A 72,089-nucleotide genomic window follows, 5' to 3' on the forward strand; every position below is an offset into this window, starting at 1 on the left:
GGATCCCACTCTCCATAGCCGAGAGTGAGATTGGGAAAAAATGTATTGTTCATCATCTTCTTCCTTAATCTAAATTTCTGGTTTTTTCCAATTTCGACTACCCATTTTCAATCGGCCATAACATACTCATTTAAGTTTGAATTAAGTGTATAATATGTCAAACTAAAGTTTATGAACCCTACTTTCTAACCATACAAGACTTATTTCTTGAAATTAACTTTCCTGAAATTAAGTGTCAGTGGTGCGAAGTTTACTAATCCTTAGTGGTGGGGAGTTAACTACCTACTTGTAACTTCTCCACCCATGTGGATAGAACATGGGTTTTGTGGTATTTCCTACTAACAGTTGCCTAAAAAATAAAGTTGTAAAAGTTAACATAGCTAAAATCATTGGTTTTTTTTTTTTTTTTTTGATAGTAGAACGACTTTATTATTTCATATATCCTAATTGATATAAACTAACATAAAGAAAAAATGTCCAAAACGTACATGGGTTATGGGCATCTAAAAAAAATGTAAGCAACGCTTAATTTGGGCTTGAGAATATATAAGGTTTAATTAGTATCTTTTCTTTTCTTTTTTATTGTCAAAAAATAAACTTTGCATTTGACCCCATAAAATTTGAAGCACAATAAATCTAGAAAAGACTGGCCCGTTTTGATTGGGCTTATAGAAGTTTAAAAAAAATATCTATTCACGGACCTATCCCATACCCAACTGTTGAACTACCTACCCAACTGCTCGTTTGGAACTTGTTTGATTAGGAAAGAGAAATGATATTTTGTAGTCACAGAGTTTGTAAGTATTGACACTTTTTTTGATAAAAATGAGTACATATAAGATTTATATAAAAATTTTAATTTCTTAATAATAGATCTCACCATCTTTTAAAAAAAATGCGCAACACTTGCATAATCAATACTGTATCTAACATAAGTAATTTTATATACAACCGTGAAATGCGTAAACGTCGCGTAATCGCTTTGAAAAAGAGTGGAGTTCAATGTTAAAAATTTATTAACTTTTTCATATAATTTTATTATTTTTTTTAAAATGATTACGCAATAGTTACACAATTCATGACAGTTACAAATATCTTTCCTCTTTTGACATTACCCATAAATGCTACTCGTTGTACGACTTTCTCAGTTTGGAAGTTGAAACCAATAAATTGTAATGTGATTTGTTGGATACAATAAAATTACAAAAGATAAATCATAATTAATCATTAATGGATGGAGATTTTTTTTTATGTCTTTCCCGAATCAGACAGATCAGACAAATATATATATATATATATATATATATAGTGTGTGTGTATATATATATATATATATATATATATATTTGTTTTTTTATTTGTCAAGAGTAAAGGAGATCCAACTCATATTTAATTCGAATCGACCATAAGTGTATGATATAAAAATAAGATGAGGTAGAACTGTAATTTTGTTGAGTAATGGAGTGAGCAGTAGCCACAACATTTTCCCTGGAAACAATCGAAGAGACGTGTGCGGTGGCCACCTCACAAAATCTGTCTGTACAATAGGTAGGTTTCTGCATGCAATAGAACGTCATGAATCAGTTACTCTTTTTGACACCTCCACACCCTTCCAATGGTCCACAATTAACATCGCTTGCAATCTTTCTTTGTCCTCTACCTTACCCTTTCCTTAAATCCCGTTTGTTCCTCTCTCTCTCTCTCTCGTATTGTAATTTTACGATCTCCTAATTAAAGGTATTCCCTCTCCACGCTTTCTGTCGTTCTCTCTTCTTGAATCCCATGCCGATTATAGAATTTTCATAGCACGTTCAAAGAAATGAGCTGCCGACTGTATTCTTCCGGGAATATCCGGTTGTTCTTCCAGCTGGAGTTCCCCCTCTTGTTTCTGGCCATGTCCTTCCTCAATTAATCCCAAGTAAATCGGACATCTTTACCGAGACTAACATTGTTTTCCATTTTTGTTTTTATATATGTCTGGGTGTTGACTCGCTCGCCTGAGGTCGACTCACAATGAATCGAGAGGTTTTGTGGCGATCTTATGCGGGCCGGAATCGGCAACATCCACTGCTTGGGGATCATAAGGAAAATGAGGGGAAAGAGAGACGACGAGTAGGGGAGGTGGCAGGAGGGACGACAGCTGAATGCGCGGCGATATGTTGTTGTTTTCCATGTACCGTGATGAACCTACTGATATTGGCGGTGTACAAGGTGCCGGCAGGACTGTGCAGGAAAGCTTGGAGAAAGAAAAAACTGCAGCGTTTGAAGAAGAAGAAAACAACGGGGCTATTGACAAATAGTGGAAACAAGCGCGAGGAAGGAAATTTAGAGCTGGAGCTGGAGCTGGAGCTGGAGATGGAGGCTGTGAAGGGGGGGAGTCGGATAGGGATGAATAATAACGATGCGATCAACTTGGAGAAGGAAATGTGGGAAAGGTTTTCTCGAGGCGGCTTCTGGAGGAGCCCTTCTGAGAGAGAAGGACTTCCTCCTCTTGCATGAAATTAACTTTGTTTTCTTACTAAGGATCCATTCGAATTGGATTAAGAGTTCAAAATCAGGGCTGATCCGATCCTGTCTTACATTACAATTATTACAAACTACATACGTACGTACGTACATTATTTCTCTGATCACCAAACATTAACCTTAATTTTGTTGTTCTTCTTTTGTGTCGATTGAGAAATTTTTAAAACAGCTTCTTGTTTTTTTTTTTTTTTTTTTTTTTTTCTTGCTCTTCTTGGCAATTTCTTTTCATGATATCGAAAGTAGAAAAATTCCCTTCTTGGTTATCGATCCTGATTATCATTCATAGTTAGAAATATTATTTTCTACATCATATTTTCATGTCAAAATGTATCATATCAATTAATTTGGTTCTAACGAGCAATTTAAAATGAAGAGTAATATTGATCTTCAAATTACAATGATTCACCAGGATGAACTCATGATGATGATATATTCTCAATTCTGTGATTTTATTTTTTGTGAATGCCTTTTGATCTTACTAGCATTAATTGGTAGTAATAGAATTCTTGAAAGACATTAATGGGGTACCAACTAAGGGAACACTAACAATCATCATCTAAATTAGGGTAGTACTAGGGTTTATTTGAAGTTCTTGATCATGACTATGTTCTAAGTTGTAGAGTGAGAAAAAGATAGAAACATTACAACAATATATGACAGTTTTTGTGATGCATAAAACCGCCACATAAAAGGAGATAATGAGACAAATTATTTTTTTAATGAAAAAACCTAGCTAATTGTCACAATGACCCCATCACGTTCAAACAACATTGAAAAAAATGTCCAAACGTAAACATTCAGATGTTTTGGAGTTGACATTAGAATGCTAGTACTGTTATTTATGTGTGAACATAACTTAAGACAATATTCGAGCGTATGTGCAATGAAGTTCGAAAGCAGATGTTTACACTCGAATGTTGTGTTACAAACGTGAACGTCGATTCTATTCGTTCGAATGTTTAGCTGTGTGTACATATTCAATGGCACGTTTAAACGCAAAACACTATTTGGATGTAACATTAGCATATTTGAATGAAATGTTTACGATTCAAATATAATTGCAAATTTACATTTAAACGTAAAATTAGATATATTTCATTTTAATGAAAAAGGTTATAGAAAAGATAGGTTATATATTCCAAATTGTGCCATAACTTTACAAATACAATAATAATAATTGTTTTTAAACCTAATCAGAGAATCAAATAAAAAAATCGACATCATTTCTTTTTCTTTCGAGAGGTATGGTCATGTTGCAATAACATTACATGTTTTATCTGCACCATTATTTCTCTTTGAATTTGTTATTACACTTCCAGATGCATCATTTTTTCTTGCTCATTTTGCTGCTATTGCAAACCCATCTCCATCTCGAGCTGACGAAATTATAGATCATTCAACTTTTGTTCATAGTACAAATCTCATCAAGTATATATATCCCAAATCCATAGTATTCACAAACAAATGATGTTCTACATTAACTAAAGGAAGAGTTTTAAGATTCTCACACACTCGACATAGACATCTTATGTGTACTCACGACAATCAGCAAATATTTGGGCCAAATCATGAAATTCATTTCACGTGCATATTCCTTATAATCTTCGATCGTCAAGTCTATCTGCAAGATTCATACAATTTTTGTCCATTTCGACAATAACCTATGTCAACCATTTTAACAAATTCTACATGGCATCATGTCACTAAGAACGTTCTCCATCTTCTTTGTAAAATGTAGTAGCCTTATCTCATTCGAGATTATATCATTCATATCTTCCATCTTCAATGCTTTTGTTTCTCTCCATTTGTTTCTCTAAGTATACCTGCTAGTGACTTGAACATGATCTTTTATTGTATACTTGGAGAACAAAGAGGAGACACACTAGAATTTTCATAAATTGATGAGAAAAGCAAGAGCTTCAACAATGTACAACATAGATAATACAATATCAAACCATCCACACTAGATAATTGAAAAGTTATTGAACACATATAATGCATTGGATAACCCTCTAACCAATGTACGTTTATTCATGCAAGGTCACAAAAACAATTAAAAAAAATTGAACTAAAGAAGTAATACTCACCAAGCTACCCCTCCAATAATTTACAAAATGTCATATCACCTTCATTTAGTTAAGCCATTTTTCTAATCTTATGTCCTATCAGATGTGATGCCCTTAATTCACATCTGAAATTTCATGTGACTTCCTCCATCCACAACTCTATTTTTTATAATATACTATAAGATCACACAACATTTCAGGGTCTTCACTTTAGTATTTGCATGAGCTTTTCTCCAATGAAATAATCATTTCAGTGTTAAATGGATGATGAAAATTATTATGTGGAATGCACAAAAATGTTATTATATGTTGACTAATTGAGTTCAGATAGTAAAGATGAAAATGTAAGGAAAATATGAATATCTTATAAAAATTAAGCATGGTAATGGACACGGTAAGCCACAAGAAATTCAAGTAAGCCAAAGTGAGGTTTTGGCTATTTTGGACTAAGTGAGGTTATGGTAATTTGTCTCCTAATTTGAAAATTTTGTCTCTAAATGTTGTTAGTGATGTGGTTTTTTTCCTTCTATTTGAATTTCTTCAAGTTTTAATAAGTGATAGTGTAGTCTTTCTTTTTGTGGTTCTTTTCCTCATAATTAAATTCTATATTTTTTTCTTATAAATTTTCCTAAGTGGGTTTGTATGCTTTTTCCTTCCTCAGTAATAGTCTTTCTTTAGGTTATAGTTTTTTTTTTTTTTAAATCATAATTAAATTATATATAAGTCTTCCTAAGTGGGGTTGTCTGTTTCTTCGATACTAATTGAAGGTATTTCTTTATTCTGTAGTTTGTTTTCTCATAACTGAAAGTTTTTCTTTAGGTTATTCACAGTTATGTTTCTTTTCCTACTTCTTTTTTATATAGAAATTAATGTTCCCAAGTGAGGTTTTAGTTCCCCCCCCAAAAATATATATATATATATATATTTATATTAACGTATTATTTTATTACATGTACTTGGGTTTTAGTCACAAAACAATCCATGAAATTAACATGAAGTACCAAAATTGACATTGAAATTAAAATAAGGCATGGAACACACAATAAATACGTATTAACATGAATGTTCCAAGTACTCCCTCTATTCAATCTCAAATAATTACCTTAAATATATTGGTAACCCTTCTAATGAAAATCTTTAACCAAAGTTTCAATCTTATTTATTTACTATACCGGCCCACTCTATATTGGGCCAAACTTTTAGTCTAATATTTATTTACTTAATTAATGTTCAAACTATATTTTAAATATAGTGATTTCATTTTATTTATATATAAGTTGTAATTTTGATTGCTTTATAAGTTGTAACTTGCTTCGGCAAACTAAGAAAATCCAAGTTTTAATCATGAATTAATATATTTATTTACTTCATTAATGTTGAAAGTGACTTTTTTACATGTGACTCGTGTTGCATGTTTATTGGTGTTAGAATATTATGGTACTTATTATAGAATATATTCATAATATTTTAGTATCTATAGTAATATAACTTACTTTTTTTTCTTTATCATATTTAGTTTATTGCAAATCAATCGGTATAAATTAGTATCATTGATTTATTGTATTTCCATTCTTTCTTTGGCCCCATTCACCTATAAATAGAGACATATGTTATTTATTTATGAACAACTTGAAAATAGGAAAGATGTAGCCCTCAAAGTCTCCCTCCCTCATTCTCTCTTCTCTTCTCCTTTTCTTTTCTAGTTTATTTTTATTTTCTACATGGTATCATAGAGGACACCATCCTGGTGCCCCTAGTCGCTATTGCATGTGTCACCTTTTTGTAGTAGCCATTGGTATTCCCTTGTTATTTACTTGACAGTCCATCACGGTTGCTATGTTGGTTCAATTACACTTGACAATTGCCGCTTCCTCTACTTTCGCTCCATGTATGCTTATATTTTTGACATAATCAAAGCAACCAATCTCCTAGTGACTCTTGCATCATTTTTTTCGTCTATGATAAGTATCGTATTCAAAGTGTTATTTGGTGTTCTTTTCCATTCACTACATGTCCTCTAGAGACTTTCTACGCACTTAACAGATCGTTGTTCGTGATAAGTCTTATATTCAACGTGTTATTTGTTATTTTCTTCTATTATCCATAAGTTCTCCAAAGGCTTCCTACACACTTAATGAATCGCCGTTTGTGATAAGTCTTATATTCATCGTGTTATTTGGTGATCTTTTCCGTTCACCACACATCTTTTAGAGGCTTCATATGTACTTAACAGATCACTGCCATCCTTTTTATCATCAATCTCGTATGTCAATTTGTTTATGCCCACCGTCCACTTGTGCCATGCGCCACAAAGACACTTTTGTCTGGTCGTCAGTCAGATCCTCAAGTCTCATCTACCTGACCAGCAACATGATCTTATTTACAAACTCAAGACAACGTCTTCATTATCATCATCTTAAGATGGGGGATGTTAGGATATTATGATACTTGTTATAGAATATATTCATAATATACTAGTATGTATGGTAATGTGACTTATTCTCCACCATATTTAGTTTATTGTGTAAATCAATCCATATCATTAATTTATTATATTTTCATTCTTTCTCTAGCCTTATTCACCTATAAATATAGACATATATTATGTATTCATGAACAACTTGAGAATAACAAAGACGTAGCCCTCAAAGTCTCTCTCCCTCACTCTCTATTCTCTTATCCTTTTCTCAATTTTATTGTTATTTTCTACAACCAAGTCTTGAAAATGGTGTTTAGATCCATAAAAAGAGAGATTTGAGATGAATACCTAGAGAAAATGAATTGAGGTTGAATTTGAAAAGAGGAATGTGGCCGAGTTTCTATTCGGTTGTTGCCTCGATCCTTATTTTAGTATCCAAGAACAAATGCACTTTTCCACCATGAAATCACCATGTGGGATGTAATAATGACTAGAATTGACGTAGAAGAGGGTAAGGGCTTACTTGGTTATGGATTGAGGTCCTCACAAGTCTACAATAGCAATGACCAAAGGGGGTAAAGAGGTGCAACCTAGGTTTGGGTGGTTCGAATGTGAAGTTGCCGTGGTGGCGTAGTTGTGGCCTCTCACAATTGCTGTGTAGAGAGAGAGAGAGAGAGAGAGAGAGAGAGAGAGATGGTGTGAGAGGAAGAACCCAAGTGAAATAACATGCTAGACTGATGGGGCTTAAGGTGGTTGATAACCTTGTGCGGCGGTGCACAAGAGCGTAACAGAGGACTTACCCCGTGCTTCTTGGCTAACCTGGGAGGAGCAATGATGATTCTACTAGGTAACTAGAGGCGCACAACTTGATTGAAGCGTGAAAGGGCGGCTGTGGTGGTAACCCTAGATGAGGAATAAGGAGACGTGTGTGTGTGTGTAATAATGCGTGCATGGTTTAGGTTTCAGGTGATGAACCGAGTCTAGTGTTTTGCACACATTGGTTAGGTCATTTTTGTGGGTTTGCCATTGGGTTCTAAAGTTCTCTTAGGTCTTTGGTTAGTCCATGAGCCTAAACTACTAACTTAACCCAAAGGCTAATTCTAAACTTCAGTTAATTAAGGATCTACTACTCTTTACGGTCTAATTCTAACCTCCCCTGATTAACCTTAATAACAATAAATTTAAGCCTAATTAACATTTCCAACCAAGCTTGACCTCCTGAACTGAAACCCTAAATAAAATAATCATTATTAGCTCAATAAATAGATATATAAATAAATTAATTAATTAAAAAAATAATAGATCTCTCTAAAATATTTTAGGGTGTTACAAAACCAAATGTGGGTGATGTGTATTAGATACTAATAAGCTCATGTTGACTCAATTTGGACACTCTGTAAATTTAATATATGAGGACGTACACTTAAATGATTGGATGGTATTAGTTTCTTTTCCTCTAGAACATCTACAACAATGAAATGGCTGGAAGGCGCAAAATGAAATATTATTTAATTGTGAAAATGCCACGTCAGGTGCACCTATTAGAATCGTCCTATACGAGTAGTGAAGAAGACAGCTGTGGTTGCAAGTTGTTGACCAACGGAAAGCATGAGATACTGAAATTTCTAGTAACTTGGAGACCCATGAGGAGATTATTGAGCCGAGGGATGAGGGAATGTCAACTCCGATCAGTCAATTTGTCTAATTCCAGTGGTATAGAGCCCGCAACAGCCTCTCTTGTACTGAAATTATTCAAAAAGATTTAGTAGCCCAAGATGACCATAACTAAGGGTTATGAATCTGATGTCTCAACAACCTGGGTAGATACGAAAGGGGAAGCAAGGGGTGTCACAAAACCCCAGCCGCTGCTCACTCACCATAACTCAACACCGAGTCCCTACTAATCACGTCCCCTCTCAATGTGGAAACATCATTTGACATCAATATGCACAATCCCATATTTCACAAAACTCACAAACATCTCACCCAATTAGGGTTGCGCGCACATCACCATTAACCATTCATATATTATTCGATTTTACCATCATCTCAAGCACTCTCTACTCCACTCAGTTCAGTCATCATTGACCCATTCTTTAGACATGATCCTAGGTATTTTAATGAAGAGGAACAACGCAAAGGATATAGGGGTGTTTTGCACCAAGGGTGTAAACCGAGCAATATATAGGACTTCTTGCTTGGCAATGATGCACTTGGGGCGTGGCGGTTCACCAGTGGTGCTAAGTGGTTCCAAGGGTAGAGTACTTTATGAGTGATGATGGGTGGCGGGGTCGTGTGCATGCATGTGTGTGTGTACATACCGTGGGTTAAGGGTTTACCTAAGGTTGGCAACGGCACAAGAAGGGGCTTGAGGGGTCGGCAACGTGGCAGTGGTGCATGGCAAGGATGAGCGGTAGCTAGCACTCCTTAGGGCACAAATCTTAAACTTCTTATTTGACCAAAATTAAATGGGTTGAAACCTAATAATTTCTAATCCCGGTTAGTTTTCTAGAATTAAAACCCTCTCATCATGACATGGTTGCCAATGGGTAGTTGACTACATAAGATAAAAATAGAAAGTAGTAATGGTTCCCTAAAGCACGTTGGGGTTTACACTCTACTCCTAAGATCTTACAAATAATGTAAAGATAGCGATCGAGTTCTTTCAAATAGTTATCAAGGAGTGTTTACACGCATATTAAAATGAAATATATAATAAATGCGAAAGAGAATCAAATCATTGGTTAAAACTATATCACTTTGTTTCCCTTGATCCGACACTTCCAATACTCACCCAGTAGCAAGATTTTGCTGGGTTTTCTTTATCCTCTTGATCCGACATAGGAGTTGTAGATTATCCCCATCCAACTGTAGGTTGAAAAGTAATCTTTCCACTCTTCATTTGTCCAAAGACCCTACACTATGAATTTCCACTTCCAACTGTTGAGTAAGTTTCATTATTTTGTTCTTTTCATGTAGAGTATTGGAAGTGTCATTCCGAGTGAAATGGAATATAAGTAGAAAACATCTATACAAGAATATTTCTACATGCAATTGATTTATTTCTTTCAAAATATATTGAAATCTTTATTAAAAAAAAAAAAAAACCTTAATCATGATCAAGAAATGGTTTTAGAGTTTTCCCACTAGTGCTTGATAAGTTCTCACTCGATCGGCGGGGTGTGTGTAGTAGTTCTCGTACAGGGAGTTAGTGAATCTGAACACGTTATATGTTTTGATAATTAAATTATTTATATACCCTAAACGTTTAGATTTTTACATTCTGCCCAAAAATTTTTTATATTTACTTTACACTTTGACAATTAACTTTCAATATTGCCCATAAATTTTCAGAGTCCACATTTTTGAGTGAATCTCTCTTAAGATTCATCTGTGTTTTTTGGTTTGTTGTATGCACGATTGCTCAGTTTCTCCTAATCAGGTATTACAGTTTGTACAACTCCACCTATAGTTGATCGATCCTCCGTTATTTTTGGACGTTATTCAACTTATTTTAATCGCCACCACTTTGGCTTCACTGTCATTTGTACTTGTTACCACTACTATTGAGATGTGCATTAACATCCTCTTCTTTTTTTCTCCAAATGCTCTGTTCGTTGCACTTCTATTATTTATCGATTCACAATGTCGACCGTTTCCTTCGTTGGGTGATGGAGGTTGGGATCAATATCGTTTGGGATGGTTTCCAATGTTCTATTTTGTTTATGTAGGATTAAGGGTGTTTAGAAATTCATATCTAAGAGAAATTTATGTACCCACAAAAAAACACCAAGGAATGGCCTATGGTTTGGAGTTTCGGGGTGGTGAGATGGCAAATGGGGCTGCAAACAAAATGACGAAATTTAAGTAGATGGTTTATATAACGGGGTGTGGTAGCCAAGATCCTTCAAATCAATTGGCAATACCTTGGTTTCTTACTAAGAAAACCAAGAATTGAATTCCCCCTCCTCCACCCCAGACAACTAAGGTAAGAAAATCCACAGCTTGTAGCCTGCACTAAGACAGTTCAATCCAAATATCAAATACCAAATCGAAGTAGAATTTCTTTCTTCCCCCCAATACAAGTGCATACGATGGAGAATATATTATATCAAATATGTTCCAAGTGCTCATTTAGGCATAAAGCATTGATAACATCCCTAGAATCAGTGCAGCTTTGTAGAATATATCCATGATTAAGTCCTTCTTAATATATATATATATATATATATATATATATATCGATTTACAAACACATTGACTGCAGGAGCTGTCGATCTAGTGTCTTTATTCCAAACAGGGTATCAATCGCCCTAGGCTCTTTTTCACATATACAGGATAATCAAATGGCCTGAAGAGGAAGGCCAGGCATCATACGCATAGCATCTCATATCTCGGAAAGGGAAGTTCCACCTGAAATTAAAGAAGTATGTTCCATCAGAGTTACAATTCTATGCAGAAATTGCAAATGTGAGGTCACAACAAGTAGTGACTATAGAATCAGTGAAAACTAGGATTCTCACAATGGATAGGACCTATATAATAGTGGTTGGCTTCAAGTTTCTGGAAACATGTATCGGCATTGTGTATTTGGCAATCCTTGCCACATATTGAATTTTTCATTGGCAACTAATCCTATCCATGCTCAGTCCACACATACAGAATCTTCATGGGTACTGCTTGAAAAAATTATTTCCTTTTCATTTACAATGTTGAACCTCACCAAGGCAGGTCCTTTCGATCCACCCTAGAGGGTAAACCTCATAAACACAAGGAAAATGATATATATAATCCTAGGATGGGCAAGCCTCACACAGACACTTTGAAAAAAAGTAGGGCACACTTGGCACTCACATGAAAATTTTCATTTTTCTCAAATGGATTGTGTGGGACTTGCACACTCTAGAATTGTATCTAGTATTACTAAACTTGTATCAGGTAATCCAGAAAACCCTATTATGGAATCAAACTCGAGATGTCCGAGTCTATAGTTCATCCCAAGCCTATCCTTGGACCGCTAAGCTGCACCCTAACAAGTAACTTGAAATTTTTGTTTAAGAAGTGTATGAGCCGATGGTGGTCGAGTCGGTGACTACGTTGGCGGTGGCACTAGATCCCACCGGTGATGAGAGATCCAGCAGCAGCGATGCCCTTGGGGCACCTGAAGTGGTCGCCGGCGCACCTACACCTTCGGAACCAGCACAGAACCACGCGATGGTGGTTGTGGATGCGATCAAAGCCCTTTGTGAGCTTGAAGTGGTCGCCGGCACATCCCCACCTTCGAAACCTGCACAGAACCATGCGATGGTGGTCGTGGATGCATCTGAAGCCCTTTGTGATACTGTAGTGGTCGCTGGCGCCTCCCCACTTTCAGAACCTACACAGAACCATGCGATGGTGGTCGTGGGTGCATCCACGATGTTTTCTCAGATGCTTAGTCCATCGGAATGTGAAGTTCTAGTCGAAGGGGCTAGGTAGAGATGGGATGTAGTCTCGGATCCCCCAACCGACGTACTAGACCTGGAAACATCACTGAAAAATGGAGGGGGCAATATGAGAAATGAGTTGTTCCCTGTTGGGGGCGGGGGGAGGGGAGGGGGGTGTTCAAATGAAGTGGATCTACAGTTGGCTGTTTGTGAAGGGGCTTGTTTTGATGGGGGATGCTGACCCAATACGCATGCTCCCTCCTAGCCCTAACCCAGAAAGGTTCATCTCGGAGTGGGTGTTTAAGAAGGTTGAGGAGATGCAAGCTTGCATTGGGGTATCTTGCATAGGATTTGAAAAACAATTCAAAGCTCTCCTTGTGGCCATTGAAGCTAGTAGATCGAAGTCCGCCACAAAGAGAGATAGGGAACTCAAAAGGCTCAAATGTTCTATTAACTACGAAGCAAAGGAGGGAAGTGGTGGATGGGATAGATTGAAAGGGAGGGGGCCACTACTGTTAATGAAACTTAAGATCCTCTCCTGGAATGTGCGGGGGCTTAATGATCGCAACAAGTGTGTCCGCATTAAATCTTTATTGCGAATGTGGAAGGTTGATGTGTGTTTTCAAGAAACAAAATTGCGGGTCATTGATAGAAGGATAATTCAATGTTTGTGGGGGTGCTATGTGGGTTGTTCATAGTTGGCTTCGTCCGAAGCATCAGGTGGTGTTCTCCTAATGTAGGATAAAAGAGTAGTGGAAGCGGAAGAGGAGTGTGTTGGTACTTTTTTGGTTGCTAGCCGCTTTAAAAATGTGGTAGATGGGTGGGAGTGGGCTTTTGTAGGCATTTATGGGCCAAACATGGACAGAGATAGAAGAAGGCTTTGGGATGAATTGGCGGGTTTATATTGGTTATGGGAGGTGCCGTGGTGTATGGGTGGGGACTTCAACATCACTCGCTTTTCTAACAAACGATCGGGGAATCATCGAACCTCCTTAGCCATGGAGGAGTTCTCAGAATTCATTTTTGATCTAGATATTATGGATCTCCCCATGGTTGGTGGCGAGTTCACTTGGTCTAATAGTTGGGGTTGGTTGCAATTGGATAGATTTCTTGTGTCTCCTTCATGGGAGGCCCACTTTCCGGAATTGTGTTAGAAGAGGCTGCTCCATATTTGCTCGGATCACTTTCCCATCTTGTTAGATTGCAGGAGAATCCAGGGGGGATGCCCGTATTTTAAGTTTGAAAATATGTGGTTAGCAGATGCCGGTTTTGTAGAGAGGGTGCGCCATTGGTGAGCTTCCTATCAATTTATAGGCACCCCTAGCTTCATTCTTGCAGGCAAGCTTAAGGCCCTGAAGCTAGATATTAAGAAGTGGAATTTGGAAGTCTTTGGTAATATTGTTAACCAAAAAACTACTCTTATGGAGGAACTGCAGGAGTTAGAGGAGAGAGAGTTGATGGGAGACACCTCGGAGGAGGTATCATTGAGAAAGAGCTCAATAGTGACAGATCTGGAGAGGATACTATTGATGGAGGAGACTTCTTGACGACAAAAATCCAGTGCCCTTTGGTTGAAAGAAGACGATGAATATACGAAATTCTTTCATAAGGTGGTTAATTCACATAGGCGCAACAATGCCATTGAGACACTTCTTTCAAGTACTCAAGTGCTTACTTCCACCTCAGAATTAGAAAACTATGTTGTGCATTACTATGAGAATCTCCTCACAGAACCGGCTTGTTGGAGGCCAAAGCTTGATAATCTATTGTTTGAGTCTATTGATTCGAAGAGTGCGAGTTGGATGGAAAGACCTTTTGATGAAGATGAGATTTATAAGGTCATTCTTAGCATGGACAAGGACAGAGCACCGGGTCCAGATGGCTTTTCGATGGGATTCTTTCAAGCCTATTGAGATATTATAAAATGTGATGTATTGCAGGTTTTTGGAGAGTTCCACTCCTATCAAAAATTCGAAAAGTGCCTCAATGCGACATTCATTGCTCTTATTCCAAAGAAACATGGGCTACGACAATTGAGGAGTTCCATCCTATAAGCCTTGTGGGTAGAGTATACATGATAATTTCTAAGGTTCTTGCTAACCAAGCCAGGTTTTGGAACAAATTATCTCTAAGCCTCAAAATGCGTTTGCTCGGGGAGACAAATCCTAGAATGTCTTATGATCACATGAACTAAGATTTTCTTATATACTTGCTAGGGAGGTGTGGCTTTGGAGATAGGTGAATTTCTTGGTTCCCACCGCCTGGTTCTCGATGTTGGTGAATGGCACCCTGCTGGTTTTTTTAATAGTTCCTGTGGTTTGAGGCAAAGGGACCCACTATCCCCTTTTCTCTTTGTAATAGTTATCGAGGTACTTGGTTAGATGGTAAAGGCAGCTGTTGGAGGTGGCTTTCTTTCAGGATTTTCAGTGGGTGAGGGTATTAAAGGTTCTATCTTAATCTCATATCTCTTGTGTGCAGATGATACTCTTCTTTTTTGTGAAGCGGATCACGGCCAAATTCAATCTCTATGAGCACTCTTATTATGCTTTGAAGCTGTGTCGAGGCTTAAGGTGAATTTGAGTAAGTCCAAGATGGTTGAGGTGGGTGCAGTGCCCTATATCAACAGCTTGGCAAGTCTCTTGGATTGTAAAGTGTCCTCGTTGCCAATGAAATATTTGGGCTTGCCGTTGGGGGCGAATTTTAAGGCTAGAGCCTTTTGGGATGGGGTCGTGGAGAAAATAGAGAAAATGCTGGCTGGTTGGAAACGGATCCATTTATCGAAAGGGGGTCAACTCACATTACTAAACAGTACCTTAACGAATCTTCCCACCTATTTTTTATCCATCCTTGTTCCCTTTGCCTCAGGGGTGGCGAACAGGATTGAGAAATTATATCAGGCCTTCTTGTGGGGGGGAGTGGGGGAGGAGAAGAAATTCCATCTTGTGCATTGGAATAAAATTTGTTCCCTAATTTCGAATGGGGGATTGGGAGTGTGCAACTTGAGGACCTTTAATAAAACTTTGTTGGGGAAATGGTTATGGAGGTATCAGGGGGAGTCGTTGTGTAGGGAGATTATTGATTGTAGACATGAAAGTGCTTATGGAAATTTATTAGGAAGGGTTGGACAAGCTTTGTAAGTCATATCCATTTCGTGGTTGGAGAGAGTACTAGAGTAAGGTTTTGGCATGATGTTTGGTGTGGGGATTGCGCTCTTAATACAATTTTTCCAGCTCTCTATCGTATTGCAGCTAACAAGGATGCTACTGTGGCGGAGTTCCGAACATCGTCTCATGGCCCTCCTCAGTGGAATATCCTTTTCAATCGGGATATTCATGATTGGAAATTACCCTCTGTTTCAGATTTTTTCAGATTGATATACTCTATGGGGAACACCACGACACAGGGGGATAAGATGCAATGGAGGTCTAATGGTAGCAAGAAGTGTACAGTCAGGGAGAGTTACAAATTAATGAGATCACAAGCTAATGTTGATTTCCATTGGAAGAATATATGGAGGTCTCGTGTGCCTTCTATAGTGATTTTCTTTGTATGGATTGCAACCCTTGGGAAGATTTTGACCACAGACAATTTGAGGAAGAGGGGCTGATCATGATGGATTAGTGCTATTTGTGTAAAAAGAATGGAGAATCTATGGACCACTTACTGTTGCATTGTGAGGGAACAAGTGTGCTGTGGGATGAGATCTTTAGAAGAGTCGACATCGCTTGGGTAATGTGCTTTCCATATTCCGACACCATAAACCCCAAGTACGTCCCTAGAGCACCATCCCCCTCACAAGCCTCCATACTTGAAATCAATCACCAACTTCCATAAAGCTTCCTATTCCATATTATAACGCCAGAACCATTTCCCATGTAAAGCCCGATTGAACACCCTAGGATTTCTAATTCCCAAACCACCCAAAGAGATTGGGGAGCATATCTTGTCCCACTTGACCAGATGAAATTTGAATTCATCTCAAAGTCCACTCCACAGAAAATCACAATGTAATTTCTCAATTCATGTCGCCACACTCGTTGGAATTGGGAACAAGGATAAAAAATAAGTTGGTAGATTTGATAGAGGGCTTTTGATTATGGTCATCCTACCACCTTTCGAAAAACACAACTTCTTCCAACCTATCAATCTATGTTCAATCTTCTCAATGACTTCATCCTGAATGGGTTAGCCCTGGAGGAGGCCCCAAAGGAAGACCAAGGTAATTAATTCATAGGGAAAGAGGAGACTTTACATCCGAGAGTGTTAGCCAACAGTCGGATGTTACAAACGTTGCCAACTAGGACCAACTCTGACTTAAATAAATTCACTTTCAACCCTAATACAGCCTCAAAGCAGATTAGAAGTACCCTTAGTGCCTGAATCTGGTTTTGATTTACCTCACAAAAAGGTGTTATCTATGAACAAGTGAGAAATGTTAAGAGTACCGCGGTTTATATCACCAACTGAAAATCCAGCCAAGAAACCATTGTTTGCCATAGCTGTAATCATTCTGCTCAACGCCTCCATGACTACCGTTCACCAAAACTGAGAACCTCACTGTCGATATACACCACCTAATCCATGAGCACCACCTCTCCCCAAAACCACACCTCCCAAGCAAGTACAACAAGAAATCTCAACTAATATGATCGTAAGCCTTCTCCATATCCAACTTGCATAAAGATCCAGATTGCCAGATTTTAATCTACTATCTATGCATTCATTAGCGATGAGTACAGAGTCCAATATTTGTCTTCTCCGTACGAATGTGTTGTGGGGTTTTGTAATAATCCACCCCAAAACTTCTCCTAGACAATTTGCAAGCACTTTGGAAATGATTTTATACACCCCATTCACAAGGTTAAGTGCAATAAAAGTGGCATTAGGCTTTTCTCAAATTTTCCAATTGAAAAAAATTCATGAAATACCTTCATCAAATCCTCCTTCACCACTTCCTAGCAAGATTGGAAGAAACCCATAGAAAATTCGTCTGGACCAAGTGCTTTGTCTTTGACCATCTTCCTCACCACTTCATGAACCTCAGTCTCCTCAAATGGCCTCTCCAACCAAGAGGCATTCTACTGCTCAATGGACTCATGCTAGCCCATCAATCTTCGGCCTCCACCCCTCTGGCTCGGTAAGCAACTGTTCAAAATAACCGGCAACATGTTTGTGAATCACAAGTATCTTCGTGCAAACAGCTCTGCCAATATTCATCATCTCAATGGCATTGATTCTCCTACGGGAATTGGCCATTCTATACAAAAATTTCGTGCTTCGATCACCTTCTTTCAACTACAAAGCTCAAGATTTTTGCCGCCAAGATATCTCCTCCAATAAAGTAGCCTTCTCTAGTTCTGAAAATAGTTCTGTACTCCGAGAGAGTTCCTCCAAAGCAAGGGCCCGTCCCACTTGCACTCTCGACCTCTTGAAGCTCCTCCAATGGTGACTTCTTGCAATTGCCTATATCTCCAAAAAGCTTCACATTCCAAAGCTTTGGATCTTTCTTTAAAGCTTTCAATTTAACTGCAAGAAAAAACTAGGGGTGCCTTGGATCTAATAGAAGGACCACCATTGCCTGACCCGTTCCACAAAGCCTTCAGTTGTTAGCCACATATTCTCAAACTTAAAGTATCTCCATCCTCCTTGAATCACAGTCCAATAGGCGAGGTAGTCTTTTCTGACATAATTCTAGGTAATGAGTTTCCCACTCAGGGAAAACTAAGCATCTGTCCAATCTAGACGACATTTGGTTATTGGACCACCACCCATGAGAGGAATGTCCACGAACCTCAAGTCAAAAATACAGTCCCAGAGACTCAACATTGCTGGCCACAACCTGCTATCTCCCAATCTTTCACTTGGGAATCTTATAACATTAAAGTCCCCTCCTATATAAGAAGGTAGGTCCCACTAGCTGTCTAACCCGACTAACTCCTCCCATAGAATGTTTCTACTACTGTCCACAATCAGCCCATAAATTCCAGCAAAAGCCCACCTAAAATTATCCTCCACATTTTGAAAAGAACAAGCCAGAAACATAGAGATACCCATTTTATCCTCCACATTCCAGTACTACTCTATGTATCCGTTCCAAGCTATCCATCTTCATAAAATCTTGAGGAGCGATCTTAAAGATGGATAACTTGGAACAAAGACATAAAGTAGGAATGGAATGGTGTTGTTCGAACAAGTTAAATGGGATAAGCATGATCTTCTACTACATTGTGAGTAGGCTAGGAACTTATGGGTTGCTATATTGAGCACTTTTGGAATTGAGTGGGTTATGTCCAAGCTGGTGGATTTGTTGGCATGTTTGTAGAATCCTTCCAAAAGTCATATAAATGTAAGAGTTCGGAGGATGGTTCCTATATACTTAATGTGGTGTATTTTACAAGAATGCAATGCACAAACTTTTGAAGATTTTGAGTGGAAATTACAGAGTTAAAAACCACAACACTCAACTCCTATGTTTCCATGGTTGCTCCCAATAGCTCTCAATTCACTGGCTTTCTAGATTTCAATGATTTTCCTCTATTTCTTCTTCTTGCTAGTTGGGTGTCCCAATATATATATTCTAGGTGTACTTGGATTGCTGCCCATGTGCTTTTAATAAAAAATTTCGTTACTCACTAAAAAACAAAAGCATCTTTTGCTTTCACTTCACCAGTAGCATCCTGAAAAGTGTTTTGTGCGATTGTTGAATTTTCTGTAACTATTGTATCGCTTGGAAGTAGTTTATGCTATTTTTTTTTATCAGTAAATTAGAATTTTATTGGAAATAAGCGAAGCCAAGTACACAGGACATATACAAGAGCCATGCCTAGGCATGGCTGTCTAAAGCTACAAGAAAATCATGTACGTTCATGCCATTAAAGTCTATTACAATTGACCAATGGAATAAAGTGTGAAGAAAAAAAATTCTAAGCTCGTCCATTGTCCATTCATGATCCTCAAAACTCCAACTGTTCCTCTCCATCAATATGCACCAACATAGGCAGGTCAGTATCATCTTTCACGTAGCTGCAATTTGAGAGTTACCCAGGATGCCTTGTCAGCTAGTATCATCTTCTACATAGCGCTATTTGAGAGTTACCCCAGATGCCTTGCCAGCTGGCTAAAAAGTCAACAACCCTTCTTGACATTACCCAAAAGAGTCCCACTCTTGCAAAAATCTTGTTCCATAAGCTCCTGGCTACATCACAATGCAATAATAGGTGATCCATAGACTCACCACTTTTCTTACACATGCAACACAAATCCAATACAATAAGTCGGCGTTTCCGTAGATTATCTAATGTTTAAATTCTAGAGTCATCCCCAACTACAAACTGTGCCGTTCGATGGAGATTGGTCCAGCCTCTTCTTATGTGTTTCCAAAGCCCCACCCCATGTCGTCCGCTCACCTCATTCAAGCACCATCCTTCCCACAATCCACCATATTTTAAATCTATGATCACCCTCCACAAAGCTCCTCTCTCTTTGTGATATCTCCATAACCATTTACCCAATAAAACCTTGTTGAAAACCAACAAATTCCGAATTCCCAACCCAATTTCACTTATTGGGGTACAGACTATAGTTTATGCTATATATTATTAAGCAAGGAAATCCTAGAAGGATTTTTTTATTGGCACCGGGTGTCCAAAAACAAAGTCCGAACTAATCCCGAGGGTGCACAAGCCCTCGGCACGGAGTTTCACGCAATTGCACCACGGGAAATTCAAGGGGAAGTTCCCCCAGTCCGATGGCCCCTAAAAATTGTTTACACTCAAGAGGATTTGAACCTTAGACTTATAGGGAGCATACTATCAAGACTAAGGCCTTTACCACTTGAGCCAACCCTTAGGGGTTTCCTAGAAAGAAATTAAAAACTGAAAATTAAAAAAAAGGTGATGGATCCCTACAACCATTGTGGTGGAGGGTACCTTCACCCACCGCTCGCAAGGTGAAGGGCTTCCATCCATGACAGTGAGTCCCTCAATGGCAGAAAGGGTAAGATAGCCCATCCACCACTACTCAGCGACCAGAGGTGCAGCATATCTCCCTGCCACTGCACAATGTTGGAGAAAATCTCCCTTGCATTGTGTGCAAAGTGGGAGATCTTCCCCCATTGTGAGGCAGTGGTGGCAGGGTGAGTGGAGGCAAATACATGCCCCCTTGGCTCAATATCAATGGATCTGACACTCGCTACATCAGGAGCAGGTCTGCCAGCTTATGGCATCACATGTCTCCCTTCCGGTGAATTTTTTATATTCAGTATACAGGGTGTGGAAGTTGTTCCTTTTTCAAAATAATTTTAAATTTTGTGTGTTTGGAATTTTTGTTTTGGTCAAATGCACCCTAAGATGCTACTGATTTCGTATAAATCAGTCCAAGTGTCCTTTTGGCACAAAGTCTCTCATAGTCCTAATGACTTGATGAGCTTTCAGCTTTGAGTACATTGACCAATAGATATCTGAAAAATGGTGATCTAGAAAGCAATCCCGGCATCACGCTCATACTCCAAGGTTCTAAAAAATGTTTTCTAGTATATTTTCTCAATCAACTCCCATTATTATCTAGCAATATATTGAAAGAGAAATAGCTGAAAAAATAGTACCACAAATTATTCGTACTCCAAGCAGTATCACACAATGCCACTAAAAAATGATCAAGCATAAAGAAAAAGGCAATGAGCAAGGAAAACCGATGATAAAGTATCAACCATGGGGCAGGATGAGAAATATGCAATGAACACATGCATATAAAATAACTAAGTGGTTTAATAAAATTTGGATAAAAACTATAAGCATTTGCATATGCAGTTCAGTGCAGAAAAGTTGAACTTCACAACTTACCTTTATAAAAGGAAATTCTTTACGTTGATACAGTTGCAGAACTAATGCTTATGTTGAACTGGAACCAGCAGCATCTGAAACTTGCTTATTTGTGTCCCTCAAGGAATTGTCACCACGAGTCTCTAATGTATACGCATTGTCTAATTCTGCAACTGAATTATTATCTGAACCATTTGACACAGAAGCAGCACTTGTTCTACTATTGTCTCTAGTTTCCAGACGCTCCATCATGCGTGATACAGTTGCAATCCCTGCATTTACCTCTCTTTTAACTTCAGAACCAAGATCTGCCATAGTAGTATTACGTGAGAATAATTTCTCCCTCCACCCTTTCGTGCTTTTCGAAATGGATTCTTTGTATCTGAAATGAATAATGAAATGCAGATATACACCAGCCCTTAGAAAAACTCAGCAAGTTTATTGACCTAGCACAAATGGAATGTTTACTTAAGTCAGTACCTGATTGACACTGCATTTAGTCGAGACTTTATTGATTCTGAAAATGATTGGAGGTCTGAAGGTCCAGCTCTGTCTTGACTACTTGGAATTGGTTGAATAGCGGTCCTAGTGGATGGAAATTGATGAAATGCACAAGAAAAAATTCACAGTCAAAGAAGTATGCATTTACTAGATATTTTAACTAAGGAATGCAGTCGGATAAGGAAGTTAAAGAATGGCAGTGATGTAGCATTAAAAAAGTACCTATCTGACCCATGTTGGTTAGCAGCAAGACTACTTGAACCCGATGCTGAGGCAGAAATCAGGTCAGCTTGGGGAGAAGGTACAGGTGAAGTCAGTTGTGAAGGTTGTTCTCCCACAGTCATATTAGGTGAAGAAACAGCAGCCACAGTGGATTCAGGAACATTTTCACCTTCCTCCCTCTGAGCTGGAGCAGGAGCAGCAGGGGTGCATTATTATGAGTTGAGAATACCAAGAACTGAGGACGACCCTGAGCTGATGACCTATTCCTTTGGCCTTCCCTTCTTGCAATGTGGCGTGCTCGTCCCATCGCAGCAGCAGCAGCTAAATGCTGAATTATACGCTCTTCAAGTTCAGCATCACTTGTGCCCACTGGTAACTGCTATAAACCACAAAAGCAATGATTTTTATATGAACCATTTAGCATTGACAAGACAAGGAAAGCAGCATAAGTAGAGTACAAACATGTTGTAACTCAAAATCCCCCAGAGTTGGATGATGAAATATAGTTGCATTTCTAGATGGATTGAACCTTAAACTCCTCTCTCGTTCTACTGCTTCGAGCAATTCCTGGCTGAAAAAAAATAAACAAACAAACAAATAAATAAAAACTTTCCACCATAAAAAATTAAATTAATAAATAAATGAGCAGGGAAAACCTGGTGGGATCCTTCAGGCTGATAGATTGCCAACACATGGGACACTGTGAGCTTCTCTGGCACCTACAAGATTGCAATAAAATTTGAAACTCAAGTGCATTTTGGCTTAAAATTTCTAATAGGCTTCAGTATACCATGAGAGCCTTAACATGATAATTTTGATCAAAGACTCTCTCAACTAGCAAGATCTTCTAAAGGGAAGTTAGGGTTCCAGGGACTTTGAAACTAAAAGAGCTTGTACAAAAATCAAGATATCTTTAGACATGGAAGAATCCTGACCATGTCAACAATGCAAAAATAGATAAACCTGACCAAATATGCTTCACTAAACAACTAGGCCTGCAATGAGAAGTTTATGTCTCTTACAAATGGTAGCAGTCAACATGACCAAAAGAGAAACTTAGATATCCCTATAATTACTGGAGTCAAATCAGTTTGTAATGCAACAAATTTCAAGAGATGATGAAAATCTCGAGCATGTAACTGATTTAAACCAGACCATGTTTGAAAACAATGCAAGTTCGTCAGCTTGAGATGGACATCAAATAGTGGCATTCCAAAACTAGATGGTCACAATTTTCCCTCCCTTCTACACATGAAACCAATTTGCTAGGAACAACCTCAGACATCTTTCCAAGGCAGCCATCCAAACAAAGTAAAGAGACTTTGGGGACAGACCAAATATGTTTCTGATGAAAAGCATCACTATGAGTTGCAGAAAAAAATAAATACTTGATCTCCAATATCTCAATCCATTGCAAACTCAAAACAAGCACATGCTCTCAAGTTGTCAGGTATCAGCCCCAGAAACTCTAAAAATACACAATTAACCTAACTCTCAAAGATTTAGCACCCTAAAAAGGAGGAGTCCCATTAATATTTTTCTTGCATTCTTCCAAGTAAGAAGCTACTAAAACAGCTATACCATCTGAGATCATAAATGCATTAACATCCTATCCCCACCACCAAAAAACATGCTACGAGAGGGCAAATTGGCCCCTTTCAGCTTTAGATCTGTGGAACTTTAAAGATCCCACCATTTACTTATACCCTTTGTAATGCCCCTAAGAATTGAGAACAACATCCATGTATGATCAATTGATAGGTTTAGCATGTAGAACAAAATGGAATTATTTGTAGGTCCAGATAAGGAAACTGTGCGGAGTAGGAGAGTAGTCCAAGTTAGGTAAGTGTTCAGACAAGTGAAGTACTCGGATTAGGAAATAGGCTATAATAAGTCAAACACGTACAATTAAAGTACTCAGATTAGGAAAATTACAATAAAACTTTATCTTATTCATTTTTCAAATTGAAGTACGAAAAAGGAGGGTTCCCAAAAATCAAATTTTGGCAGAAATAGGAGAAGAACAAAGGGACTTAAAAAGCCCAAGCTGCCCACCTTGAAGGGACCTAATTCAAGAAGCATACGATATCTATAAGGAGAATTCCCCACCATAAAATTCAGTCTTTTCCCCAAGTTCCAGCCTCAGGAAAACACATTTATGGCCGTCATAATCTGGACTAGCCGCCCTCAAGCAGGAGCTGCTGGAATTGTTACAAGTCTTTAGAGGATTCAACTACCTAGGTTTTTAAGAGGTAATACCCTAGGCTTTCTTTTATTTTCTTTTGGATTTATTTAATAAGTTTTCATCAGTTGTTTCTCACAGTAATCACATACATATATTAGATTTACAAAGGTGGGGTGAAGAGTCAAAAGTTTGAAGGTTCTTTTTGCAAGCATTCAGACAAGGGAAAGTCTCTATTACTGATTATGATCTGTATTGGGTCCGTTTTCTTGTTGGTTAGGGTAACATAAATGACATTAGGTATGATAACATGGGCGACAAGTGGATGCATAGCCAACAAACACTGAGGTAGATAGTGTTGTGGAGTGGTTTGCACCTAAAGGTGAATTTGGTTTTGATTGAATCCTAGTGACTGATCTTGAAGAGTTCAAGCACAAAATACTATAGTTAACCAAAACTGACATTTTAAAGATGGGAAAAAACTAAAAGGGTATCTGCACAGCCATTTCTAAAGAAATTTTTAGGTCACCAATTGTAGAAGGCATTGCTGAAAATAAGGATGTCCTTTGATAATAGAGACACTGATTTGGGAATGAAAGAACAAGGTTTACCTCTCTTAATGAGGTTTCTAAATCTGGATGGAAGGTAACATCAAGTCTGTCTTGATGATAGAAGAAAATAGAAGTGAAATAATAAGCAAAGCGCGTGTGCACCAGAATAATTTAGTCCCACATTGAGTGAGTGCATGATGATGGGGTTATGACTTTCAAGTCCCCCGTTGGTTCTTTACCAGGTGTCATAGAGCTATATAATGATTCGTGGGAGATCGAATTGTAATCTTGGAAAACATCAGTTTCTAAGTCCCAGTACACTTTCTCTCCGTACACTTTAGCCATTCTCTCCATACACTTTTTTTATGGGTAGTCAGTTCCGGTGACTCCTTGCCGGAATCAGTCCCCTTTAGTCTATTTTTGTGTTTAGCATGGGGTTCCTTAAGCATCTCTTAATAGAGACAAAAGTTTTTGTTTTGTCATTGGAGGGAGGAAACTTTTGCAGAATCACGGAGAGGGGGAGGAAGGTTACTAAGGAGCTATTGCTCAATCTTGTTAGTGCTCGGTGGCTGGCAAACTCTGTAGAAGATTGTTGATTTTCAGGGGGAAGGAAAGTTTTTTATAAGACGTATAGGGATGGAGCCAAAGCTCTCTTTGCCCATAGGATCTCTAACACGTACGGGCGATTCTTGGAAGTTACAGATTATGGTGGTGGCACCGGTGGTCGTGGGCTGTTAGCAATCCCGGAAGGGATGGAAGGCAAGGGCTGGAAGTTGCTGGCCATGGAGTTGAAGTCTGCTTTGTCAATGGGGGCTGCCTCTAAGCAGGCTCCTCTTTTGACCCCAAGGCTGGATAGAAAGGACGGCAAGGGTAAGGAGAAGGAGAGGCTGTCATATGTAGAGGTGGCGTTGGGTGGTGCGGGTAGCAGAATGGAAGATCATGGAAAAAACAAAAAGGGGTGCTTGGTAGGGGAACACTAGACGAAAATGCAAAGGATGGCAGAAACCTGGTACCTGAAATGGATAGTGGGTCACTATCAAATGTTTGTGCAGTGGAAAGTAATATGCAGGAGGCTCTCTTTTATTTGAAAGAGGAAGTTAGTGGGGTAAAGGAGGAACTGAAAACTCTTAGGAAGGAATTGGGAGTTCTGACTCTCAGTTTAGAGAAAGGCTGGAGTATGGGCTTGGGCCAAGGCTTTGGGTCTCAAAAAGGGAAGAAGCCCTTTAGGCCTGTTATAGGAAAGACCAAAGTGGGGATGGGCTAGAAAGGCCAAAGTCGGGTGAGCTGGAAGGTGAAACAGGTTGGGCCCTATTTTGAAATGGGCTCAACTTCTAGGCTCATTACGTCTGAAGTGAGGCTTGAGGCCCCTCTGGGAGTGAGGCTAGAGAGCCCACTCGTTGTGTCGAGGGGGCCAGTGATCGTGCCTGGACCCATGACTGTGACTGGGCCCATGGACCCACCCCCGATACTCCGGCCGGAGGACATACTCACCTCGGCGACGGCAACCCCTCACGCCGACAACGCCTTCGATGCCAACTGGACTTCGCATACATAGATCTACCCTTTGGAGCACGGGAGCAAATGGTTGGGCCGTCGGCCCTTGGGGTGGCACAGACTTCGTCGCCGCTTTTTTTGGCTTGCCTCCCACCTCCCTGAAGGCGACAAGGCTCCCGACGTCGACACAGCCTTTCACGCTGTCGACGACTGCAAATTTGGGTGGGCTTTTAGGGCTCGTGGTGGCACAGATTTTGTCGTTAGCATTTGCTGGGCTGTCACCCGCCACCACGGCGGCAAAGGAGGCGGTTCTAGCGTTGGAGCAAGTTGTGGGTCTGGTTTCTGAGGACGTTAATGTTTTCGAACATGCTGGGAATGTGCAACAAACAGTGACGAGCCCAGAAGGTGATATGGCTGGATCTTTGGTATTGTTTTCAGATAACAGGGATGGGGAGGTTGATCCTACTCCCCTCAACTCTTTTCATCCCAAAGAGTCAGATTAGGTTATCAAGAAAGCAACGGATATTAGGCACTTGGTAGGGATTTCTTATGGGGGTTTCGAAGCTGAATTTATGGCTTTACTTACAGCTGTAGAGGCTATGTAGGATCAATCCAAATCCGATAATCCTTGAGTCTGGCAAAAAAAAGGAAAGAGAACTCAGCAAGCTAGCTTGGGCAATGAAGGAGGACAGGGGCGAGAAGAGCTATAATCGAGAGAGTTGCAAGGGGAGGGGTAAAATGGTTGTCCCATGAAGCCAAAAATATCATCTTGGAACGTGAGGGGGCTGCATGATCTTAATAAATGGCTCCAAGTCGGAAACTTACTTCGCCAATGGAAGGGGATATCATATGTTTACAAGAGACTAAGTTTGAATCTATTACTAGACAAATCATTCACAGCCTATGGAGAGGGCAACATGTCGGGTGGTCTTACCTTCCATCAAAAGAAGCATCTGGGGGAGTTCTAATTATGTTTGACAAAAGGGTGGTGAAAATGGTGGAGGAGTATGTGGGTGATCTTACTGTTGCATGCTCTTTTGTAAATCTAGAAGATGGCTTCAAATGGGCATTTGTTGGTGTTTATGGCCCAAATATTGATTTGGAGAGAAGGTTTTTGTGGGAAGAATTGACAGGAGTTCTTAGGGCAGGTTTGGGGGGTGGGATGAGATACAAAATTCTCATCTCATCTTATCATTACACCTTTTTGAAATCCTCATACAAAATATAATAAACAATTCAACATTTTCAAATCTCAATTCACCTTTTCAAATCTCAAAACAATAATAATATCAAAATACAATATTTTAAACTTTCAAACAAAACACAAAATTCTCATCTCACCCTCCAAACCTGCCCTAGTTAGTGGGAGCTGCCAAGTTGCATTGGGGGAGATTTTAACACATCATGCTTTCCAAGCGAAAGGTTGGGTGTATCTCGTATCACTCCACTCATGAGAGATTTTTCTGACTTTATTTCAGAGCAGGAGCTTGTGGACATTCCACTATCAGGAGGCACATTCACCTGGTCCAATAACCGAGAATCTCCATCTTGGTCGAGGATTGATAGATTTTTGATAACTCCTGATTGGGAGTCTCACTTCCCGGATGTAGTTCAAAGAAGCTTACCCCGGCTATGCTCGAGTCATTTTCCCATCATTTTAGACTGTGGAGGCATCCAAGGGGGCAAAAGGTATTTTAAATTTGATCATATGTGGCTTAAAACTGACGATTTTGTAGACAGGGTCAGACTATGGTGGACTTCTTACAGTTTCTACGGCTCCCCAAGTTTCATTATGGCAAAGAAGTTGAAAGCGCTGAAACAAGATCTGAAGCAATAGAATGAACAAGTCTTTGGCAATGTGTTTCAGCAGAGGTGTGCTCTTGTAGAGGAGCTACAGGGACTGGAAGGAGAGGAGGCCAGATTTCTTTCTAAACCTGAAAAAATTCATGAGAGTCAGGTAGTAGCAAAACTTGAAAGAGTAACCTTGATGGAGGAGATTTCATGGCAGAAATCAAGAGTGCTTTGGCTTAAGGATGGGATGGGGATAAGATCACGAAATTTTTTCATAGGATGGCTAATTCCCACAGGAGGAACAATGCTATTGATACACTGATGGAAAAATGGGGTAGTTTCCTCGGATCAAATGGTAATCAACAACCACATTGAACGATATTATCAACAACTCTTATCGAAAGAGCACAATTGGCGACTAAAAGTGGATGGTTTGTCTTTCTCTTCATTAGACCAGCAAAGTGCAGGGTGGCTAGAGAGGTCATTTGAAGAAGAGAAAGTGTGTAGCGTAATCAAAGGTATGGCAAGTGATAGGCTCCCGGTCCAGACAGGTTTACCTTGGGTTTCTTTCAAGCTTGTTGGGAGGTGGTCAAGGAGGATCTTATGCAAGTTTTTCACGAATTTCATACTGACGCTAGATTTGAAAAGAGTATCAAAGCCACCTTTCTAGCCCTCATTCCCAAAAAGGTGGGGTCTAGGGACGTGAAAGACTATCACCCCATTAGTCTTGTGAATGACATCTATAAGATTCTGTCCAAAGTGCTAGCAAATAGATTGAACTCTGTAGTGGAAAAACTAATATCAAAGCCGCAAAATGCATCTGTCAAAGGTAGACAAATCCTAAATTCGGTACTTATTGCAAATGAGGTTTTGAATGGTCGATTGAAGTCTAGAGAACCCGCGTTACTTTGTAAGCTAGACATGGAGAAAGCTTATGACCATATCAACTGGAAGTTCTTACTTTACTTACTTGACAGATGTGGTTTTGGGGGGAGATGACAGAAATGGATCGAATTTTGCATCTCTTTAGTTCGTTTCTCTTTCTTGATAAATGGTTTCACCGATAGGTTTCTTCAACTCCTCTCGCGGCTTGAGGCAGGGAGACCAGCTTTCTCCTCTCCTCTTTTTATTTGTCATGGAAGCTCTCAGTAAGATGATTGAGGGCCTAGTGGAAGGAGGGTTACTCTATGGATTTCTGGTGGGGAATGGCGAGCTCAACATTTCGCACCTGCTTTTTGCTGATGACACACTCATCTTTTGTGGTGCACACCTTGGTCAGGTTCAAGCCTTGAGGGTGCTACTCCTTTGTTTTGTTGTTGTGTCAGAGTTGAGCATCAATCTTGCAAAGTCGAAAATAGTACCAGTGGGGGTTGTCCCCAATGTGGAGACTTTAGCTACTACCTTGGGAAGCTAGGGGAGGTTGGTGCTCCAATGAGATACGACACACTCATGGAGTGGGGTTGTGGAAATACATTAGGAGCCTTTGAGGGACCTTTCGAGGACATGAACATTTTGTTGTGGGCCATGGTTCACGTGTCCCTTTTTGGTTTGATGAATGGTGTGGTAACCATTGTCTACGAGATACTTTCCCCGCTATCTTTGCGCTCGCTAAAGAAAAGGAGGCATCGATTGCCGAACTTCTGATTTTTTCAAACGGCACCCCTCAATGGAATATTGACTTTATTAGAGCAGCCCAAGATTGGGAGTTGGAGTCTATCACAGAGTTCTTTGCTACTTTATATTCCGCAAGTATTTCAGGGGGCACCGATGGCAAGATGCATTGGAATCATTATAAGAAAGGTATTTTCTTTGTCAGTTCTTTCTACCAAAAGCTTAGGAACTCCAAAATGCCCATGTTCTCGTGGAAGAGCATTTGGCAGACGAAAGCTCCTTCAAAAGCAGCTTTTTTTGTTTGGACAGCATCTTTGGACAAGATCCTCACTACAGATAACTTGAAGAAACGACGGGTTATTGTCCTAGATTGGTGTTGTATGTGTAAGAAGCATGGGGAGTCAGTTGATCATCTACTTTTACACTGTGAGGTGGACAAGGTTATGTGGGATGATTTTTTCTCAAGAGTTTGTTTGTCTTGGGTTATGACTTGTAGATTGATAGATTTCCTTGCAAGCTGGAGAGGACTACATGGCGATTCTCAGGTAGCGGCAGTTTGGAGATTGGTACCAATATGCATGTGTTGGTATATTTGGAGGGAGAGAAATGCGAGAAGTTTCGAAGATCAAGCGAGAACAATGGATGAGCTAAAACTTTTCTTTTTTAAGTCATTGTTCTTATGGGCGGGGGCTATAGTTTGTAACGGACTTAGTGTCCATGATCTTCTTCTTTCAATTGTAACCTCTAGCTAGGCATCCTTCATGTATACTTCCTGTGTACCTGGGCTTTGCCTATTTCTATGAATATATTATCTTTGTTTACCTATCAAAAAAAGAATTGTAATCTTGACTAGGCTTGCTTGAGGACACGAAAAAATATGGCAAGCACTCCCCTTTGGTCATTACAGTTGGTATTAGAGCCACTTTAGTTACTTCCTATGGCATTGGGACCCTACTAGAGCGACAAAAGCCTTGACAAGAACACCTGGGTATTGAGTATGCGCAATTGTCACGCCTAAAATGATTTAGTCTCACATTGGGTGAGCAAATGATGATAGAGGAATATAAGTCTCAAGTCCCAAGTAAGCTCTTCAAAGTGCAATCAGACCTTATGACTAGTGCTTTATGACTAGTGCATATATGACTAGTGCTTCCCTTGGATCATTACAGATCAGGGAGCTGTGAGATACTACGCTTGTAATATAATTGTTATTTTGTTGAATTAATTTAGCAATACTTGAGGAGCACAAAAAATTAGTAGAACTTAGCAAACAAGAAAGGTAAGTGGGCTGATTAATTCTTCAAACATCATAAATAAACTAATAATTCATTTCAAAGCTCTATCTAAGGAACAAGAGGCAATGATGGCACCTAGAACCTTAAAAACGCATAATATAGACTTCATTGCAATCACTTGATTTATATTAGAGTGGCACAGTACAACTATCATTATGGAGTCATGAGTCAACATTCCTTATCTCAACTCAAGACTATCCAAACCCTTGGTCATTACAAGCAATCACAATAGTGGAAAAAGAAAATAAATTGATGCTCTAGTAACTAAGCTCATATGCAGCATAATTCTTCAAAACAATAGAGAGAAATGCTTAGTCTACAAAATGAATCACAAAAAACCTTTTGCAAACTAATGTATCATGATGTAGTACGTGACATTGTAAAACTCTTTATTGTAAAGTAAATCTGATGTACCACATCAAACCAGATCATTTTATAAGTTTTCTTCTCATAATTGTCTTTGTAGACCTATCACTTCTGAAAAATAAATGTCAAAGCCATGACTAAGGAGCTAGAGGCAAGGCCAGCACCAAACACCTTACAAAGGCGTAACAAGGGATCCCAAATCTTACCTTCATGTCCATCACTTCACACTTATTTATGTAGTTTTGAAGCCCAATTATTATCTTATATATAAACACTCCCATCTTAGCACCAGACCATCTAACCCTTGATTATTACTAATGATTACAATAGTACAAAAGCAGATAATTTGATGCTTTTGAATTGCAGTCATAGGCAATACCATTCAAGAATACATTGCAAATGAAACTCGTGCTTGCAACTGGTCACCTGTGTAAAGAATAAAGATAAGGTGTATTAAATCAGCATATGAATACTAGCTCAAGAGAAGATAGGTACAGAAATGCAATATGTATATAATACCGTCGAAGGATCACTATCACAGAAGGATTCAAGGCAAATGCTGCAAGCATCATCGCAGGCTTCCTGGATTCCACCCTCCACAAAAGCTGCAGCAGATGTCAAATGGGCCTCAGACTTGTTGGTCTCCTCCTGAACCTAAAAAATCACGTCCCTAAAATTACTTATATGATCATTCATACATTGTCATAACTAGAACCAAACAATTAAACTATTATATCTTTTCTGGGTTGAGGCCCATCATTGGAAAAGACAATAAGACCTATTGCAATGTGTTGATTTGTGTAAATACAGATGATAAACACACTAAAGGCATGCAAACCTATAAACCATCCACAAAATCGGATCATCTTCACAACAGCCAAATCAAAAATAAGCAGCAAAATAACCAGAAAATGAAAGGGCATAACTAAAAGAGGAAAAAATGTTGGAAACAAAACCCCACTGAGAACCGAAGGTTTGACCAGAAACTCTGTTGCTGAGAAACTTGTATGCAGGAATATGAGAACTCGGAACCTCAAAAATAAAATTTTAAAATTTCTAGAATTTCCTTCACGTCCGACGATTCTCTGAGCAATCCAACGATAAAATTTTGAATTAAAAACAAACACAACCATCAAACCCCGGCGAAATTACCTCCATAAAACAGTTGCGACAGATTACGCGTAACAGATCGTCGTGAAAAAGGACACAGGATCGAGCTCAAATTTGAAGAACCAAAGATTACATAGAGAAAGGGAGCGAGGCTGCGAAGACTAGACTTTGGGGAGGCAGCCAGTAAAGGTCAGGGAAGCGAACCATAGCTTGGTCTTCCACTCACTACAGTTCGACCACGTGGCGTTCTTAGGGAATATCTTCCACCTTTGACCATCCAGTCGGTCTCCCCGCCCCGTTACATTATATTATTAAATATTTTCTTGACGGAAAATATATATACTAATTCAAAGAGTGAATATGAGATTTATATTAAAAAAATATTATTTTTTAATAATAAAATTTATTTTTTTACAAAATAACTACCAGATGTTTATATACTCTATAATTATATATAATATTATTCTATTATATTTTTTGACTAAACTAATATACATGTTGTAAAATTAATGAGAAATAGTAAGAGAATTAAAAATTATTAATATATGAAACTTATTTTTTTAAAATTTAATATTATTTATCTCAAATTCCTTGTTTGTTATAAATTATGATTTTCATGACCCTTTTATAAGTATGAGAGGATAAGAAATATAATACGGTAATACAATACATTATTCAATTAAATTTAGGAATATCAAAGGTTGTTACCTGAATGGGCAAAATTTAATGTTGTAACTCCGCCCAATATTAATAAAGTCAAAATATGAATAATTTTATTGTGTTTAAATTAGGTTAAATAAACCATTTTGAATAAGCTGATAAGCTATTATTTATTGATTTTGGTTATGAATTTTAATTAGACTCATGGATCCAAAACTTTTAAGGCTTCTTGAGATTTAGTGGATGGTATTAATGGGTCAACATTGTTGTGAAGCTAGTTGAGATTTACTAAGAGATTTTGAATAGGTCATAGGCTCAAAATTTATTAAGAAGAATTAAGGATTTTCATTAGACTCAATAATTGAGGTAAAGCCTATTTATTATTTATAGAGCAAATAAGCCTAAATTTATTGAGTAATAACCCTGAGAATTTATTAAGAAGTTCAAAAGGTTTTTATTGGATGAGTTAGACTCTTTTTGAAATTTAAGAATAGTCCATTAAAGTTGTTAATTAAATTCGCCCATAAAATTATTGGCTAGCCCTATAATATAGTTGAACCTATTAAATGGAGCAACCCATTTGTTAAAGCCCAAAGAAGGACCTAAGAGAAAACTCCATGGGTGTAGCATATAAAATGGCCCTAGAAACTCAGCCCACACATGAAACCCATCTTCATTGTATATACTTTCACACACAGCAGCCATATGCGCACGACCACCATCACTACAACAACTCCTTGGTATCTCTCCAGCAAGTCAGTCACAACCATAATGCTGCCCAACCTCTCCCTTTCATCAACCACCACATCCTCTGCCCACCTTTTGTAGTCCAAGTCGTAGCAAACTTCTCACTCATTACTGAGAGCCAATTATGCACTAAAAGAACCAACAAAGGCCACTATTGATGTCGTGTTTCACGGGTTTGGGCAACTTCATGCAGGCAGTGCTCGAACGATCACCTGCATAGTAATTAAGGGGGGACTTCGGGGTCGGTTGATCCTCCGATACTCAAGTAAGTGATGATGATGAAGATGATAAACAGTAGTCAATACGAGAGCGTAAGATGATAGTGATGGATTACCTAGTTTGCTGCTGGTAGTGTCTTATTTGTAGTTACAATCCTGGTTTCCACGATAGTGGGGTGTTGCATAACAGGAGATAATATGCTTGTGTTGTTGATTCGCCAAGCTACCTCTGTGGCGTCACCTCGTCGAGCTATGAAGTGCTCAGGATGGTTGTGTATTACTCGGGCCTTGGGCCGCATTAAATGCGGCACGCCTTCTGCTCTGGGCCGCATTGAATGCGACATGCCTTCTCATTAATGCTGGGTGTAAACCGTCGCAGGTCTTTTTGTCTAGTACTATGTGTTAGGTTCCTTCCATCTTAAGCCTCCCCTGCATTTCCTATCTTGCTTCCCATTGTGAACGGGATCTGACCCAGGCATTATACTCGGTCCCTGTCCCAAGCGCTACTGTCTGTCCCAGCCCATATTGTGCACTTGAGCCCTAATCCAGCCCGATTCAACATAGACCTTATATCTAGTTTGTAACCTGGGCCCTGCTCTTGGCCCAATGTATGGGATTTTCCTCCTTCACAGTACCCTGCGAATTTTTAGCACACTCATGAGCTGGAAATTCTAAGAATTCTTCTCTTTTTTTTTTTTTTAATGAAGATCTCTGACCTGGTCATGTAGAAGGTGAACAGGTACTTGTCCATATTTACTGGGATGTGAGCCGATCTCTAGCATCATCGAGCTCGAATAATCATTAACGCCACCCTCATTAATTAAAGTTGCTTTCTGGCATGCCAACGCTGCCCGAGATTGGTTTGTTCCATGTATGCATGTGTTAGGTAAACGTCACCTCGTGTTCCCATAGCCGAGGCGTCCCTTCAACTTTTGTGCCACCATTTTGGATGTCTAGCCATTCCATCACGCTATTCCTATTTATTTCTTCTTCCTTATTCTTTCCTCTCTTTCCTCCCTTTGCTCTTCATTTCATCTTCCTCCTTCGTTTCTCTGAAGCCCTAAAAGACATTCTAAGCCTTCCATCTACTTTCACTATGACTAAACGAGGCGCGAACGATCCCCAATTCAGTTATTTCACTGGGAAATAGTGGACGTCAGTCATGACGAATAACGAACTTCGCACGTTCTGCAGAGAGTTTCTTGTTCCTTCTGGAACTGTTCTTGAAATCCCTCAACCTCGCGTTATGATGGTGGATGAGGATGGTCTGTCAACAAAGGTGGCTCTTTATCCTCACATATTTTCCATTGGATTGCATAAATCTAGTGCGTGACATTCTGGATTTTTTGAAACTTGCTCCGGTGCAACTCAATCCAAATGCGTGGCATTTAATCATGGCTAGTTGTGTGGCCTTTCGAATCTTTCTGAATGGCTCAGAAGATTACCTCGATCTAACCGCTCAGGAGTTTCTGTCTGTGTACCGAATAATCGGCTTACGGGAAACATCTGTAGTTTCCAATCCTACTCCGCCGATAAATGTTTCACTATTCTGGAGAGGCGTTATTCTTCAATAAAAGAATGGTACCGCGATTCTTCTTTGTTAAGGGCTCAGAATGGGAATGCCCGGAAGGAGAGCGCGAATACAATGAGTTCCCTGTTCGATCCATTTGGGGTAAGGTTCCGACTACCAAACCTCTATATATTAAGTTATCAAAGAAGGAGGAATTTAGGATTCTTCTGTAATGTCATGGTGGCGACTCACCCAACCCTAGCCGAGTCTGACTCATTGTTGAGTGATGAGAACATTCGTTGCTATATTGTTCTCCCACACTGTGCTCATGTGTTAGGTTGGGACTTTTTATCAGTTCCACCCTCTCCTCCGAGAGAGAAGCGGCACGCAGCTTCTCCACCCTGAGGCAACCGCCCAAAGCGGTCCCAAACGGAGGAAGGTGCTTCTGTTCCTACTTGGTTTGTGCTTGCCAAAGAGATCCCTACCACTCCTTCACGTCCCACTAAGCTAGGTGTTCCTCGTAAAGAGAAGAAGGGTTCCCAGCAAGTTGCCCCAGAGGGAAGTTCTCTTTGAGCCACTCTGAAGAGTGGTTCTCACTGAGCTGCTCCTGTTCGCAGTTCCCACCAAGCTGCTTCTGAAAACAACCCTCCTAGAGGTTATTTTTTGAGATTTCTAAATCCCTTCTTCTTGTTACATTCGTTTAAGCAGAAGATAATAGTGTTTTGCCTTCTTCTCTAGGTCCCGCTAGGGGAAATGAGGCAAATGTTGTCGTTGCTTTTCTTTGTACTTCAGCTTTTGACCACCCGGTGCCTCGGGGTCCTGGTCCGGCGGTGGGACTTTTTCTCTCTTTCGAGGAGGCTTTTAGTCTGGAGGAGGTTCCTCTGCGTGAGTCATTAACTCCCTTCGAGGAAAGGCTCACCGAGGTTGAGGCATCCTTCGGGGAGTGTTTAACTAACTCCCTCATTTCTCCCTTGGAGCTCCCAGGTCTGGCTTCCCCCGTTGGCCCATTCCAACAGTCTCCACCTCCCTTCTTGTTCCACCCTTGGATATGGAGATCACTTCTGTTAGAGATAAGGGGCTAAGGAATGCTTCATTTCTCAAGTTGAGTCCCCTTCTGCCGAGCTACTTATTTGGGTTAGGAATGCTTCATTTCTCAAGTCGAGTCCCTTTCTCTGTTACATGAAGATGTTGTCATAGTGGAAGTGTAGGATGATTCTTCACCTGCAGCAGTCCACCCAGCTCAGGGGCTTCCCAGGGTGAGAGTTTTGCACAAGCTGAGGAACAACCAAGTTCTCAGTTCGTCCTTCTGCAGGATCCTCAAGTCGAAGCTCCTTATCAACGCGAGGATGAGTCTGGCTTGCCTTACGTTCCTACTGAAGTCGTGCTGCTGTTAGTGTGTGCAGGACCTTCTTCCTCTTCGGGCAACGAAATTTGTAGGAGCCTGGGCCAGGTTATAAGAAGGCTTGGGCAGAATCCTTTGAAGCACGGGCCCAGAAGTTCAGGCCCCTTTTCACCAATGTAAGCACTTCTCCTCTATTGTCGTTTCAATCTTTTATTTTTTTGCCAATAAATTTTGCTCCTTGCTGGTCTTTCAGGCCGCCGATCAACTGGCCGAGATGGTTTATCGAGAGCAGAATGTTCTTGAAGAAGATTTTAGAGCTTTGAGTGCGTTAAAAAAGCTGAAGAAATTGCGAGAAGAGAAATTGATGGGTGACCTCTGTGCTCTAGAGGTGGAAAATGAATCCCTGAGAGGGGACAACACGCTCTACCATCAGATGATCTGTGCTCAACGGAAGGAGACTGAGAAGATGGAGCATACAATGAAGGCAATGGCCATGGAGCTCAAGCTTAAAGACAAGGAGATTTAGCTGAAAGACGTGGAGATGGATATAATCCGTACAAAGATGTCCTCAATGGTCGAAGATTTAGAATCTGCAAAGAAAGAAATTGAGGATCTTCGAATCCAATCCAATGAACTTTTTATCGAGAGGGGAGATGCCCGAGCCGAGGTTCAGAGGCTGGAGTGCAAGCTAAAGTCCACCTAAAAATAGCTGAGGCAAAGAGAAGAAGCTATGGAGACCTTGGTGAAGGAGAAGAGGTGTGCCATCGAAGTTCGATGCCACCTACTCCACAAATATTTGGGGATAGCTAGACGAGGAGATAAGATAAGGGCTTTAGCTCGGGTCATAGTTTCCCACCTGGAGTCTTCTCTAGAGTCTGCTCAGAATCGCGTAGACAAGATTGAGTCCCAACTCAGAAAGGCTCCCGCTCTTCATGATAGAGCCTGGATTAATGGGTATAAGGAAGGTCTCGAGTGTCTTCGGGAGGTGCTCCTTGAGAATCCTAAGACCGATCTTTGTACTTTAAATCTTCGAGAGCTCCCGCCAAATATGTTTTCTTACGAGGAAATGTTGACGTGGGGCGTAAAGGACATGCCTTCAGCCTTCCGCAATGCTCATTCTTAGCTTTCAACTTCCGTTCTATTGCTCATGTTACTAGACCCGCACGGGTTTTCAATGAAATTTTTACAATGCAAATGAATGTACCTTTGGTTCGGTACATATCTTCTGCTTTATCTTCTTTTACTGTCTGCTATATTTACTGGTTTTCCTTCATTGAATTTACATCCTGATTCATTGTTGATAGAGATTGAACATATTATCCTTCGATTGATGAAGGTCGAGTTGGTTTTTTTTTTCATTTGAGTGGGACTAAGGTCGGGTTCCTTTGCTTGATGTTTACCAAGCAGCATCTTCTCGTTGGGGTCATTGCATCGTTGTGAGTGAGACCCTTCCGCATAGATGGGTACCAAGCAGGTACCCTTGTATGGGTGATTGTCGAATGGCAACTCTTTGCATCGATCTAAACTCCTGTTAATTCTTCATGTTTGGGTGGACGAATGCTGATCACTTGTGTACTACTTTTTTTTGTTTCCAGACTCGCATTTGGTCTTTGATGTAAAAATAATATACCTCTAGTTTGTCTGAATTCAGTTGATTTGAACCTTTTGATTTTTCTCCTTTTTTTGCCTGTTGCATTCTGTAGTTCTCCATTGATGAGCCCATGTTCAAGCGTTTACCGCGTAGCAAGCTTTTTACTTGAATGCATAAAGTGTTTACCACGCGGCACCACTTTTACGCACTTGGGCGCCTACCGTTAATTCCATGCTGATCCTGAAACTTACTTTTAATAATGTCTTTTCATTCCCTATTTGCTTTGAATGTTGTTTAGTCCCGTCGGTATAGTTATGCTTGCTATTAATTATGTTCATTAACTTTTCCATGAACTTCATGTAGCACATCAGTTGAGGTCTCTACATTTAACTCTGTTATTAATTTCTCCATGAACTCCGTGTAATGCGCCGGTTGAGATTTTTGCATTTAACCCTATCATTAACTTCTCCATGAACTTCATGTAGCATGTCGGTTGAGGTCTCTGCATTTAACGATGTTATTAATTTTTCCATGAACTCTGTGTAATGCGCCGGTTGAGATTTCTGCCTTTTTCGAATCTCAAGGGTCTACGATTTCCCATGAAAGACGCGTGGACAATCTGGGAGTCTTGGAGACACGTGGTTGCCTAGGGAGGTCTTAGGAGTTATGGTGCTCTGGGATGTCAAATGTCGCTCTTGCCTATAAAAATGGGCTCTTCCTTTTTTCTGGGGAATTCATCTCATTCTGTTTCTCTCTTTATTCTCCCAAATTTGGCAACCTCCCATGGCTTTCTCCTTTTCTTCCGTATTTTACGAGGGGCGATGCCTTCTCCTTTAGTGTTCAGGCTGTCATTGGTTATGGCGATTTCAGTATCAAAGAAGAAACAGGCTACCCATACCTCTTGTCCTTGCCCTTTTGCTTATGGTGCCTAGCTTGTTCTTGCCCCTTGCTTACGAAGGCCAACTCCCGTAAGTGTTTTACAGGAGCTCACTGACTACGAGTCCTGTATGGAGCACGAACAGGATAGTGGCACAACGATGGTGGTTGAGGAGGACAGGAACAGACGATTCAAGGTGGCAATCAAATCCTTGGAGTTGATTCCTCTTGCCTCCCTACTGATCGTCTGTTCTCCAGGACGTCCACCCCACTCAACCCTGAACCCAGCTCGCTATACTGAGAACTTCAGTGGGGTGCCACTACCCTTTTCTTGAGAAGGAAGATACAAAAGCGCTAAGCATCCCGTTTGGTTTTGCGTAGGGATGGTACTACACTGCTGAGTGTCCTAATTCTGCTCAGACGAACCTGGATCTACTGTGCGCCCATCTTCTCTAAGGGAGACATCATTATGCCGATCCCCTGTTCTTTCTGGCTAGAATGGGATTCCACTAGACGGCTTCCTCCCTGATGGAGATATTGCATTGTTGATCATTTTGCTAATCTCCCTGTTCTGTCTAGCCAAAACGGGATTCCACTTGATGCCATCCTCCCTGATGGAGATATTGCACTGCTGATTATTTTGCTTTTGTCAGGACAAGACTTTTCTTTCTTTTTTTGTAGCTCTTGATGATGTGATACTCTTCTTGTAACCCTGTTTTTAACCCCGTTTAAGAAATAAAATGATTTTTCGATGCTTTTGCATACCTGTTTGCATGTTTCTTAGCTTTTATTCCGTTCTTGTGTATTGGGCTTTGAATCCGAGCTGCGAAAAGTCCACTAATGTGGATTTTTTCCGAGCTGTCGTTTTCCTTTAACTTTTGCATTATTCAGTCAAGCAACTGTTGTATCCTGCGAAGGCCGGATTGCACAATTAATAAAATAATTTTGTGTACCTATTTGTTTGGTTTCCTCCATTGCTGTTTAAATTTTCCTAAAGACTAGGCTTGCATCATTCTGTATCTTTGCACAAAGCTCGGCAAGTCATTTAGACTATGTTGAGAATAGTTGTTAACAGATCAGAGCTCATGGCTTTGTTCTTGTGCTTTATACTTCATGGATTGGCACTTATAGGTTGGCAGAGCCCGAAGGCCCTGCTCCTTCACCAACGCATCGTTTTGCATCCTTGCTCGAAGCTCGGCAAGTTATTTAGATTGCGTCGAGAATAGCTATTAGCAGGTCAGAGCTCATGGCTCAGTTTTTGTGCTTTATACTTCGTGGATTGGCCCTTATAGGTTGGTAGATCTCAAGGGCCCTGCTCCCTCACCAACACATCGTTTGCATCCTTGCACGAAACTCAGCAAGTCATTTAGACTGTGTTGAGAATAGCTGTTAGCAGGTTAGAGCTCATGGCTTGGTTCCTGTGCTTTATACTCTCTGGATTGACCCTTATAGGTTGACAGAGCCCCTGGGCCCTGCTCACTCACCAATGCATCATTTTGCATCCTTGCACGAAGCTCGACAAGTCATTTAGACTGCGTTAAGAATAGCTGTTAGTAGGTCAGAGCTCATGGCTCGGTTCCTGTGGTTTATACTTCGTGGATTGGCCCTTATAGGTTGGCAAAGCCCGAAGGCCCTGCTCACTCACCAATGCATCATTTCACATCCTTGCATGAAGCTCGACAAGTCATTTAGACTGTGTTGAGAATAGCTGTTAGCAGGTCAGAGCTCATGGCTCGGTTCCTATGCTTTTATACTCTGTGGATTGACCCTTATAGGTTGGCAGAACCCTTGGGCCCTGCTCACTCACCAATGCATCATTTCGCATCCTTGCATGAAGCTCGACAAGTCATTTAGACTGCGTTGAGAATAGCTGTCAGCAGGTCAGAGCTCATGGCTCGGTTCCTGTGGTTTATATTTCGTGGATTGACCCTTATAGGTTGGCAAAGCCCGAAGGTCCTGCTCACTCACCAATGCATCATTTCGCATCTTTGCATGAAGCTCGACAAGTCATTTAGACTGCGTTGAGAATAGTTGTTAGCAGGTCAGAGCTCATGGCTCGGTTCCTATGGTTTATACTTCGTGGATTGGCCCTTATAGGTTGACAAAGCCCGAAGGCCCTACTCACTCACCAATGCATCATTTCACATCCTTGCATGAAGCTCGGCAAGTTATTTAGACTGCGTTGAGAATAGCTGTTAACAGGTCAGAGCTCATGGCTTGGTTCCTATGCTTTATACTTCGTGGATTGGCCCTTATTGGATTGGCCCTTATAGGTTGGCAGAGCCTGGGGGCCCTGCTTCCTCACCAACGCATCGTTTTGCATCCTTGCATGAAACTCAGCAAGTCATTTAGACTGTGTTGAGAATAACTATTAGCAGGTCAGAGCTCATGGCTCGGTTCATGTGCTTTATACTTCGTGGATTGACCCTTCTAGGTTGGCTGAGTCTGAGGGCCCTACTCCCTCACAAACGCATAGTTTCGCATCCTTGCACGAAACTCAGCAAATCATTTATACCACTTTGAGAATAGATGTTAGCAAGTCAGAGCTCATGGCTCGATTTCTGTGCTTTATACTTTGTAGATTGGCCCTTATAGGTTTGCAGAGCCCAAGGGTCTTGCTCTCTCACCAATGCTTCGTTTCGCATCCTTGCATGAAACTTGGCAAGTCATTGAGACTGCTTTGAGAATAGCTGTTAGCAGGTTAGAGCTCATGGCTCGATTCTTGTGCTTTATACTTCATGGCCGATTTAGAGACCGGGCTTGTTTGATTTAAGCTATTTGTAGGAGACACAATAAAGCAACATTTGAAATTAGTTCATGAAATTTAACAAATCACAAGCTTACATTGTTCGTGCCTGGGTCTAGTTGGATTTTTCATACAAAATACTTCCTTAGATGCTCGAGTATGGCAATTCGTCTTCTTCGTGATTCTTTAGTCGATAGGAACCAGGTCTCCCAGTCGTTGTTACCATATACGACCCTTCCCATTTGGGGCGTAGTTTGCCTTCATCTTGAGTAGTAACTCCCATTTGGTTTAAAACCATGTCCCTTACTTTCAAGTTACGGGGCCAAACCCATTTGTTTAAATATTATTCGACTCTTCATTTGCTGTTGTTTGGCTTACTGCTTCCACTCGCCTTTCTTTTAAGAAGTCCAAGTTTTCTCTCAGCCTCTCGTCGTTAAGATCTAGATCGAAATGTTGTACACAATACATGGGTACTACCACTTCAGTTGGTATCGAAATGTTGCTCGGTTCCTAATTTTCTTGGCCTCCTCCCAATCTTTTGGAAGGACTCCCTCTTGAAGAAATTTTAGGATGTCAGTGGCCCATTTTGGGGGTTGTATGACCTCAATAGTGGACACTAGAATCCCTACTGCTGCTACATCAATAGTAAGAGTTACAACGTGATCCATGAGTGGTACTTCTTCTTGACCTGAGGCAGATTTAGCTAGTCTATCTGCTTCCAGGTTTTCTCCTCTCGGGATCTGATGGATGGTAGAGTATTGGAAGAGATCACACTCTTCTCCTACCCGTTGGAGATACCTTTTAAAATTTTCTCCTTTCGTAAGGAATTGTTCGGTTACTTGCCCCACCACTATCTGGGAATCAGCCTTTACTTCAACTTCAGTAGTCCCTAAGACTTGACAAAAGTGCTTCATACTCAGCTTCATTTTTTAGGAGTTTGAATCCGAGCTTGAGTGCATAGTCAAGCTTTTCTTCTGAATCTATTATTATGTGCACTCCAACTCCTTTCCCGGTCCTGAAGGAAGAGCCATCGACATAGACCTGTCAAGGCTTGCCCTAGGGCATAATGATATCTCTTCAGGGAAGTTTGAGAATTCAACTACAAAATCTGCCAATACCTGTCCCTTAACTGCGGTGCGTGGAAGGTACTCAATTTTGAACTCGCTTAGCTCGATTGCCCAATTAATCATTCGGCCAAATGTGTCAGGTTTTTGTAATATCTTTCTCAATGGGACATCAGTTTGTACTTTTATTGGATGAGCTTGAAAATAAGGCCTCAATCGCCTAGCAGCGATTACTAATGTGACTGCTAGCATTTCTATTTGGGGGTATCTGGCCTTTGCACCCCGAAAAGCTCTGCTTGTATAATAAACAGGTCGTTGGATTCCCTCTTCTACTCAAGTCAATATGGCAGACACCGCATTGGGTGATACTGCCAAGTAGGCAGTCAAATCTTCTCCTGGTGTGGTTTGACTGAGCAAATGTGGATGAGTTAAGTATTCATTTAGCTCGCTGAAGGCCCTTCCTCACTCTTCATCTCATTCTTGTGCTTTTCGCAGAACTTTGAAGAAAGGGTGGCACTGATTGGTTGATTTCACGATAAAGCAGCTCAGGGCAGCTATCCTCTCTGTGAGTCTCTGAACCTCGTTGATTGTTCGGGGTGGAGGCATATCCACAATTGCTTTAACTTTTCCGAGAACTTCCCTGATTCGACTCCAAAAACATACTTTTGTGGGTTGAGCTTCATTTTATATTTTCTAAGCACCGCGAAGGCTTCACGGAGATCGTCAAGGTGTTGTCCTGATTCCTTGCTTTTAACCGAAAGGTCATCCACATAGACTGTTAAGTTTTAAACATTCAGTTGACCAACCGTTGATACGTTGCTCCTGCATTCTTAAGACCAAAGGGCATTGCTCTGTAGCAGTAAAGGCCCCGATTTGTGATAAACACAGTCTTTTCCTCATCTTCAGTGTTCATCCTGATCTAATTGTAGCCGGAGTACGCGCCCATGAAGCTAAGCAAGGTGTGCCCGACCGTTGAGTCTACTATCAAGTCTATCTTGGGGAGGGGGAAACTATCCTTGGGATAGATTTTGTTCAGGTCGGTGAAATCCATGCACATTCTCTATTTCCCACTTGCCTTTCTGACCAACATGACATTGGAAATCCATTCAGGATAATGAACTTCCCGAATGAATCCTTCTGCCAAAAGTAGATCTACTTCCTCGGCGATGGTCTCGTATTTCTTTACACTGAAGCTACGGCGTTTTTGTTTGACTCTCATTGCCTTAGGATTCACACCGAGGTGGTGTTTTGCCACTGCTTTGTCAATGCCATGCATCTCTTCATGACTCCAGGCGAACACATCTCGATGCTCGATAAGCAATTGCCTCATGGATTGGCTCAATTCGATAGGCATTTTAGACCCCATTCGTATATTTCGTTTTGGTTTTTTTAGGGTCCATTGGTATCAAAACTAATAGTTCGTTAGGTTCGGCCTACCTCAATGCCTCCTTGTCCCTTACTTCCCTATCCAGCTCTGTTAGGGGCAGAGGTGGAGGTGAGGTTGTTTACCCGTGGTCTTCCTCGAGGGCCTGTATAGCTATTGCCTTAGACTTCATTTCTCGAGTGTAGTAGTCTCTTGCAATCCCATGTTTGCCATGCATTTCCCCTACTCTCGATGGGGTTGGGAACTTCACTTTTAGATGATACGTGGAGGTTATTGCCTTCATCTAATTTAAGGACGAACATCCCAGAATCACATTGTACTAGGACGGAGCTTTTACTACCAGGAAATCTATCGTAAGGGACGTCGTTTTAGGGGCGGTTCCCGCCAATACAGACAGAGTGATTGCTTCGACTAGTTGGATTGTGTCCCCTGTGAAGCCTTTGAAAGGGGTTGGTGCAGGTAGCAACCGATCGGGAGTGATCCCCATCTTAGTGAAAGCTTCCCAAAAGAGGATGTCGGCGGAGCTACCGTTGTCAATCAAAACTCTTCTGGTCCGATAGTTAGCGATTCGTGATGTTACCACCAGAGCATCATCATGTGGGCGTGACAAACCTTCTCCATCTTGTTTATTAAAAGTTATAAGATACTTCCTTCCTCGGTCCTTGTTGGGGAAGGATGGTTTGTAAGCTGAGAACACTTTTTCATACCTGGCCCTCCTTGCATGGGCCTTCCATGCCGAGGAGGTCGTTCCCCAGGCTTATCCTCCTGCTATGGTGCTGATTTCGCCTATAGGGGTTTCTTCTCTGCCCGAGCTTCTTTGATGTGGAATCTCTCCGCGTGGGTTTGCAGTTCTTCTTCTGTCGGGGCTCCCATCACTTCTCTGAGTAGAGGTTTGATCCCTGCGAGTTGGGCTATAACTTTTGCGAACTGGACCCTGGTTTCTCCGAATGGGGCTTTGGTTCTAATTTCTTTGAGAATAGGAACGGTAGTCTCGTTGTGACCCATCCCTCTCATCTTCATATTGGTCAGCTTGGATCCCTGTGTCTTCAAACTTTTTCTTCCTCGTGTAGCAATCTTGAGTATTGTGCCCGCTACTCCTATGAAAGGAATAATATTTGGGATGCGATGAATCTTGTTTTCACTCTTCTCGTAAATTCAAGTCCTCCTCAATTTCAACTGTTAGTTAGAATGTATACGAGGACTGGGTCTTCCCTGTCGGGTTTGTTCTCCTTTTCCTTTAGTTTCGTAATCCCCTTTTTTTGTAGTCCCCTCGGCTGATGTTTTATGCTGGTTTGCTGTCTTTTTGTCTGCTCTCTCCAAGTCACTCTTTCTGGGGCAGTTAACGCTTGCAGTGTATCTTCCTCGTTTATGTAACCATCAGCGCGGTCCATAAACTCCCTTAGAGTGGCCAGGGTCTTCCGGGCGATTTCTGTCATAAAGGGGTTACGAGGCCAGATTCCTCTTAACAGGGCAACTAAGGTGATCTTTTCATCTTGGTCATTCGTCGTCATTCATTTCTTGTTAAAGCGAGAGAGATATGACTTGAGGCTCTCATCGTCCCTTTGTTTAACAGTCAAGAGGTAAGCCGCTAGTCTCCTCCTTGTTCAGCTAGCCATGAACTGTGTTAGGAAAAGACGTGCCAGCTTGTTGAAGCTACCCACAATTCCAGGCCTTAAGGACCCAAACCACGCCTGTGCTGCTCCTTTTAGAGTGAGGGCAAATGCTCTACACACTACCTGACTAGGAAGCCGTGGAGAGTCATGTGGGCCTTGAAGGTTTCCAGGTGTTCCAACGGGTCTTTTGACCCATCATATGCTTCCATCTGAGGGACTTTAAATTTTAGAGGTATAGGTGTTGCCAGAATCTCGGTATTACATGGTAGTTCAACATTGGTGAGTACCATGGAGGGCTGGCCTATTTGCTTAGCCACTTTTATTTGTATTTGCGTGTTGACTCTACGTCGTTCTTCATCTGCGGCGGTTGCATTGGCATGAGGATGGACCTCAAAGTGATGACTCTGACGATCTGCCTCAGGTTCTTCATTATTCCTTTGCAAGGCAAGTTTTCTTGTCGAAGGGTCTCCATATCCGCCATAAGTTTCTGTATTGCTTCAGCTTGTTCATTGAATCTTGCTTCCATTGCTTCAGACTACACTCCTTCATGCTGTAAATGCTGAGAGCGGGTCGTTGCCGGTATATGAAGGAAGGAAACGCTAGTTATGGGATAATAGAGATCCCACAGACGACGCCACTGCTGATGTCGTGTTTTGCTAGCCTGGGCAACTTCAGGCAGGCATTGCTCGAACGATCACTTGCACAGTAACTAAGGGGGGACCTCAGGATTCGTTGATCCTCCGATACTTAAGTCAGTGATGATGAAGGAGATGATAAACAGTAGTCAAGATGAGAGTGTAAGATGATAGTGATGGATTACCTTGTTTGCTGCTGGTAGTGTCTTATCTATAGTTACCAACCTGGTCTCCACGATAGTGGGGTGTTGCATAACAAGAGATAATATGTTTGTGCTGTCGATTAGCCGAGCTACCTTTATGGCGTCACCTCGCCAAGCTATGAAGTGCTCAGGATGGCTATGTATTGCTCGGGCCTTGGGCCGCATTGAATGCGGCATGCCTTCTCATTAATGCTAGATGTAAACCGTCGCACTTCTTTTCGTCTAGTACTAAGTGTTAGGTTCCTTCCCTCTCAAGCCTTACTTGCATTTCCTATCTTGCTTCTCATTGTGAATTGGATATGACCCGAGCATTATACCTGGTCCTTGTCCCAAGCGTTACTGTCCGTCCCAGCCTATATTGTGCACCTCAACCCTAATCCGGCCCATTTCTCGGGCCCGATTCAACCTAGACTTTATATCTAATTTGTAACCTGGGCCTTGCTCCTAGCCCAATGTAAGAGATTTTCTTCCTTCACAGCCATCACCCATTCCACGAGAGAGAAATCACAAGCCCAAATAAAGCATGTTGCACCACCATGAAACTCGATATCGCCATGCCCAATTGAAGGAATGATGGAAGCCACCGCGACACGAACCAAGTTGTTGCCTCACACCTCTTTCAACCACCATGCATCACTACAACAAAAATTAGTTTTTGTGACGATTTGTAAATTGTGATAGTGCCCAAACTGTCACAAAAAAGCATTTTCTGTGACATTTTGTGGAAACCGTCACGGAAGGTAGATGAGCAATTACATTACATTTGAACGTATACATATTCACGTTAGAACATTCCCTGGACATTTGAACGTGGAGGCTATTTACGTACGAACGTGAAAATTTTTGGTGCCAACATTAATTGATTTAATATTAAAGTTGAATATTTCAAATTAAAAAAGATTGATAATTGAAATGCAATGATTTAATATTAAAATTGTATAAGCTAACATTAAAAACAATTGAGAATTGAATTCAAAAATAGTAGATATATTAAATAGTATTGTTCATTACATATGATAAAAATAAAGTACAAAATACTTAGAACATGTTGGTTACATATTTATTAAAATCGCCAATCAATGCGTTGACGTTTGTGTTTAGGACATTTATTTGGCGGAGAACATTGGTGAAAAAATCTCTAACACTCCGTTCTACTGACGCAATCTTTCGATCAATGTGCACAGTAATATCTCAGACCATCGCATCAACCCAAGCAGTCCATGCTCTCCCATAGATGTACCCGTCAGAGGCTAACTAGTACTCCCAACACCGCACATCAACAAGATCTGGTACAGAACCATGCTGACGTCGAGCATGCCCCATTCCCTGTCCAATGCTCCAATGGTGTGTGGTCGTGTCGATGGGGCTCATATGATCTGTCATCCACTCCTCCACCTTGGGTTGCACACTCTAGGCCAACGGTAGCTTGTGAATGAGGACTTCATATGAGAGGTTGTCCGTGGAGACAACGCTCACCTTGTAACGGATCCTCTAAAAAATACGAAGTGACAAGTCAATAGGCTCTCCACGTGCCACTCGTATAAGGAACTGTGCGCAAGTTTGGCTAGATGTGGCCTTATGTCCCACATGATCTACATTTGTTGTAACAATAAGATGCAACATGCGAAAAAATGAAGGAGTTATACCTGGCTGAAGGAGTTCTTACTATCGATCTGACCTCAGTCACTCCCAGTGAGGATGTAGAAATCCTCATCTCGGCCGCCACCCTCCTCATCAGTGTCCCCAGCCTCCGACCGGTCAACTAGGCGAGTAGATGATGCATAAGTGCCTACATCTACATCTACTCGGGATCCATCTATAGGTTGAGCATCTCCTACAGTCGATATCTCAGCTATGCGACGGATCCCTAGAAGCTCGACAATGACATCCGCTGAGACCTCGAACTGAACACCGCATACTATCACGGTGTGAGAGAATGCATCCTTAGGCATGAAGCACATCCCCATATAAAACTCTCAAACCATTGAGGGGTATATGTGCAGATACTCATCTAGCCTCTCATACCGAACACGTCTCGAACCCTATTTTGCTCCCATATGGGTTTGTGAAAGTGGTTGGTCATGACTTCTAGTTCAGACATCACTGTTCAAGCCCCTATTTGAGACGTGTCCTCACTTGTTCCTTCCCTCCCCATTTTCCTAGTTGTCAGAAGATGAGCCATATCTTGAAAGAAAGAAAGAAAAATTGAGCAATATCAATATTATGATGCATATTATGTACTGAAATCTAAATTATTTCGAGAACACGTTTGAACATACACATATCACATTTGGACGTTACGCTTAAACGTGCAAGCGTTTTGGTTTTTACGTTTGCATGTTCAATTCCTCTAGAAAAAGCATTCCAACATAGGATGAGTTACATTTGAACGTAATGGCTAAAACACACGTTCAAACTTACAAAACATATCACGTTCTCATGTAAGGAAGCTGTTGAACATATTTAATAATACGTATGAACGTACATAACTATTTGTTCGAACGAATATTTGGTTCATGGCAACTGAAAGGTTTTACATTCGCACGAATTCGAAATAACGTTCCCACGTATATGCTGCTCAAGAATATGAACAATCATACGTGTGAACGTTACAAATATTTGTTCGAATATAAAATATACATTTGCACGCACTATCAATACGTTCGCACGTATTGTAGAACATTCGCATGTTATATGACTAATGTGCGAATGTGTATGTCGTCTTCCTAATTTGGAATGTATAACGTTCGAACATTACGAGACAGAAATGATTGAGTCGACTCAGCCATTCCCTAACACCTCAAACACAATGAAAGTGGCCAAAAGCTACTATAGAAATGAAATATAAATCTCAAGAAAGCTTTCTACGGTGGCCGTTTGGCCATTGGCAACCCGTGGTGGCCATAAAATCAAGATAAAGGTCCGGCCACCAATAGGTTTCAGGAATCACCGAAACCTCCATTAAATATATATATATAAAAAATCTACTCAAAGGTTAAAGAGGGATGCCTATCTCTTTTTTGATGTTTGTAATGGAGTTTAACGGCGGCAATGACAGTGCAAGCAGCTGTATTCTAGAGATGTTCGAACGTTATATTGGTACGTTTGAACATCTCTAGAATAAATTTTAAATAATTTATACTAAATAATATATTATATATACACTATACTTATGCACTATATACTAGTACATATACTATATATACTAGTCTAGTGTTGTTATTTAGTTTACTAACATTGCAATAAACAATTAGTGTTATGTCCTAACATATTATAAGCTAATAATATATAAATATATAAACCATTATTGTTTAAAAAATATATAAATATGTGAATCATGTTCAAACAACACAAATTTACATTAGCACGTTTTGTTCTAACATGCGAATGTGTTTACAAATTTGGTGGGATCTTTTCCCGCGTTAATTGTTAGAGAAACTGAGATATTTACGTTCGAATGTGTAGAACGTAACATTCTAACGTAGATGTGTGGACGTGCAAATGTAAATGGAAAAATTGGTAAGATCTTTCCCATGTGAATTACAAGTCACATCACTTGTGAAATCATCAACAAAACATGCGAACATTTTGAATGATATGTTCAAACTGAATCTGCATGATTTGTGCTTGTTGTAGGGATTATTAACGTTTGCACGTGAACTGTTGTACATTCAAACATTTATGAGTGTTAAAAATTAGAAGGTTCTTTCAGCGGGAACCAACATTTCACATAATGTGCGAAGGTATAACGAACCAACATATTGATTGTGAATGTGTTTGGATATTGTGAATATGTTAGATAATTGATTTTGAATATGTTTGGATATTTATAATAGTATGTTAAGTCTGTATCTTTCTCAATTATGGATGCAATATGTATGGATAATTAAATTATTTATACTTATTGCTTTATATACAAAATGTAAAAAGTTGTATATGGCTCATTATGCATTGACTTAGAACTATCATAATACATTGACATACTCTAAGTCAGTAACAAAGTAATAATTAACATCATCAATATAATTATAACTAAAGTAAATTACTATAACTATAATTATAATTTATAACCAAATCACTAAAAGTCTATAACTATAAGTCTATTGTCTATATATAGTATTAAGAGTCCATGACCATATATTATTATATAGTATTAATATTACTATTAATATTGTATATGGTATTAGTAATAATTTAGTATCAATGTATTATTTTATAATATATAGTATTAGTATCACTATATCATTATAATATATATATATACATATATATATATATATACACACACACACACACACACTATATGTAGTAGTAACACTATAATAGTATAATATATATATATATATATATTTTATTTAAGATAAGGTAGTCACATCTCCAATAATGACCCATGCCCAAGTTTATTAATAAACCCTCGCTTGTGGTGGAGGAAAACCGTGGTTACAGTCACAGTACTTGGTCTTTACAAAAAAAAAATAAAACCCCAAGTACTCAAAGAAAAATACAAAAGACATCAAAAAAATTAAAATACATTACCAAACATTACATTCTAAATTTACAATTAGCACTTTTCAATATGAGGTAGGCCACATGCATCTGCTTTGATGATCCCTTTCAACGAATGTGGAAGCTCCGTTTGACCTATCCACACATGGGAAACTCCACTACTTCCTAGTCGAGCCAAAAAATCGGCAGCCTTATTTCCTTCCCAATATATATGACTCACATCAAATATCTAAATCTTTAATATGTCGGCCAGTCCAACCAAATATCTCCTTATTTCATGTTCTAAGTACCTGTTTTAATCTCTTCAATTTTTCTGCTAACTTCCACAAACCAGTTCCATAAACTCCTCCCTCCCAAGAACTTGACACATCACCAAAAATCCTCATGAGTAGTCCACATAAAATGAAATTTAAATGAAGAAGGACCATACCTGGATAAAGTAGCCGAAAGACCCAATAGCATGGGAGAGTGATCTGAAGACCTCCTGGGCAAATAATGATTATGCATCGAAGGAAAAAGCTCCAGAAATTTCAGATTGCACAAAGCTCTATCAAGCTGTGCCCATGAGCGGGCCATCCTCGATTGCCCGTTGCACCATGAAAATTTGTTCCCTAAAAAGGGCATCTCCACCAGTCCACCAGTATCAATAAATGAACAGAATTCCTCCATTGCCATGAGAAGCCTCGGACATCCACCACGCCGTTCACTATCATTTCGCAAAATGTTAAAATCCCCCAAAATCACATGAGGCAACTGCACAGTATTGACAGAAAGCAAATCCTCCCATAAAACCCGCCTATCAAGATACTAGCACTTTGCATATACAGCTGATATCAAAATAGTTGAATTAATCATCAACGAAATAAACTGATCCAAGCCTCCCACGACATCCACCTGTATCCCAGCAACCCAGAAACACCAAATTTTCCCAGCCTTATCCGCATTAGAAAGACATGCACTAAATGAAAAATAAGTGCTCCAATAACTCAGCTGGCTATCATCCCTAAATGGCTCTGCCAGAAAGAGAATATAAGGCTTATGTACCCGAACTAGCTTCCGTAATCTCTTCTTCGAAGTGCAAATTCCTCTTAGATTCCAAAACATAATTTTATTCATCATTGAATATGTTTAGCAGGTCTGCTTGGAACCCTTACTGAACTTCTTAGCATTCGTTTAGAAATTACCTTCTTTTTTGATAATTTAGAATCAGAACTGCCATCCTTCTCCTTTGCTGGATGCACCAACTCAGCCTCATCCTCAGACTTTGATTCCATACCAAGATAAGCTTGGTCAAAAATCGCCAATTGCAAATCCTCCAATCTAGGAACCTATGTACCTCCTATTTGCACCTTAGAATTATCTTCCAGTCCCTCCATAGCAGACACAACCACAGACTGCAAAACTTGGTCATCGCCCATAACCAAATCTAATTCTCTATCCGATTGAGCTCCACTATATTCTGCCAACATTGTCAAATCTTTCTCATGCACTAAAGGCTCAGCTTCTTCCCTATCAATCTTAGTTTCTCCCTTATCAATCTCAGCGTCTAAAGACACCATCCCTTCAGTACTTCCATCCTTTAACTCATTGGCCTCTACATTATGAATAACCAAAACAGAGGATGACTCGATAGTCTTACCTGGTGGATCTTTTTTAGCATTGACCGCATCCTCCTTCTCCTTAGGAACCCAAACTCTGTTCGATTTCATAGTCCTCAAGTTCTTGGGATCTTTCCCTTCCTTGAGCTTAGTCTTACACGTTTTCAGATTATGTCCTTGCACTTTACATCAAGAATAAAATGCTGGCAATGTTTAATACTCCACTTCTTGGAAAAAACTTGCAGGATGCCGTGGTGTTCCAATCCAAAAAGAAGAGATTGGATCTTGATCAATATTCATGAGCACGCAAACTCGCGCACCATCAGTTCTAGTTGCACACCTTGTTGCATTATCCCTACGTAAAAACGTACCAATTGGTGCCACTATATTCCTTAGATATGATTCTTGATAAAAGTTCGGAGGAAGGCCAGGGAGCATAATCCACACTGGTACCTGCGCTGGTTCCTCATCCTCTTTAAACTCTACCGTCCATTGAAATGCCCGGTATGCAACCCCTTCAATATCACAATTTTCCCGTGATATGGCTTTCAAGAAATCATCTTCGTTTGAGAACCGTACAAAAACATTTCGTGGCCTGCGCATCACAGACACCACAGGCTGCGTCGAAAGGCCTCATCGACTATATATAAAACCTCTAATACGATCCAGAGAAGGCCTTTGCCGCAGGAACTTCAAGACTAAAGAAAAACGAAATGGAACAGCAGATCGATCCAGTTCTTCCTTAGTAAATTGCACAAAAACGTCTCCATCAACATGCTTAGGCTGCCGAAGTGGAATATTTACCTCAGGGATAGCCTGAGGCGGATTTCGCAATAAATCCACAAACGTCCTCTGCCGAACTGGAATTCGTGGTGGGGGTTGGGAACCCCCTGCATCAACCATGTTCGTTAGTGAAGGCACCTATAATAGTATAATATATAGTATTAGTATATATTAATATATTATAAGAGTTATAGGCTTATAGCATAATATATGTATAATAGTATAGTATTAATATCACTATAACTATATAGACCTAATACAATGATTTATTAATCATAAACAAAATGTAAAAACTTAAAAGTTTAATATATTGACAATTATCATAGATTCATAATACATTGACATACTTTAAGTTAGTAACAAATTAACAATTAACATTTATCATTATAAATATAATTATCATTAATTATTTTTTTAATGAGTTAATTAAATAATTCACATTAACTAGTTTACTTAATTTTAATTTTACTAATTTAAATAATTTTTTTAATTAATTTATGTACTAAAAAGATAAAAGAATCACAAGTGGAAAACACACATTATCCGCCAAACAAGAAACGGCGCCGTTTAGTACAAAATTGGACCTACATGGCATAGTTTAAGTCACTACATGATGAATTCTGAAACTGAGTTGCGTGAAACGGCACCATTTGGGTCCAATTTCAATCCAAACGGCACCGTTTCATTCCAGCCCTCAAACTTTGTCCCCTCCCCCCGGCCCGATCCCCAAAATCAGTTGATTCATTTCCCAATTCCCCCCCTCTTGTAAGAAAACCCTAGTGCGACGCATCCCCCCTCTCCAGCCCCTCTGTCGCAGGCTCGCAGCCCTAGGTTGTCCTCTCCAACCCCTCCATTTAACTCTCTCTCTCTCTCTCTCTCTCTCTCTCTCTCTTGTTCTTTTGCTTTTTTCTTGATTTTAAAGTGTACTTCTCAAGAGATACATTTTCATGATGCGATTCATGTTTGATTTTGTTGGCATTTATAATTTTGTTTCGTGTGCTATGAACCTAGTTGGGAATTTGTTGTATTGTGAAATGTGGATGTAGTGATGTAATAAGGAAATCAACTAAATGTAATGAAAGGATTCAGATATGGAATAAGAGCAATGCAAGTGAAGTGTTTGACATAATTCCTCAACTGAATGTTTGACAAAATGTCCTTTTCAACTACCCCCTTCCCTCTATATACTTGAAGACACCCCTCCTATAAATTATAATCGTCAGCCACTAAACTTACATTTGGAAATAATTGAAAATATTACACAACTTTCAATAATATGAGATTTCTTTATTTTATTTATTCTTGTGAATTCCACATAAATGATTTGTATTTCAAAATAGAGTAATTCTACTCTAAGGCTACTTAAGTTTCCAACACCACACACCAGTTGAGTTGGCTTTGTTTATTTTTTATTTTTCAAAACGCATTGTTAGACAGAGACTCCCCCCACGTTTTCCTCATTCCCCATGTTTTTCTCCATTCAGAATTTTGCTTCTCCTCCATTCGGATTCGCACCCTCCCACTGTGTTGCAGTACATCCAGCTCTAGTCGACCAAAGAACAACAGATTTGGTAGGCTGTTGTGAAGTTCTTCTCTTTTCAATCCTCTCTCTCTATTGCAATCTCTCTCTCTCTAATAAATTGTAGTAAAATATAGAACTTTCGTTATTGCTCTATTATTGCTGGGTTAAAAGCTTTTGGCATACCACCTGGGAGGGGACAAAAGCTGGTCTTGGTTGGAAAGTGTAGTAATTTTTGGGTTAGGTAGATGGAAACCTCAACTATATGTGTCTTACAACACACTTTATTGATGTTGACCGGAAGCTACACAAGAGGGTTCTTTCCTTTTCTTTGGCTGAAAACCACAAGGGTGATACACTCGGTAAGGGCATAGAGATGTGTTTGCATGATTGGGGCGACCGAAAATACTTGCACTCACTCTTGGTAATGCAAGTTCTAATAATGAGGCCATTTCTTATTAAAAAAAAACCAAGTATAGGAGGGACACAGTCTTAGAACATGAATTCTTGAAGTTCGATGTTATGCCCATATTTTGACCTTGATCGTCCGTGAGGGGTTGAAAGAATATGAGGAGTCTATTGCGAAGGTGAGGGGTGTTGTGAGGTATGTTAGATCCTCCCCTCAAATGTGGAGTACATTTAAAAAATGTTTAGGGTTGGAAGAGATTCAATTCAAAAGCCATGTTTGTCTAGATGTACCGGCTAGGTGGAACTTCACCTATCTTATGTTGGAGAGGGCTTCAAAATTTAGAAAGGCTTTTGATCGGTTGGAGGAAGAAGATCCGAGCTTCCTTGGTAGTATAGGAGATGATGACGATGACGATGACGATGTCAATGATGAAGATGTGATGAATAGGAGAAAGTCAAAGAAGTTAGGGCCTCCCAATGCATCCGATTAGGAGAAAGTAAAGTTGTTTGTGAGGTTTCTTTAATTATTTCATGATGCAACTTTACGCTTCTCGAGGGGTGAATATGTAACTTGCAATGTTTCTTTCTTTCTTTTTTTCTTTTTTTTCGGAGTTGGTCACTATTAAAGATGACATTAACATAGAGTGTGAAGAAGGAAGCCTTGTGGTGGGATTAATGGCCACAAATATGAAAGGAAAGTTTGAAAAGTATTGGGAGAACTTGGATAATCAGAATATGTTGTTGTATGTTGGGTTTCTTCTTGATGATCACTACAAGATGCGATATCTTGAGTTCGGGTTGGGACAAATGTATGCACATGGTCATACAAAAACCATTGATTTTAGTTGGATAAAATGTATTTATCCGCATGTATGAGGCATACATGGAAAATGAAGAAGGGAGTTCTTCTCAGCATGCAAGTTCTCCACATGAAGATGTAAGTCATTCAACTGACAAGATTGCGTGTAGAAGGCACAGTTGATGGCCTGATTTAATCAACAGTTGCAGTCAGAAGACAATTTGGAAACCAAGTCAGAGGTTGATAGATATCTAACTGAAAGATATGAAGATCAAGATGATAGTTTTGACCTTCTAAATTAGTGGAAGGTGAATTCAGTTAGATATCGCGTACTTTCAAAGGTTGCACACGATGCATTTGCAATACCGGTATCTACTGTGGCCTCTAAATCTACATTTAGCACTACGGGTCATGTACTTGACCCTTTCCGAAATAGTTTAAATCCAATGATGGTTGAGAGTCTCATATGTACACAAAATTGGCTTCGTTATTCTTCTACTTCAATAAGCCTTAGGATTTTAATGGATGAAGTGGAGGAATTTAAGAAGCAGTTGAATATAGGTATGTAATAAATTTACTGTTGATATCTTTGTGGTTTATTTTGTTTCATCTTTTATGTTATGTAACTTTATTTAACTTGTTTTGTTTTAAATTTTTATGGATAGAACTTGTTGGAGACTTTGTTGATTTTATGAAGGTGTCAAATTCAATACCTACCGGCCCTATACCTAATGTTGATTAAAGACTATAGAGGTGAGAAGATTGTTGATTATGATTTTTGATATTGTTGATTTTTTAATCCATTATGATTACGCTTATCCCTGGTTTTAAAACTCTACTCATTTGTATTGAATCATCATTATTTATACAACTTAAAGATTTATTTTGCTTTTACTCATTGAATCTAACTTGGCTTGATTTTTGGCATTTTGAGTTTGTTTCGATCATCCTATAACTGTTTTATTCTTAGTTGTTAGTTATGTTAAGTTCTTAACTCATTTTATTTAATATTAGTGTCTACATGTGGACACTGCAGTATCTTAGAGAGTATTTTGAATTGTAATTTGTAATAACTTTTGTGTGTTTTTTTTTTCTTAGTTTTGTAACTTCTTTTTTCTTTTATTTGGACTCTTGGAATCTACACTTGTAAATTGCATTATTATTATTATTATTATTATTATTATTATTATTATTATTTTCAACTTCTTTTTTTTATAAATTATTTTTCTTTTATCATTTTTTTTTCAAGATCAAATTTTTTTAGTATTGTTTAGCTTAAAAATGTACAAAATATGAAGTGGGCTGAAAATAATTGAAATTGGGCCCAAAAAAAAAAAAAAAAAAAAAAAACCAGATTTGGATTATGCTGAGTGGCCAATTTTGGACATGATCCAGACCGAATGGACCAACCGGACTGAGATCACCCCTAGTTGTCGGCTATCTTTGATTATAAATAAATCACACTTTTCTCATTTGTGTTAAGTTACTGATTAACTAAATTCATTCACATGTTATTTCATAAATTGCAATAATTTATCTGTGATTAGAAAAAGTAACAACTAATATTTGCTTAATAGATCTTTTTGAAATAACAATACCACCACATATAAATAGATATACTGTTTTTAAGATTCCTTGGTGTGGACCAAAAAAGTAACTCGAATATGCATAACGAACTAATTGCAACTTCAATCGTTTTGGATACAATATCAGGTTGATTGCAATTAGCAAAATACATCAAAATACATCTTTATGCACCAAACTTACGAAATAACTTGATTTATGTAATATGTTTTGGCCAGCATGGTTATTGGTTACCATTAAAATACACGCTTCTTATTAAAAAGGTTACTTTCGATTTACATGCATAACATAATACCGAATTAGATAGAAGGTAACACGCTTGACCTTTTACGATTAAGGATAAAGTTTCCTTCCATTAATGATGCCAATCTATAGCATTGGAGATTGGGTAAAATTATGAACTCAAGGACAATATGACCAATACGTGTTTTAATGCAAAGCGATATATATACATGCCAGGAATTTGTTAAAACACTACTACCTACGAAAGATCTATGATTCCCAGCATCTCGGCATGTAACTGCGACTTACCAATCTTAGTAAATATTCAAAATAATAAATGAAATTTAAAGTTATTAAAACAAAAGAAAAAAAAAAAGTAAATAGTGAATTTATTATATATTAAAAAGACTTCCACTATACTCTAATTTTACCGTTGCGTTATGCCGAAGTCACCAATTTCATTATTATACATGGATCAAAGCTGAGATGTTAATGATATAAGATAAAATACCCAACTTTATCGACATTAATGGACTTATAATTAAAAGTTAATTCCAAAACGTCACTGAATTTTCATACGATTAATTCGAGCAATTAGCTCCTTGAGTTTTAACACCTTTGCAATTAACTCCTGCCAATTTTACTAATGGAATGATGCATATAAAAATAGTAATAAATTAAAAGAAAAAAGAAATATAAACAAAGATAAAGAGCTATTAAAACAAAAGGGCTATAGCAGAAAAGCAGCATCAACTTCAACATGTTAAAAGAGAAATAGATGCAGCAGAGAAAAGGCTGCAACAAAGTCACTTGGGACTGTTGTTTTATGAAAGATAAAAGATGAAATACCTCACTTCTATGGAAAAGACAAAGGTAGTTCAATCGACAGTTACGCTTGTACCATTGGATTCTTATTGTAGAAAAGGGCACAAAGTTGCGCATCTTCCTTCGCAAAAGTCAGTTAAGACCGTCCCTCACACTTCCTTTCCCACCACTCCATAAACTTAACCTGTGCAGCCATGGTGTCCAACCTGTAAAGTTGCAGCCAGTGGTTTGCAACTTCGTGTCCAAATGTCCAACCAAACACACCTCCGGCTAGAAAGGATAGCCCAGCACCTGTCAAAAGGAAAAGAGGTAAGAAGCTTAAAACATAGATAGATTAAAAAAAATCTTCTCAGGTAGTCTTGACAATAGCTGGCATTGTGTTCATTCCAAATAGTCCAAATTAATCACAATGGAGCCATTCTCCATGCATCTAGGCACAAATTGCCTCCCGGTGTACCTCTCCACACCGCCATTAACTCCATTATGACATCACCCGCTCAATCCAAAGGAGGTGAAAAAGTGACCCCACAAGGCCGTAGCCACATCACAATGAAGCAACAAATGACCGGAAGTTTCCATATTCTTGCTGCACACAGAACACCAGTCCATCACCACAAGACACAACATTATCCAGAGTCAAAATCTTCCATAGAACTATCATCCATATAAAAGAGACAGAAATGGATTCCGCAGCATGCATCATGCTATATATGAATTCTGGATCCATTTCCCAAATCATATTTAACTTGAAAAATTATGCCCATCCTAGATGAATGTTCTTCCAAACCCTTATACCATGAGATCCATTTACTGCATTGGATAACCATCCGCTCCATGTATTCCCATATTTAATATCCACCACATAAGCCCCTCTCCATTACGTAATGTCACAACAACTTGTCCAATAATGCCCGGTAGAGACCAAAGATCCATCTACACCACCCCATGAGAAATCCCTCTGAAGCTTCTCAATCTGCTTGGCCAAGCCAAATGGGGAAAAGGGAAATAAAATATATAGGCAAGTTAGAGAGGGTGCTCTTGATCAATGTAATTTGGCTTTTTTTAGATAAATTGAACAGGTTCCATCCTGCCATATTGACTTTGCTTTGATTGGCACCCTCAGAAGTAAACCCAGATGCTTCATGAGCAAAGATGCCATCCTACATCCAAGAATGCAAGCCAATACCCTAATGTTTGCCACACCACCGATAGAGGCCATTTCTAATTTGGCCAAGTCAACATCCATACCTGAAACGGCCTAAAAGGATAGTAGCAACATCACAAGTGCTGAAGATGCTCAAGATCAACATCACAAAATGTCTAATTTAGTACTTGCTATAATTTAGTAACAGCATATGCAAAAAGAGCAATCTTTTGTGTAATCTTATGATTCCTCAACAAAAAGCTAGGTTTTGGTGAAACGTGACTGTAAAAGTCATTCTTACCTTGCAAAAAATGCAAAAGCTTATGTAGTTCATCTTTAAAACAAAAAATAGCTTTTGACAAGTATAAATATTGTCATTTTAAAGATCAACTACACAAGCTTTTGTATTTTTTGCAGAGTAATTATTAATCCTTTTCCAGAGAAACAAAGCTTTAAACAACTAAAATCAATGACTCATTTCAGTAAATAGATCTGAAATAATGCACAGCAAGAAACAAACTCATCCTTAGGCAATACTTTGGTACAAATAGGTTCAACAATATTATAAAGAGGCAGCAGACTTGCCATGTAAGCTCCTCGAATATTTCCAGGCAACACCTGCAGTAGATACAGCTCCAATAACACTTCCAGTGAGCCCAAAGTTCACGGCTTCCCTAGCAGTTTGCAGCTGAAGAAGGAAAAGATGTAAATCAAACCTTTTGAAGCAAACTACGTGGTGGTACAAACACCATGGAACCATCAGAACCGAACAAAGAACCTATTAGAAAATATCTTCCCTGTAAAGATCCAATATTTAACAACCAATGACTCAACAAAAGTATTATACAGTCAATAAAACTTAAAAAAGATTACCAAAGTTCAGGAAAAAGGGACACAAGCTTGGTGAATATTAACAAGAAACTTCATGACTTGTCATGTAAAGGAAAGATCAAAATGGCAAAAGGGCCCATCATGCGCTATGTTATCATTTTTTCTATCTGCTATGCAGTTTCATTATGTTTGGCTTCCAAAAAGCCATCAATGGAAGTAATTTCATGTTGTTAATTAGTTGAGATGGGGGACAATCAATAATGCATTTGGAGAGTCATTGATCTTATTTATCTGTAAGAAGAGATAAGATATGTCTTCCATATGCAAGCACCTTTAGGGCACGTTTGGCAAACATGAGAATTTCGAAAATTCTTAAAATTCCTCAAACTTTATTCCCAAACATCACTCAAACACAAAACATTATTCAATTTTAAATTTTCAACTTCATAACTTCAACACAAAACATTATTCAATTTCTCATAACTTCATTTCCAAACATCACTCAAACACAAAAATCTACCTATAAAAAAAACACAAAACTCAATACAACTTTTACAAACTTCAAAACAAAATACAAAAATCAAACTTTTACAAACTTCAAAACAAAACACAAAAATAATACAACTTTTACAAACTTCAAAACAAAAATAATATTAAAAAATTACACTTGATTTTTAACTTTATCTATTCACTTTCACAACTCCAATAGAATACTTATTTTAAAATATACTTTTAATCAACTTTTACTCTCTCATTTCCCAAAACCCAATAAAACATCTTCACTAAAACCATTTTACTACTATTCAAAAAATTTTGAGATACTTTAAGCATCAAAACAAGCCCTTAATCGTCCCCAATTAAGAATTCTAAGGTTCCTTGGTAATTTGAGTATCATAAGAGCAGACAAAAAACTGCAAATTTATATCAATGTCATAGAAATACTAGTGTTACAAGGTGGGAAAAGGTCCTAAATGTTAGTCATGGAAACAATGGCTGGTGGATTACATGAAGGAACAAATCATTGTAAGTAGGCCCTCCAATTATAAAGACAACAAAAAGGAGCAGGCATCCTAATTTTGCCTGCTCTTTCCTCATTCTCTTCGTTCAACCAATGCAAAATGAAGGCAAACAGTGCTGTCCAATGTCATCACAGAGTGAATAAGTTCACGAGTTCTCCACTTTGATACAATTTAAATTATAAGAGCTCGAGCACTGTCTTGAACAATACCAGAAAAACTCAGAACATTATCACCTTTACGACTCCTGAGGGAGGACTGAACCTTATTTACAAAAAAAGTCAGTATAGATAGCAATTACAGACATACAGAAAACTGACGCTAGGGATAATTATTATTCCAGGTTTTACTTTTAGTTCTTTCTGATATGTAGCTTTAACTTCTAATTATATGCCCGATAAACCATCCACGGGTCCTCTCGCTTATTGTCATTGCTGATGATTTTGAAGAGACTCTGAAACAACTGAAGACAGAAGGAAGAGAATGCCAGAGGGAACGGGAAAAGTAAAAGGTGCACTTAAGCACCGCTAAAGTCTCCAAGTGCATGCATAAGTGAGGTCTGTCCTTAAATAAGCAAATGACATGTTTCAAAGGAACCAAGAAAATCAACTTACATGAGAAATAGTGATTACATATTTACGTAGACTCACATGGAAAAACATCGCACACATTTTAGTAAATAACATGCTGCTGCCGGTATCAACATTGGAGGAAATGTCGGTTAGTGCCCATCTCTCTCTCTCTCCCCCATTTTTACCAAATACAATTCTTCATACTTCTCCCTCAACTATTAATACTCAAACCCGACTTAAAACCAATTAGGAACACGTCAAGATAGCATGGATCAAAAAACATTAAGATGCCATGAGCAACACCAGAACTAGTCATTCATCATCAAAGGCCATTGCCAACTTAGAAACGTGGAATGGAACGAAAGCCAGAAAATAAGTTATACTCACATGAACTTTTCTTATTCTGCAATCAGTTAAATTACAACAATCACTAACAAACGAGTAAGGATAAAGAGAATACCAAAATAAACATCTCCCGCAAAAATAACTTATAAAGATCACCATAAATAAAATAAAAAAACCTAGGTATAACCATCAGTTATGGTGAAAACAAACAGTAAGGCATAAAATAAAAAGGAAAAGGCCAAAAACGATCTACCAACAAGAATATTCCCTACTCAAAAACCAAACTCTACCAGAGATCATATATATAAAAAAAAAAACAAAGAATAGATCGAGAGAAACTAAAATAAAACAAATTAACGGTGTGAAAACAAAATCAAACGCGGAGCAAAATAAGCCATACCCAGACGGACATGCTAGAGCAAAAGCCAAAAACAATCTCCAAAAATAAAGAGATGAATAACGAGTAACAAACAGAGCGGATCCACAAAGTGAAGGCAAAACATCAAATCAAAGACAAGCCGAAACTGAAGAATTCCAAAAACGATTGAGAGAGAGAGAGAGAGAGAGCGCTACGGTGGGGCCGTGAACAGGGTCGGAAGCAATGAACTCTTGGACATCGAAGGAGGACCACGAGGGGAGGGGCTTATCACGCTTGATGAACCTGGAATAGTTGTCCAAGAAAGAAAACCTCTCTGCCCAGAATTCCTTGTAACCCTCCCAGTGCCTCCTGAAGAACGATTGCTGCAAGTCTTCTGAAGATTCCCCCATTATTCTTCAATCAAACACTCCAACTCGTGATTTTGCTCTTTATCTCCCTCACCAATCTAATCGAATCTAATCCACCTCTGTCCCTCACTTTCTCTCGTGGATTCCTGTCATGTGCTGGGCCTGGGCTGCAGGGCCTTATTTGGGGTCCATTATCTTTTATCTATAGTAATGCTATATACAGTCGTGGAATGTATAAATATCGTGCAGTTATTTTAAAAAAGAATAGAGTTCACTATTAAAAAATTAATTTCTTTTCATGTGAATCTCATATTTATTTATTTTTTCAAAATAATTATACAATATTTACGTAATCTACAACTGTATATAACATTATTCTTTATCTATTGAGCTTATGCTTTAATGTTGTTATTTAAGTTTGTAGTTAAGTGGCAGATGCACGTTCTGCCGAGTCAGCCTTAAGAATCTGTCAAAGATCTTGTTGTTGTTATTTCGTGATTTTCTTATTGTTAGTAGTGGTCCAGTAAGTTGTTAGTATTATTGCTAAAATCCAGTGATTGTTCGCTGGTGGTTATTTCCTGAGTTATATTTAATCTACTGTTATGAATGAAGAAGTCAAGTTGAATTCTAGCAAAACGTGTGGAGGATTTTGGTTCCCTCGAAGCAACCAATTGTTCTATCTTTTCTACAATTATTACTAAATACATAACAATGGTATCAGAGAGTTTATCCACATGACTGAATGTGGAGTTGGTACATGTTATTCACAACTTGCTAAATCTCTTACTGGTGTGAAACAAGCACAGGAGATCCAGCAACAAAACCAAGCCTCGCAGTAGTCAGTGAATGGATTGGCTCAGCAGCTTCAAGCAATGGTTGGTAATGTTGAAGCCTTGGTGAAAGGAGACCTGAGAACAATACAGATTGGCTAAGAATGGTCAATCCATTATTTGAAGAGCATGGGACAATTCAAACACATTTCATCCGTTTGGATTTCCCTAAATTTCATGGTGATGACTCTTAAAGGTGGATATATAGAGCAAATAAGTTTTTTGCTTATCACCAAACTAACCCACATCATCGAGTATTATTGGCTTCCTTCCACATGGAAGGAAAGGCCTTAATTTGGTTCCAAGATTTGGAAGCTTAGAGAATCACGAGTTGGGAAGCATTTGTTAGGGCTGCAGACATAGTTTGGTCCTACAACTTATGAAGATACAATGAAGGCTCTTACAAAATTAAAGCAAACTACTACCGTGGAAGTTTATAAAACAGAATTTGAAATCTTATCTAACCAGTTAAGGGGGTTAGCTGAACCATATAAAATCAACTGTTTCCTTAGAGGACTTAGAGAAGACATTAGATTCATGGTATGTATGTTGAACCCACAAACTTTGAATATTGCTTTTGGTTTGGCTAAGATGTAGGAAGAAAATGTTTTGGCCTTAAGGAAGGTTGTCAAGGGGGGTGCTCCACCCCAAGGCTGACCTTTGGTTCTCATTCTCCCGAGAAGAGGGCTATAGTTCCAGTGCAGCGCTTATCTCCTATTCAAATGAAGGAAAGGCGAGAGAAGGGTCTTTGTTACAATTGTGACGAGAAATGGGGACCGGGGCACAAATGCAAGGTAGCTAAGTTATTCATTATGGAGTGCGAGGATTCTAGTGATGAAGAGGAGCCCAAAATAGCAAGGGATGGCAAGGAGAAGGGAGACTGCAGTTCGCGGAGTGAACCAGAAACTGTAGAGGTAGAGCCAAGCATTTCAATCCATGCTCTCTCGGGCTCTCCTAAACCAAGAACCATGAGGTTAGTAGGCAAGGTGCAACGGTGTGTAGTGGTAGTCCTTATTGATACGGGTAGCACCCATAATTTTATGGATCCCTCTATTGCTGAGAAGGCTCGGCTCAAGATACATCCCACCAAAGGATTGATAGTGAAGGTAGCCAATGGAGCAGCTTTGAGCAATGAAGGGAAGTGTACTGAGGTGAAACTCCACATGCAAGGTAATTTCTATCCTACTGAATTTGATTTGCTTGCATGGGGGGATGTGATATTGTTTTGGGAGTCCAATGGTTAAGGTCTCTAGGGCCAATTCTATGGGATTTCTCTAGACTTCAAATGGAATTTTCGTACATGGGCACAAGTAAAACACTTCAAGGCATGTCACCCACTAGTTTATCATTGATAGAGGGTGAAAATTTTGGTAAGGCATTAAAAAATGACCAAAAGGGCTTAGTTATACAACTTACAGAACCCACTAAAAATATTCTTTTCTCTACTGAACTTGACTCGGCTTTGAGTGAACTTATTGAACAATACCAAACACTTTTTGAAGAACCCAAAGGTTTACCTCCACCTAGAACATATGACCACCATATCTTACTCCATAAAGACACAAAATCAGTTTGTGTAGGTTCATATAGGTACCCGTACTTCTAGAAAACAAAAATAGAAAAGCTGGTCAATGAAATGTTGAATAATGGTATAATCCGACCTAGTCAAAGCCCATTTTCCTCACATGTCTTATTGGTAAGAAAGCAAGATGGTAGTTGGAAGCTCTGTGTTGATTATAGAGCTCTCAACAAAGAAACCATCAAAATAAGATTTCCCGTACCCATTGTAGATGAACTATTAGATGAGCTAAATGGTGCTACCATTTTCAGCAAATTAGGCCTTAGATCCGGCTACCGTCAAATCTGAGTTCACCCTAATGATATCCAAAAGACCACCTTTAGGACTCACGAAAGTCATTACGAGTTTTTGATAATGCCATTCGGGCTTACCAATGCACCCGCTTCTTTCCAAGGCCTAATGAATGACATTTTCAAGCTTCATCTACGTAAATTCATTTTGGTCTTTCTTGATGACATGCTTATCTATAGCAAAACCTTTTCAGGACATTTGGTTCATTTACAAACTGTTCTAGACATTTTGAAACGGTATCAATTGTTTGCAAAAAAATCTAAATGTAGTTTTGAGTGTTCTGAAGTTAGCTACCTTGGCCACTTAATTTCCCAAAAAGGAGTTAAGGCTGACCCTGCTAGTTATGCTTAGCTGGCCTTTCCCCACCAGTTTAAAGTCTCTTAGAGGGTTCTTAGGACTCATAGGCTACTATAGGAAATTTATCAAAGGATATGGCCTAATTGCAGCACCCTTAACCTCTCTCTTAAAAAAGAATTCCTTTCACTGGACTGAAACAGCCAAGGAAGCCTTTGAAAAACTAAAAAAAGCTGTTACTAACCCTCTGGTCTTAGCACTACCAGATTTTACTCATCCTTTTACTATTCAATGTGATGCTTGTGGGTATAGTGTTGGAGCTGTTTTATTGCAACAGGGAAGACTAATTGCTTTTATGAGCCAAGCCATTAGTGGGAAGGCTTTACAAATGTCAACTTATGAGAAAGAATTGATGGCCTTGGTACTTGTTGTAAAGAAATGGAGATCTTACTTATTGGGGCAAAAATTCAAGGTGTAAACAGATCAGCAAAGCCTAAAATATTTGCTAGAACAAAGGTTGGAACACCTCTTCAACAAAAATGGATCACCAAGTTGTTAGGCTTTGATTTCTCAGTGGAGAACAAACAAGGGAAAGACAACCAGGTGGCTAATGCACCATCTAGAAAGGTGGATTCAAAAGAAGGAGAGTTGGCAGCCCTCACAGTTCCAACAACTACTTGGTTGGACACTCTCAAGGCTTCCTATGGAAATGATTCAGAGTTGCAGAAGCTGTTGCAGAAAATGAAGCAAGGGAGATTGGATCCCAACAAATATAAAGTATTGGAAGGGTTGCTTTACTACAAAGGCTGACTCTATATTAGCAACACACTTGAGCTGAAATTGCAGATTCTACGGGCCTTACATAGCAGTCTAGGGGGGCCATGCAAGTTATCATAAAACTATCCATAGAATTCGTTCTGAATTTTATTGGGTAGGAATGAAGGGTGATATATGAAATTTAATCCGAGAGTGTTATGTTTGCCAAAAAAATAAATTGGAAAACATACATCCAATAGGACTCCTTCACCCTTACCGATCCTTACTAAAATTTGGACTGACATTTCTCTAGATTTTGTTGAAGGGTTGCCTATTTCGGAAGGGTATTCAGTAATTATGTTGGTGGTGGACAGGTTATCTAAGTATGCTCATTTTATTCTAGTTTCCCATCTCTATACAGCCTCTAAAATAGCCCAAATATTTGTTGCAAATATTTTTAAATTACATGGAATGCCTAGTTCCATTGTAACAGACAGGGATTCAACTTTTACAAGCAATTTCTGGAAGGAACTATTCAAGTTGCAGGGGACTGACTTGAAGTTTAGCTCAGCTTACCATCCACAAACGGATGGACAGACCGAGATCATCAACAAGGCTATAGAGCAGTATTTACGGTGTTTTTCAGGTGACAAACCAAGGGAGTGGGTCAAATGGCTTCCCTTAGCCGAATGGTGTTACAATACAAATGTTCATGCATCGACAAAACTGACACCCTTTGAATCAGTCTATGGCTACCCACCCCCAAAATTACTGCCCTATTCTCTAGGAACTACAAAAAATCAAGCTGTAGAAGATACCTTAAAGTCAAGGGATCGAATTCTCCATATCCTTCAACATAATCTATAGGAGGCACAAGCAAGAATGAAGAGATTTGCTGATTTAAAAAGGATTGAAAGAAGCTTTGAAGTGGGAGATTACGTTTACCTTCAGCTCCAACCGTACAAACAGCAGTCAGTTGTTCAATGATGCAACTCGAGGCTTTCTCTGCAATTCTACGGGCCATTCGAAGTGCTGGAAAAACTGGGCTCTGTCGCATATAAGCTGAAGCTTCCTCCTATGGCGCAAGTTCACCCTGTGTTCCACGTATCAAGCTTGAAGAAGAAGTTAGGGGCTCGAAATCAACAATCTAAGTCCTTGCCACCTACAACATCAGATGGAACCTTTAAGCCTGAACATGAGGAAATCTTACAACGGCAAATGGTGAAGAAAAAGAACCGAGCAGTTGCGAACTTTTGGTGAAGTGGAAAAGATTAGGGCTAGAAGAAGCAACATGGGTGGACTATCGGGTCTTGCATGAGGACTTCCCAGACCTTGTGGACAAGGTCTTCTGAGGGGGAGGCATTGTCATGTGCCGGGCTTGGGCCACATGGCCTTATTTGGGCTGCATGGCCTTATCTAGGGGTCCATTATCTTTTATTTAGTGAGTTTATGCTTTAATGTTGTTATTTAAGTCTGTAGTTAAGTGGCAGATGCATGTTCTGCCGAGTCTCGCTGAGATTCAGCCTTAAGAATCTGTCAAAGATCTTGCTGTCGTTATTTCGTGATTTCCTTATTGTTAGTAGTGGTCTAATAAGTTGTTAGTATTATTGCTAAAATCCAGTGTTTGTTAGCTGGTGGTTATTTCCTGAGTTGTATTTAATCTACTGTTATGAATGAAGAAGTCAAGTTGAATTCTGGCAAAACTTGCGGAGGATTTTGGTTCCCTCGAAACAACCAATTGTTCTATTTTTTCTACAATTATTACTAAATGCATAACAATTCCCTTCCGCTTTTCTAACACTAATGGGGCGATGAGGTCTGGAATTTATCCCAGTGACCTCAGCGGCACCATGTCCGATTGCCAATCACATGCTACTGCGTGGCAGCATTATTCAAATATTTTAATTAAAAAATGAACCCTCAATTTTACCCCTTACAACGAGCTTTTTAAGTTAAAATAATTTTTAAATTAAATATTGAAAGATTTCTTGTACTTCTAAGTACGCTCAAATACTTCATTAAAATCAAATGAGCTTTGCTATTCACAAGCTCCAAACACTACACACCATACTTTCTTTTATTTTTTTTTTTTTTTTAGTTTTATTCTTCCTCAAATAATTGAATTCTTTTACTCATCATCCATATACCACACACTTGGTAAGAGAAAAAAATTAAAAAAAAAATAACAAAAAGGGTGGTGTGTGGTGTGTGAGACTTATGAATAGAATTTTTCAAATCAAATTGGTACCAACCTTGAATGAGTCTCCATCGCCAAACAGTTATTAATTTTTCATCAAGATCAATGATTGTTTGACACATATTAATTGATAGGTCAAATGTGCACCAATATATAAAATTTTAGGAAAATATTTTAGTTATAAACAGATTACATAAAAATAAACCCACAAATTGATATGTCTTGATGACCATATGTTAGATTGTAAAGTTAATTTTATTATAAAGCGAATCTAACAGATTTCATAAATCCACATTAGTTTGTGGGTTTACATTATGTAATCTGTTTATATCTGTAACAGTTCTCAAAATTTTAAGACAGTATGGAAATTTTGAGAAACATTTGAAATTCAAACAAAAAAATTAGCTAAGAAAAAAACCTTAAAAAACTTTAAAAGTATTAAAACAAGAAAATGAAACTTATTAACTTAAAACCCAAAAAAAGAATTGAAAATAAAAGAAATTATAAAAACATTAATCTTAAAATAAAAAAGGCACTTTCAGCAGAGCATAGAATTTAGAAATGGAAAATACTAGTATGGCTTCTAATTTTTTAATTTCTTTTTAATTTTTCTTAAAGTTTAAAGAAGTGACTATTAGTAAATTTATATTTTTTTTATTTTTCTTAATGGTTAAAAATGTTTAAAATGCTTAAAAGAAAATAAAAGAAAAAAAGAAAACTATTTGCATTAGTGTGCATATTTGGGTGTGGACCCTAATATTGTCCTTTAGAAATTATTACTATAGAAGGGGCAATATTTATTAGCAAATGCCATTCCATAAAAAGAAAAAGAAAAAATAATATTTTTTGATTTTTCTTTACATAAGCATGTATATTTTACAAATTCTATTACTTATTACTTCAATTTAAATCCATTATTTCTCAAATTTATATATATATAAATATATATATTTATATATATATTCTCTTTACTTCTCTTAACCTATTGAAGGATATTTCCAAAATATTATGATGTAATTCAGTTTATCAAGGAACGTTTTGCCGGTAGTTTTTATTATAGTATTTATGCTAGATTTGCAAATATTGATCTATTTTTCCGTTTACCTATATTTAATTAAGAGCATTTATTTGTGATTTAATTCTAAAAAATATTCCACCGCTTGTAATTGCAACCCCATTTGTCTATCTTTTTTTTTTTTTTTTTTTCTTCTTCTTCTTCTTCTTCTTCTTCTTCTTCACTAAAGAGCTCCACCCCTTAGCACAAAGAATAAATATAAAGATATGTGTTCCTCTTGCCTTATATCTCTTGTAGGCTTAATGGTCTCCCTCCATTGAAGAGAACCGAGTATGTCACTGAGATAACACACTCCATGATAAGTGAAATCTACCTATTTCCAAATCCAACCTTTTTCATAATTTCTTCCAAAAATTTTCACTCAATTCTATCGTATGCCTTTGACATATCAAATTTTAGTGTCATACTTCTTTGCCTTTCTTTCTAGTTTTCATGGTGTGCAAAGCTTCATAAGTAATCATCACATTGTCAGTGATGAGTCTCCTGGATACAAATGCACTTTGGTTGTTGGATATAATGAAGGGCAATACTTTTTTCAACCTGTTTGATAGCACTTTTGATACAAGCTTATAAAATACATTACATAAGCTAATTGATCTAAAATCACTGACAACAGTTGGATTATTCACTTTTGGAATTAAAGCAATATAAGTGAAATTAATCCATTGATCTAAGTTCCCCCCATTTAGAAAGCTTAAGATCGCTTGGCATACCTCATCTCACACTGTGTGCCAATAAGTTTGATTAAAGCAGGCTCCAAATCCATAAGGACCTGGGGACTTTAGTGGTGCCATCTACTGTATTGCTGCCTCAATCTCTTCAGTTGTGAATTCCTTTTGCAAATCCATATTCATTTCACTGGTCACTTTCTGCTTTACAGGGGCAAGGCAATCTGAGGCAATCTGCTATGGCCTCTTAAGATGAGTTTGATGAGCTAGATATGTTCTAGAAGTACTAATTAAAAGTTGCTTCAATCCCTCCCTGCTCAGTCATTGTTCTTCCTTGTAGATCTTTAACTTGCTAGGTATAATTCTTTTTCCTTTTTCTGACTAGCACAAATATGAAAATACTTTGTATTTTTATCACCAAGCTGATACCAATTCCTTTTAGCTCTTTGTTTCCAATTGATATTTTCTGCTCAAGAAGAATACCAGTGTAACGCCCCGATTCCTAAGGTCCAGAGATTTAGCTCTTAATACTTAATATCAACTTCAATAACAC

The 72,089-nt window shown here is 39.0% G+C and overlaps 3 protein-coding genes across 3 annotated transcripts; 1 reads left to right on the forward strand and 2 right to left on the reverse strand.

Moving 5' to 3' along the window:
* The first annotated feature begins 1,528 nt into the window (after positions 1-1,528).
* On the forward strand, positions 1,529-2,609 carry LOC121238403. Its single transcript, XM_041135251.1, has one exon. The coding sequence runs from the start codon at positions 2,014-2,016 to the stop codon at positions 2,497-2,499; it is 486 nt and encodes a 161-aa protein (XP_040991185.1). The 5' UTR covers positions 1,529-2,013; the 3' UTR covers positions 2,500-2,609.
* Positions 2,610-11,000: 8,391 nt separating this feature from the next.
* Positions 11,001-32,647, reverse strand: LOC121239227 (E3 ubiquitin-protein ligase RHF2A). Its single transcript, XM_041136409.1, is given in 10 exon segments — positions 11,001-11,420; positions 21,275-21,638; positions 21,737-21,841; positions 21,980-22,182; positions 22,185-22,355; positions 22,442-22,550; positions 22,636-22,698; positions 31,649-31,695; positions 31,789-31,923; positions 32,422-32,647. Coding segments are annotated over 9 exon segments (1,152 nt in total). The 5' UTR covers positions 32,428-32,647; the 3' UTR covers positions 11,001-11,420; positions 21,275-21,325.
* Positions 32,648-59,118: 26,471 nt separating this feature from the next.
* Positions 59,119-69,503, reverse strand: LOC121239550 (succinate dehydrogenase subunit 6, mitochondrial). Its single transcript, XM_041136815.1, has 4 exons — positions 69,379-69,503; positions 63,694-63,992; positions 60,942-61,044; positions 59,119-59,503 (listed from the first exon to the last, which is right to left on the reverse strand). Exons 2-4 carry the CDS (start codon positions 63,886-63,888, stop codon positions 59,349-59,351), a joined length of 453 nt encoding a protein of 150 aa, XP_040992749.1. The 5' UTR covers positions 63,889-63,992; positions 69,379-69,503; the 3' UTR covers positions 59,119-59,348.
* Between the last annotated feature and the right edge of the window lie 2,586 nt (positions 69,504-72,089).

The sequence above is a fragment of the Juglans microcarpa x Juglans regia genome, chromosome 7D, assembly GCF_004785595.1.
Source record: "Juglans microcarpa x Juglans regia isolate MS1-56 chromosome 7D, Jm3101_v1.0, whole genome shotgun sequence".
In the NCBI taxonomy this organism is placed as follows: Eukaryota; Viridiplantae; Streptophyta; class Magnoliopsida; order Fagales; family Juglandaceae; genus Juglans; species Juglans microcarpa x Juglans regia.

Coding starts and splice junctions, on each gene's coding strand:
- LOC121238403 (XM_041135251.1), top strand. CDS start 2,014: ATGAATCGAGAGGTTTTGTGGCGATCTTATGCGGGCCGGAATCGGCAA.
- LOC121239550 (XM_041136815.1), bottom strand. CDS start 63,888: ATGGGGGAATCTTCAGAAGACTTGCAGCAATCGTTCTTCAGGAGGCAC. Junction 61,045..63,693: donor ACCCTGTTCACGGCCCCACC/GTAGCGCTCTCT, acceptor TTCCTTCTTCAG/CTGCAAACTGCTAGGGAAGC. Junction 59,504..60,941: donor ATATTCGAGGAGCTTACATG/GCAAGTCTGCTG, acceptor TCCTTTTGACAG/GTGCTGGGCTATCCTTTCTA.